The sequence below is a fragment of the Pyrus communis genome, chromosome 5, assembly GCF_041283825.1.
Source record: "Pyrus communis isolate YQ-2024b chromosome 5, ASM4128382v1, whole genome shotgun sequence".
NCBI lineage: Eukaryota > Viridiplantae > Streptophyta > Magnoliopsida > Rosales > Rosaceae > Pyrus > Pyrus communis.
Window position 1 is genome coordinate 24,122,649 of NC_142569.1, and position 72,089 is coordinate 24,194,737.

The window sequence follows — 72,089 nt, forward strand, 5'->3', positions numbered from 1 at the left end:
CCTCCATTTCAAGGACATAGAAATCCGCCGGAAAGATCAAATCATTCACCTGCACTAAGACATCTTCCAATACGCCCTTTGGATAGGCATTAGATCTATCGGCCAACTGAATAATCACACCATCATTTTTCAATTCACCAAGGTTCATTGAAGCATAAATAGAGTATGGCATGACGTTAATTGAAGCTCCTAAGTCTAACATAGCATGTTCGAACTTAGTTTGACCAATAATACAAGGGATTGTAAAGCTACCTGGATCTTTGCACTTTGGTGGTAACTTTCTTTGTAAAACAGCGGAAACGTTCTCACTTACCCTTACTACCTCTTTATGTGACGCCCTCTTCCTTGTAGTGCATAATTCCTTCAAGAACTTAGCGTATTTGGGCACTTGCTTTATGGCATCTAGGAGCGGAATATTGACTTGAACTTTCCGAAAGGTCTCTAGAATGTCCTTCTCGGCTTCTTCCTTCTTTGATTGTGCAAATCTGCGAGGGAAAGGAACATTGGGCAGATTAGTGTTCGAAATCACAACATTTGGGACAACATTACCTGAGATGGACGGATGGGAAGGTTTAGATGGTTGCGGCTTGGGTGGTGCTACACTCGCCGTGGGGTCGGATTGCTCATCTTCCTTGTTTTGGGCAGATTCATGTGATTTGCTTCCCGCTTCTTTTCCACTTCTTAGGGTGATAGCTTTTGCAGATTCGAAGCCACCCTTTGGATTGACCTCCGTAGTGCTTGGTAACTTACCATTCTCACGAAATTGTCCCAAAAATTCGGCCATTTGTCCCATTTGTTTCTTTAGTTCATTCACCTCCTTTGCTTGGTTCTGCATTCCCTGCGCCATTGTGGTTAATAATTGATATGTTTTATCATCATTCATTGACGTACCTGAGTTGGTTTGGGATGATTGTGCTTGAGGAGGTGGTTGTGGTGCCATTGGCCTTGGAAAGAAACCCGGAGGTTGTCGGAATCCACTTTGTTGGGCAGGTTGTTGTGCATCTCTCCATCTGAAATTTGGGTGATCTCTCCAACCTGGATTATATGTGTTAGAATATGGATCGTTCCTTGGTTGGTTTTGATTCCCATAGCCCATGGCATTGGCAGATTCCCACCCTCCGTTCTCAATTAATTGAGGGCATGTCTCGGATGGATGCCCTTGAATGGAGCATACACCACAGATTGTAGCTCCTTACGTTTTGGGGCCCTCCACAAACTGCGACAACATAGATTGAAGGTTAGCCATTTGGGATTGTAATTCGGAAATAGAACTTACCTCATTTACATGATGTGGCCGTGGGGCGTCTCTCTGCCCAACACCTTCATATTGTTGTGCATTTAGAGCACGGTTTGCAATTAGGGTCTTGGCTGCCATAGGTGTTTTGTCCACCAATGCACCTCCCGCCGAAGCGTCGAGCATTTGCCTTTCAATGGGAAGGAGGCCCTCATAGAAGTATTGAAGGAGAAGCTCCTCCTTCATTTGATGTTGAGGACATGATGCAACAAGGGCTTTAAAACGCTCGTAGTATGCCGGAAAAGATTCTCCTTGACTTTGTTGGATTCCGCTAATTTTCTTCCTTAAGAGAATGACTTTTGAAGTAGGGAAGAACTTCTCTAAGAACGCTCTCTTCATGCTCTCCCAAGAAGTAACGGTCCCGGGTGCTAATTCATAAAGCCAATCCTTAGCCTTTTCCACAAGAGAGAATGGAAAAGCCTTTATCATCAGAATGTTCCCATCAACATTTATGGGTGTCATGCTCGAACAAACAACCTCGAACTCCTTGAGATGCTTGTTGGGATCTTCCATGGAAAGCCCATGGTATTTCGGAATGTGGTGCAACAAGCTTGACTTCAACTCGAATTCATCAGTCTTGCCTTGGGCAGCCTCGGGGTATTGAATGTAAAGAGGGGCTATATTGGCCAAACCCGAGGCAGAAAGCTCTTTGATGGTTCGATTGTCCATGGCCATGGTTGGTATTTCTTCTTTAACCCAATCTGGGGCTTCCTCTTCTACTTCAGCTTCGGGACTAGGAGGATTAGACTCTTGCAATTTCTTGTTCCTTCTCAAAGTTCTCTCGAAATCACCGTCAAAGTCGGAGATATGCTCACGAACAGGTTGTGAGCTACGGGTCATAAACTAGCACCTACACACAAAAGTAAACAAGATAAATAACCAACTTAATAGACTTGGCACAAGTAAGAAAACAAGTTGCCACACACGGCACAAAAACAAAACACATACACACGGTGCCAAAAAAATTAAAACAAAATAGAAACTAAACAATTTAAACAAGACTCAAGACAGGGGATTAGCAATTTTGCCAATCCCCGGCAACGGCGCCAAAATTTGATACGAGCATTATACGCATACAAATTAAACCCTATTTGTGACAAATGTAGTAATGATGTAAGTAGGGATCGTTCTAACCGGGGATTAACTAGGGATGCTAAACACTTGACTTAAATAAATAAAACTAACTTTTAAAACACTAAGACAAACTTAAAAGACTCAAAACAAGTTCAAAAGACTCCAAATACTTTAAAAACATAAAATAAGACAAATCAAATGATTAAGACTTAACAAAATAAGGGGGGGGAAGTTTGATTTGACGAAAATTGAAATAACAAAACAAGTTAATAAACTAAGCAAATTGTAAAACGAATAAACGTAAATATGAATGTGATGAAAATATGGATGATGGAATAGCCAAGGGGTTCTTCTCCACACATGTTACACTTGTAATACAAGATTGATTTTCGGTTGGTCTTTCGATAAATTATGAAACTCAATGCTCCAAGTTAATTAGGTTCGCTTAAATTAACTTTCAGATTTCCCTAGATTCATTGGATTGAATGGAATACGCATTACAACCAAATTATTCTTTAATCAAAGTCCCTAACTATGGAATACGCATGATAGAGACATTCAACAAAGATCATTAAGTCCAACGGAAATCATAAACATTGACGAGGCATTCGTTACTATGGAATACGCATGAAACTTATGCCAAGAATTCGTTTAACGCGATTCTTTATAAGCGTCATATTCATGCATGAAAATTAAGCTTGCAATCTCAATGAACATACATAAATACGTTATCAATCAAACAGTTAAACGAATTGAATCCACAACTTATGAAATTCCAACCAAAAGTAATCAATTCATATTGCAAATATAAACATAGTTTCGAATCACCCCCTAGCTAAAGGGGGTTTAGTTCCTCATAACCTTGAAATCAAAGAGACAACTAAACATTCCAACAACTCAAACTTGAATTGTATGAACGTTTAGGCACTCTTCTCTTCCATTACAAAACAAAGAAAATTGAATTTAAACTTTGAAATCAAAGAAACACCTAAACATTCCAACAACTCAAACTTGAATTGTATGAACGTTTAGGCACTCTTCTTCTTCGTTATTATGGCACAAGGTCTAAGGGATGTTGTTGGTGTGTTGAATGGATTGGGGAATTATGGAAATGGATGAGGAAAGATAGAAAATGGAAAGAAACCCACGGCAAGGCTTGGAATTTCAGGATGTAAAGATGGTGTGTGTTTGTGTTGTGGTGTGAGAAATGGAGAGATATGTAATGGGGAGTGAATGAGAATGAATTGAGGTGTGTTTATGAATGAGAATGCAAGGGTTTTTATAGGAGGAATGGAGGTGTGAATTAGTATTTGTTTAAGCATGCATGTGGATGGTTAATGATGAAAAACAACAAGGGAAGCATGTGAAAATGGAATTGCATGTGAAAGCCACAGCAAGAATGCTTTCTTGCTGAAAAATGCATGTGAATGCATGGCTTTTGCATGTGAAAGCCACGGCAATGATGTTTCCTTGCTGAAAATTCATGTGAATGCATGGCTTTTGCATGTGAAAGCCACGGCAATGAGAGGTTGTGCATGTGGTTGTAATGTTTGTTGGTTAAAGATGCATGTGGATGTATTATACAATGGGAAAGTATGTGTTTGAATTAAAGGATGCAAAGTGAATGAATCATGAATCATTGTGGATGAAAGGTGGAAGTGCATGTGTTGATGACTAGGTTAGTGGGTGGAAATCTGAAAATGGCATATAGGAAATGGGAACCCACGGCAATGAAGTTGTTTTGTGTTGTGAATTATGATGAATGCATGTGAGTTAAAGAGGGAGAATGTGGTGAAATGATGAAGTAGGAAGGTGGAAATGCATGTGAGATGTTTGGAAAGGAATAAAGAATATATGGTGGAAATGTGAGTGAATGATATGTTAAGTGATAAGTGAATGATATGTGGTGAGTGATAAGTGAATGGTTTGATAAGTGATAAATGAACTAGTTTAAAGGGCTAGGGTTTAAGTACATAGAATGGGCCTAAAATAGGTTGGTTTGTATGGCATAATGTGTTATGTGATTGGGCTAGGGCCATTGTTTTGTGTCTTCAAGTGCATACAAGGCCTTCAAATTCGTCCATCCTCTTGGCTCCATGGATAAGCTATCCAATCCATGCCCAAAAATGCTCCAAATGGCCTCAAAATGCACTTTCTTGCTCCCTAGGCCCTTAGAACCTGAAAACACACAAAAGAAGCATAAAGGACTAAAATAACGAGAGAAACATAACGTAAATGCACGAGAACAAGCCATTTAAGTCGCATGAATATGCTCCTATCAACCATCACCCAAAACCCTTCAATCCGTAGCCATCTCCACCCATTCCAGCCACTTCCCACCTTTGCCGCAACCATCCCCACCTTTCCAGCCACCATTCAAACCTTCCTCCACCACTCACACACCTTGCCGCACCACCATATCCCCATAAACCCATCCCTAAACCAGAAAATCATCCAAAAACACCCCAAACCATCTCTGCCGCAGCAAGGAGAAGAAAGAGGAGCTTAAACGCACAGAAATTCAAGTGGATACGTTGGGCGTTCTAGGTGTAATCAATCCTTTGTTCTTGATGTTTAATTTCAATTTTATTTCTCTTTCTGTGAACATGAGAGGCTAAATCCCTAGTTAGCTAGGGGGTGATTCGAAACTATATTTATGCTTGCAATATGAATTGATTACCTTTGGTTGGAATTTCATGAGTTTTGGATTCAATTCGTTTAACTGCTTGATTGATAACTTATTTGTGTATGTTTATTGAGAGTGCACGCTTAATTTTCATGCATGAATATGATGCTAGAATATAAGTGAGTTTCACCTAATAGTTACAAACTTATATTCACAAGTAGTGGAGGTTGCTTATAAACAATCGCGTTAAATGAATTCTTGGCACTAGTTTCATGCTCATCATAGTAACGAATGCCTCGTCAACACTTATAGTTTTCATGTTGCTTAATGATCTTTGATTGTATCTTTATTGTGCTTTTCACGTAAAGGACTTTTGGAGAATGTTTTGAATTGTGTATGCGCTGTCCCATCCAATTCATTCACTTAAGGAAAACTTGAAGGTTAATTTAAGCGGACCTAATTAACCCGGAGTGTTGAGTTTCATAATTCATCGAAAGACCAACTAAAAATCATCTTGTATGCAAGTGTGACATGTGTGGAGAAGAACCTTCTAGCTAGCATTCCATCCATATTTTCATCACATTCATCTTTACAATCTGTTTTAATTACAATCTGTGCATTTTATTTAATTTCGTCAAAAACTAAATCCCCCTTTACTTTAGTGTCCAATTTAGTTTGAAAGTGTCTTAGTTTGTGTTTCTAAGTGTTTTGATTCAAGTTATTACCCAAATTCGTCCAATTTAGTGAAAGTGCTCAAAACTGCCCAGAAAGTGTTTTTAAGGCAGTTTTGAGTGTTTTGGGGCTGTTTTGAGTCTTTTGGTTTGTTTTAGTGTTTTATTGTTTAGTTTTGCATTCTTTGAGTCTAGTTTATTGTTTTAACCTTTGTTTTACGTTTTTGAGTCAGTTTCCAAGTGATTTAGCAATCCCTCCTAATCCCCGGTCTAGAACGATCCCTACTTATTCATATACTACAATTGTCAAAAGAGGGTTTTAATTTGTGTGCTTATATATTCCGCATCAGCTCCACCCTTGCCGTGGCTTTGCCCTTGCTCTCTTCCTCTTGCAGCAACCTTTCATCCTCTTCTTGGCTTGATTTTGGTGGTTGTGAGGTGGTTCCAACTTCCTTGCCACTTCTTAAGGTGATTGCATTGGCGGTTTCGAACCCTCCCTTTGGGTTTGGAATGGTTGAGCTTGGGAGCTTGCCTTGGTCTCGGAATTGCCCTACAAACTCCGCAATCTGCCCAATTTGTTTCTCCAATTGATCCACCCTTTTTTCTTGATTTTGCATTGCTTTGGTTTGATTCTCTTGCCCCTGAGACAAATTAGTTAGTAACTTAAGAAGTGTATCATTGTCTAGGGACGTACCTGAAGCATTTGGGCCAGATTGTTGTGGAGCATGTGTGGGTACGTATGGCTTAGTGAAGAAACCCGGGGGTTGTTGTCTAAAGCCTCCTTGTTTTGGTGGTTGTTGGGGCTCCCTCCACTTGAAGTTCGGGTGGTCTCTCCAACCTGGATTATAGGTGTTAGAATACGGATCGTTCCTTGGTTGGTTTTGGCCTTGAAATCCAATTGCATTTGCGCTTTCCCATCCACCATTTTCAATGAGTTGTGGGCACTTCTCAGAAGCATGTCCTTGGATAGAACACACTTCGCACACAATTGGTCCTTGCATCCTCATTCCTTCGGCCATCTGAGACACAATGGAAGCAAGACTAGTTAAATGTGAATGAAGATCGGGTGTGGAGCTTACCTCATTTACTTGCTGCCGTGGGGGTCCTCTTTGGCCTACTCCTTCGTATTGTTGAGCGTTCAACGCTCGGTTAGCAATCAAAACCTTGGCCGCCATGGGTGTCTTGTCCACCAATGCTCCACCCGCTGAGGCATCGAGCATTTGACGTTCAATTGGTAGGAGCCCCTCGTAGAAGTACTGAAGAAGTAACTCCTCCTTCATCTGATGCTGTGGACAAGAAGTAACAAGTGATTTAAAACGTTCATAATACGTAGGAAAAGACTCACCTTCTTCTTGTTGGATTCCACTTATCCTTTTACGTAAAAGGATGATTCGAGAAGTTGGGAAAAACTTCTCCAGATATGCCCTCTTCATGCTCTCCCATGATGTGACGGTTCCGGGAGCTAAGTCATACAACCAATCCTTGGCTTTGTCCATTGAAGAGAATGGAAAAGCCTTCATCTTCAATATACTTCCATCGACGTTGATGGGAGTCATGCTTGAACATACCACCTCGAATTCCTTCAGATGCTTGTTCGGATCCTCCATGGACATCCCATGGTATTTCGGAATATGGTGAAGCAAGCTTGACTTCAACTCGAACTCGTCGGTCTTCCCTTGGGCAGGTGGGGGATATTGGATACACAAAGGTGCGGCATTATCCAATCCCGAGGCCGAAAGCTCCTTGAGTGTCCGGTTGTCCATGGCCATGCCTTGGGGTTCTTCAAATATCCTTGCCGTGGGTTCCTCCTCCTCCTCTAGGACTTGTTCTTCGAGGTCAGGTTCCAGGCTTGGTGGATTTGATTCGTGTTGCTTCCTCTTTCGTCTCAAAATCCTCTCAAAATCGCTGTCAAAGTCCAAGATATTCTCACGAATCGATTGAGAACTCCGAGTCATACACTAGTACCTAAACAAAGAAAACAAAACAAGGTCAGAATCTTTAACAAATTAAACTAAACAGAAAGTAACAATCCAAGGGATTAGCAAAGTTGCTAATCCCTGGCAACGGCGCCAAAAATTTGATGCGAAATATTTAAGCACACAAATTAAAACCCTCTTTTGACAATTGTAGTATATGAATAAGTAGGGATCGTTCTTAACTGGGGATTAGGAGGGATTGCAAAATCACTTGGAAACTGACTCAAAAATGTAAAACACAAGTTAAAACACTAAACTAGACTCAAAGAATGCAAAACTAAACAATAAAACACTAAAACAAACCAAAAGACTCAAAACAGCCCCAAAACACTCAAAACTGCCTTAAAAACACAATCTGGGCAGTTTTGAGCACTTTGACTATTCTGGACGAATTTGGGTAATAAATTGAATCAAAACACTTAGAAACACAAACTAAGACACTTTCAAACTAAATTGGACACTAAAGTAAAGGGGGATTTAGTTTTTGACGAAATTAAATAAAATGCACAGATTGTAATTAAAACAGATTGTAAAGATGAATGTGATGAAAATATGGATGGAATGCTAGCTAGAAGGTTCTTCTCCACACATGTCACACTTGCATACAAGATGATTTTTAGTTGGTCTTTCAATGAATTATGAAACTCAACACTCCGGGTTAATTAGGTCCGCTTAAATTAACCTTCAAGTTTTCCTTAAGTTAATGAATTGGATGGGACAGCGCATACACAATTCAAAACATTCTCCAAAAGTCCTTTACGTGAAAAGCACAATAAAGATACAATCAAAGATCATTAAGCAACATGAAAACTATAAGTGTTGACGAGGCATTCGTTACTATGATGAGCATGAAACTAGTGCCAAGAATTCATTTAACGCGATTGTTTATAAGCAACCTCCACTACTTGTGAATATAAGTTTGTAACTATTAGGTGAAACTCACTTATATTCTAGCATCATATTCATGCATGAAAATTAAGCGTGCACTCTCAATAAACATACACAAATAAGTTATCAATCAAGCAGTTAAACGAATTGAATCCAAAACTCATGAAATTCCAACCAAAGGTAATCAATTCATATTGCAAGCATAAACATAGTTTCGAATCACCCCCTAGCTAACTAGGGATTTATGATGCGAAAATAGTTAAGCACACAAATTAAACCCTCTTTTTGTCATTTGTAGTATAGGTGCAAGTAGGGATCGTTTTGGACCGGGGATTAGGAGGGATTGCAAATCACTTGGAAACTGACTCAAAAACGTAAAATAAAGTTTAAAACACTAAAACAAACCAAAAGACTCAAACATCACCCAAAACACTCAAAATTGCCTTAAAAACACTTTCTGGGCAGTTTTGAGCACTTTGGTGAATATGGACGAAATTGGGAAATAAATTTAATCAAAACTCTTAAAAACACAAACTAAATGTAATTCTAACTAATCTAACACTTTAAAATAAATGGGGGATTGGTTTTGACGAATTTAAAACTAAAACAGAAACTTGGAATTAAAACAGATTCTACAAACGAAATTGATGGAATAGAATGATGAAAAACTAGTTAGAGGGTTCCTTATCCACACATGAACATAAGCATATAATTTGACTCCCAGTTATGACTTCAACAAACGATGAATGACAATGCTCCAAGTTAATTAGGTTCGCTTAAACTAACCTTCAGATTTCCCTAGATTCATTGGATTGAATGGAATACGCATTACAACCAAATTATTCCTTAATCAAAGTCCCTAACCATGGAATACGCATGATAGAGACATTCAACAAAGATCATTAAGGTCAACGGAAATCATGAACATCGACTAGGCATTCATAACTATGGAATACGCATGTTAATCCAGCCTAGGGTTTACTAAACATAATCGTGACTAGCGATCTTTACTACTCATGAATATAAGTTCATAACGATTAGGTGAAATTCCCTTATATCCTAGCATCAAGTTTAGACATGCAAATTAAGTGTCGACCCTCAACCCACATACATAAACAAGTTCTTAATCAAAACAGAAAAATAAACCACATCTAAAGTTCATGAATTCATAACTGGAGTAAATCAAATCATAACCAACATATGTAAATGGCTTCAAATTCACCTCTAACTAAAAAGAAATTAGTTCCACATGTTTAACATAATTGAACAACAAGTTAAATTAAACATGAAAACAGAAACAAGAAAAGAAAGAACAAATTGATGGAAAGTTAGCTACGGGGTTCATCTCCACATATGTTATACTTGCATAATAAAACGATTTCCAATTGCATTTCAACAAATCATTAATTCTCAACGCTCCAAGTTAATTAGGTCCGCTTAAATTAACCTTCAAATCTTCCTAACGTTATTGAATTGGATGATTGCATACGACAACCCAAAACATTCCCCACAAGTCCCCTACATGATTGCATAATAGAGATACAAGCAAGAATCATTACGCTCTATGAAAATTATAAGTGTTGACGAGGCATTCGTTACTATGGAATACGCATGAAACTTATGCCAAGAATTCGTTTAACGCGATTGTTTATAAGCAACCTCCACTACTTGTGAATATAAGTTCGTAACTATTAGGTGAAACTCACTTATATTCTAGCGTCATATTCATGCATGAAAATTAAGCACTCTCAATAAACATACATAAATAAGTTATCAATCAAACAGTTAAACGAATTGAATCCACAACTTATGAAACGCAATTAGAAGTAATCAAATCAAAATGCAAGCATAAACATATATTTCGAATTCCCTCATAACTTTGAAATCAAAGAAACACCTAAACATTCCAACAACTCAAACTTGAATTGTATGAACGTTTAGGCACTCTTCTCTTCCATTCCTCATACGTACAAAACAAAGAGAATTGAATTTAAACATTGAAATCAAAGAAACACCTAAACATTCCAACAGCTCAAACTTGAATTGTATGAACGTTTAGGCCCTCTTATCTTTCTCTTCGTTGTAGCACAAGGTCTAAGGATAGTTTGATGGTGTGAATGGTTTGGGGAGGTGAAAATGGAAGGATGGTGTTTGGATTGTAAGGGAGAGCACGGCAAGGGTGGTTTGATGTCTACATTCTGAAATGGAAGAGTGAATGAATGTTGTGTGAAGTGTGTATGGTTTTTATAGGGAGATGAATGGATGGGAGAGGGAACATGACAGCTAGGTTTGGATGGGAGAGGGAACATGACAGCTAGGTTAAGTGAATGCATGTGCAAAACAGCTAGGATGAATGCATGTGGATGTTTGGTGGCTGAAATGATGAAGTGGGAAGTGCATGTGCTGAAATGATAAAGGGGGAAGTGCATGTGGGTTGGAAATATAAAAGGGGAATGCATGTGGCTGCAAGGTGTGGTGAATGATGATGATGAATGCATGTGGATTAAAGAGTGAATGGTGGCTGCAAAGTGAATGAATAATGAAATGGGAAAGCATGTGCAAGGTTTTGGTGTGAATGATTGAATGTGCATGTGGCTGCAATGGATTAGGAATCCTTCAATTTCGTCCATTCCTTTTGCTCCAAACATAAGCTATCCATTCCAAGTCCAATTTTGCTCCAAAATGCATCTTTTTGCTTCCTTAGCCATATGAACACTTTGGTCTTCAATTAGGTCTTCAATTTCGTCCAACACTTTGGCTCCAAGCATAAGTTATCCATCCTAAGCCCAAAAGTGCTCCAAAAGTCTCCAAAATGCATCTTTTTGCTCCTTTAGCCCTTTGGACCTACAAACACACGAAAATAGCTTAAAGTACTAAAATAACTAAAGAAACATAACGTAAATGCACGAGAACAAGCCATTTAAGTCGCATGAATATGCTCCTATCAATTTAGCCTCTCATGTTCACAGAAAGAGAAATAAAATTGAAATTAAACATAAAGAACAAAAGATTGATTACACCTAAAACGCCCAACGAATCCACTTGAATTTCTGCGCGTTTAAGCTACTCTTTCTCCTTTCTTCTTGCTGCGCAGAGAGGTTTTATGGTGTTTGTGGATGGTTTTCTGGGTTATAGATGGGTTTAGGGTGATATGGTGGTGCGGCAAGGAGGTGGGAAGGTGTATGGAGGTGTATATGGTGTATGGAATGGTGGAGGAAGGGTGGAGTGGCTGCGGCAAGATGTGTTTGTGGCTGAAAAATATATTGAATGATGAAGAGTGTGAATGAATGAATAGGCTCTAGGGTGAAAATTAGGTGCGGTTGAGATGGATTTTTGGGTTATTAGGGTGAATGATAAAAATGGGAGGCTACGGCCTAAAGAGGGAAAAATAGGTTTTGTGGTGGCTGAATGAAAATTGAATAATAAACAATTTAGGGTGCGGCTAGGGTTTTGTTTTAGAGAGAAATAGGTTTAAATCAGAAATAAAAGGGAGAGTGGCTGCAAGGAAAAAGGGTTAGGGTTTAGATGCATAAAAGGGGACAAAAATGCCCCCCTTGCACGGCAAGGGAAGGGAGTTAGGGTTAAGGCACGGCAAAGGGTTTAAAGTGGCCTAGGGCCTTTGTTTTGTGTCCTAAAGTGCCTACAAAGCCTTCAAAGTGGCTAGAAAATACGAACGTTTAAGATTAAGAAAGGTTACCAAATCGGGAAACCTAGGGTTAACTTTCCTATTTCAAGTAGGAATCCTTGTTGGAGTAGGATTCCTCGTTTGAGTAGGAATTCAGGAATTCATCGTTTGAGTAGGAATTCATCGTTGGAGTAGGAATTCATCGTTTCTTCAAGTCTTCAACTCATTCATTCCTCTTTTGCTCCAAAAGACTCCAATTTGCATCTTCTTGCACACTTTGGCCTTATAATCTGAAAATACACAAAAGTGACTTTAAACACTAAAATAGCTAAGGAAACACAACATAAATGCACGAGAACAAGCTAATTAAGTCGCATGAATATGCTCCTATCAATCTGCAACCACTTTGGAATCATTAGTACGGGTGGCCTTTGCTTCCACCCATTTCGACACATAATCAACCGCAAGTAAAATATAAAGGAAACCATGAGATGAAGGAAAAGGACCCATAAAATCAATACCCCAAACATCAAAAATTTCGACACCATGGATAGGTGTCTGCGGCATTTGGTCCTTTGGACCTATATTTCCGGTTCTTTGGCATCTATCACATGTTATGCAAAAAGTTCTTGCATCTTTAAATATAGTAGGCCAATAAAAACCACATTCGAGTACTTTACGTGCCGTCCTTTGAGTGCCAAAGTGACCTCCACATGCATAAGTGTGACAAAACGTTAAAATTGAATTAAACTCCGATTCATGCACACACCTACGAATGATTTGATCCGCACAATATTTCCACAAATAAGGATCATCCCACACATAAAATCGAGCCTCCCTTTTAAGTTTATCACGTTGGTGTTTATTTAGATCGCTTGGAATTTGTTTAGACACCAAATAATTCACTAAATCGGCATACCATGGCTCACTTACCTCGACGGACATCAATTGCTCATCTAGGAATGTCTCTGGGATAGGTACGGCTTCTTCTTCATGTACCATACGGCTCAAGTGGTCAGCTACTGATAACTCACATATTGCATGCATTTATATCTTCCATATTTGGTGTCTTTGTGATGACTTTGTATTAAACTGGTTGCATTTTACACTATTTGGTGTCAGTGTGCAGCCAAGTGTGTAATAGGATCAATTGGAAGGCAAATGAAGTAAAAACACTTCTTTTGGTAGCTGAGCAGTATTCCAAACGTGGAGAGGATTCTGGGGAGTTAATTTGGAGTCCAAATGAGGAATCTAGGACTAATTTGGGCTGCTCGAATTTCAGGAAAAGATGTGGAAGGAAAGTGGTTTAATTCGGCCATATTTGGTGGTTCCACACAAGGCAAGAAGGTGTAAACCTGATTTGCAAGTTGTGAAAACAAGGAAAAAACGCTCAAAACACATGCCATATGTGGAAACACCATTTACATCAGTTTTGAGCCATTTAACTCACCTCAAACACTTACCTTGTTTGTCATTCTCTCAGCCGTGCAAACCTGATTTGGAGGTGGAAAATAAGGAAACAAAGTTCAAAACAAATGCCATTCTCAGAAATACCTTTAAATCAGATTCTAGCCTCTTATATCACCATCAATACTTAACTTTTATGCATCTTTTCAGCCCTATTTAAACCATGCGAATTAGGCATCAGAAACAACTTCTTCTCGGCCTCATTCCATTATTCATTCAACCCTAGCCGCTCCATCTCTGTCCATTTTCACTCCCATTTGCAGAAACCATTCAATCCTAGCCCTTTCACCCTTAAGGGATTTCAACATCAGTTTTGCTTCAAGGGTTCCTTCTCTTTAATTTTATGTTCACTCATGTTGTATATCTTTATGTCAAACATTTTGTAAACATGAGGTGTAACTAATCCCTTTCTAGGGATTCGATGTAGCCTTGCAAGATTTCCATGTAGTCAAGTTAGAATGCTCAGTTGATCCATCTATTTCTTGTTTCATTCTCTGATTTAATTGTGACTTTGTGTGTTGATTTTAATATTTGATCACCATTTGAATTAACCACAGGTTGTTTAGCCAAGATTAGAGTATACATCATGCATATTCTTGGTGGATATGTGAATGAATGAAGGGAATGTTTTGCAAACAACCTGCCGAGTGTTTCCTTTGGTTTTATGAAAGTTTCTTGTGCATGACACATTCTTGTTTAAGAACCGAAGTTGCACATCACAATTAGGTTCAAGATTAAGAACATTTGATCACATCCACACATCATATGGTTGATCATATCTAAGTGAAACAAACTCAAGAAATAGATAGATGACTGAGTATGAACTGACTTAACACACATGGACTTGGTTTAGCAATGGTGAAATCGAATCCCTAGTTTCATCTCCATTGGTACTACCCCATTTTATTATTTGTTGAGTCATTTTCTTATATTTACTTCATTTTCTTATGCTTTCAAGTTACAACAACAAATATGTCTAAATTGATTAGTTTTATTCTCTAATAGGTTTCTTGCATAACAAGTGGTTGTATAGGTCCAATTAGTCCATGTGGATTCAACACCCTTACTTGTGCCATTATACTAAACATATTTTAGCACTAGGAAGGAACACAACAACAAAAACTGGCGCCGTTGCCGGGGACTGATTTCAGTCCCTTATAATTGCTTGTTTTGGTTTTAAACCTTGCTCTTTTCATTTTAGGTAGATTTCTGATTTTTATTCAAACTTGTTTTATCTTGTTTCAGGTAGTATATGTCCAATAGACTTGCTGAATTAGGCCAAAGACTTGAACGGTTAAAGAGCAACACTTTGGAAAGCTTTGTGCCAATAAGTTCCTCCATTGTCCGTGAAGAAAAGGAAGAGAATTCGTCTAGTTCAACAAGTGAAGGATCTGAGCACTTTAATTGGGAAATAGAAGAAGAAATGGCGGGCAACCAAGATGATCTTCGAGCTTTGGAGGACTATGCTCAACCAATCATACCAAATTCACCTTCATGCATCTTGCTGCCCACAGAAGCTAGAAACTATGATCTTAAATCTTCACATTTCCATATGCTTCCTTCTTTTTATGGCTTACCTAATGAAGATCCTTTAGCTCATATTAAAGAATTTTACATGTTATGAGTGGTTTACCTTTGCAGGGAGTAAGTGAAGCAAATCTGAGGATGAGAGTGTTTCCTTACACCTTGAAAGATAGGGCCAAGAGTTGGTTGATGACTCTAGTACCTGGTTCCCTCACCACGTGGGATGCCGTGGCTAAGAAGTTTTTGGAGAAGTTCTTTTCCACTCAAAAGACAGCCACATTAAGGGGACAAATCTTCAATTTCAAACAAGATGATGGAGAACCTTTCAATGAGTGTTGGGAGCGTTTTAAAGGCCTTTTGCTGCAATGTCCACACCATGGGTTACCTCTTTACTTACAAATGCAAATTTTCTATGATGGACTAACCCAAACATGTCAATCAACTGTTGATAATGCAGCAGGTGGAGCTTTGAAGAAAAAGAATGCTTAAGAGTCGTATAACATTTATGAGATGTTGGGAGCTAATGCTCAACACAAAGATTTGAGGGGTAAGAGAGTTGGAGTATATGAAACAAGTTCTAATCATGATCTTTCTTTGCAGGTAGCTAACCTTGAAAAGAAGCTTGAATATGTGCTCAACATGGTGCCAAAAGAAAATGAAGTGTGTGCCATTTGCGACATTCCAAGCCACCCTACTCATCAATGTCCATCTAGGGAGGCTTACCCCGAGTTTGTCCAAGAACAAGTGAACCTCATGAATTCTTACAATCAAAGGCCAAGGAATGATGTGTATTCCAATACATATAACTCAAGTTGGAGAGATCATCCCAACCTTTCATGGAAGAACAACAATCAATTCCAAAACTTCCAACCAAAACCAGCCACTACACTTGAGGGTACGGTTAAGTTGTTAGCCCAAAATACCTTGCAATTCCAACAAACCACAAATAGCACCCTCCAACAACATTCAGTGGCTTTAACCAAAATGGAGACACAATTGGGGCAGATTGCAGATGCCTTGAACCAAAGAGAGGTTGGAAAGTTTCCAAGCCAACCCGTGATACTGATAGGAGCATATTCATGCGACTTAAATGGCTTGTTCTCGTACATTTACGTTATGTTTCTTTAGTTATTTTAGTACTTTAAGCTATTTTCGTGTGTTTGTAGGTCCAAAGGGCTAAAGGAGCAAAAAGATGCATTTTGGAGACTTTTGGAGCACTTTTGGGCTAAGGATGGATAGCTTATGCTTGGAGCCAAAGTGTTGGACGAAATTGAAGACCTAATTGAAGACCAAAGTGTTGGAACCTTGTTCTCTTTAGTTTTAGGACATTTAAACCTTTCCTAATCCCAATCATGCCATGCATAACACACATCCATTCTAACACATTGTCATTGCACATGCATTTCCTTCATTAGTTAACCCACATGCTCCCATTACTTATCATCACCACTCATTACTTATCATCACCACTTATCACTTATCCCATTACTTATCATCACCACTTATCACTTATCATAACCACATATCATATCACTTATCACTTATCATCATCACTTATCACTTAACATGCACCCATCACCTAACACAACACCTTTAATTCACATGCATACCTATTCTTTAAATCAGCCACATGCATTTCCATTCACACACCAACACATCCCTTTGTGCCGTGCACTTTAATCATTCAATTCAGCCATTCCACATGCCATTGTCATTCCACTTTAGCTTTAATTCACATGCACATTCATTCATTCAGAAAATACATCCTTTGCCATACGCATGCACTTCCCACTCTTTAATTCATTTCAGCCACATGCATTCCCCCTTTAAGCCACATGCACTCCCATCCATTTCATCATTGCAGCCACATATAGCTTTAATTCACATGCTTTCACATGCATTTTCAGCACATTTCCATTCACACACCAACACGTCCCATTTGTGCCGTGCAATAATCATTCAATTCAGCCATTCCACATGCTATTGCAGCCACATGCATTTCTCTTTTCATTTTCAGATTGTCCCCTTGCACATGCAATTCCAACCCACATGCATCTGATGCGGGAATTATACGCGCACAAATTAAACCCTCTTTTTATCAGTTGTAGTAAGTATGTAAGTAGGGATCGTTCTGGACCGGGGATTAGGAGGGATTGTTAATCACTTGGATTTGACTCAAAAACGTAAAATAACAATATGAAACACTATACTAGACTCAAGGAATGCAAAACTAAACTTTAAAACACTAAAACAAACCAAAAGACTCAAACATTACCCAAAACACGCAAAACTGCCTTAAAATCACTTTCTGGGCAGTTTTGAGCACTTTGAGTACTTTGGACGAATTTATGTAACAAATTGAATCACAACACTTATAAACACAAACTAAATTGATTTCTAACTAATTTGACAAGAAAGTAAAGGGGGATTTAGGTTTTGACGAATTTAAACTAAAAGAACAGATTGTAAGTAAAAGCAAAATGTAAATGTGAATGTGTGATAGAATTGAATGGAATGAAGGCTAGCTAAGGGGTTCATCTCCATACATGTTATACTTGCATAATAAAACGATTTCCAATTGCATTTCAATAAACCATGAATTCTCAATGCTCCAAGTTAATTAGGTCCGCTTAAATTAACTTTCAGATTTCCCTAGATTCATTGGATTGAATGGAATACGCATTACAACCAAATTATTCCTAATCAAAGTCCCTAACTATGGAATACGCATGATAGAGACATTCAACAAAGATCATTAAGTTCAACGGAAATCATAAACATCGACGAGGCACTCGTTACTATGGAATACGCATGAAACTTATGCCAAGAATTCGTTTAACGCGATTGTTTATAAGCAACCTCCACTACTTGTGAATATAAGTTCGTAACTATTAGGTGAAACTCAGTTATATTCTAGCGTCATATTCATGCATGAAAATTAAGTGTGCACTCTCAATAAACATACATAAATAAGTTATCAATCAAACGGTTAAACAAATTGAATCCACAACTTATGAAACGCAATTAGAAGTAATCAAATCAAAATGCAAGCATAAACATATATTTCGAATCCCCCCCCTAGCCAAGGGGGGGTTTAGTTCCTCATAACTTTGAAATCAAAGAAACACCTAAACATTCCAACAACTCAAACTTGAATTGTATGAAGGTTTAGGCACTCTTCTCTTCCATTCCTCATACGTCCAAAACAAAGAGAATTGAATTTAACCATTGAAATCAAAGAAACACCTAAACATTCCAACAACTCAAATTTGAATTGTATGAACGTTTAGGCGCTCTTCTCTTCCTCGTTGTTGTATCACAAGGAATAAGGATTTGTGAGGAGTGATAGGCACGGCAATGGATTGTTTTTGTGGTGTTTGGATTAGTAGGGAAGTGGTGGATTTGCACGGCAAAGGGGGAGGGGTTTTGGTGAATTTCTGAATATGGAAGAATGAATGAATGTTTGTGTGAAGTGTGTATGGTTTTTATAGGGAGATGGATGGATGGGAGAGGGAATATGACAGCTAGGTTGCATGTGCAAATGCTGGAATTCTGAAATGGTGATGGGAGATGCATGTGGCTGATTTATGCATGTGATTAAAGGGTGGGAGTGCATGTGCAATGAGTGGTGTTGTTGGTGTGTGAAAGTGGCTGAATTGGTGGTGCATGTGATTAAAGAGTGAATGCATGTGTTGAATGATTTCTTGGTGAGGGAATGCATGTGCAAATGCATGTGGAATTATTTATGAAGGGAATGCATGTGCAATGAAGTGGAATGACAGCTAGGTTGAATATATTTAAAGGGAGTGCATGTGGCTTGGTTGGAATGAATGAAATGCAATCTGAAATGGGAGATGGAATGGGATGCATGGCAATGATGGTGTTTGTTTGAATGATTGCAGATTGTGTGGGTGTGTGATTAGGTTGCATGTGGGTGAATGATTAAAGGGTGTGGAAGATGGCTGAAATGATGAAAGAATAAAGGGTGCATGTGCGTTAATTAATGAAGGAAATGCATGTGCAATGACAATGTGTTAGAATGGCTGTGCGTTATGCATGTTAAGTGATAAGTGATAAGTGATGATGATAAGTGATAAGTGATTATGATAAGTGATGATGATAAGTGATAAGTGATAAGTGATGAGTGATATGATATGTGGTTATGATATGATAAGTGGTGATGATAAGTAATGATATGTGGGAGTGTGGCTGAAATGAAGGAGTGGAATGTTGGAATGTTATGCACGGCTAAGGAAATTGGAAAGGTTTAAATGTCCTAAAACTAAAGGGAACAAGGTTCCAACACTTTGGTCTTCAATTAGGTCTTCAATTTTGTCCAACACTTTGGGGCCAAGCATAAGCTATCCATCCTTAGCCCAAAAGTGCTCCAAAAGTCTCCAAAATGCATCTTTTTGCTCCTTTAGCCCTTTGGACCTACAAACACACGAAAATAGCTTAAAGTACTAAAATAACTAAAGAAACATAACGTAAATGCACGAGAACAAGCCATTTAAGTCACATGAATATGCTCCTATCAAATACCCCCACACTTATCTTTTGCTAGTCCTCGAGCAAAACAAAACAACAAAAGAACACGAAACTAGACAAAACGAACAAAACACAACCTACACCTTCCAACAATCGTCTCAGGGATTTCCAATGCACATGACAAGTTAAAAATCATTATTCCCACAGATTTTAGCCATCTTTACACTTAAGTACATTCTTACTCATAGTCACCACATACTAGTTCACAATTAAGCATTTAAAACCATGATTTGAATGTAGTAACATGCCTTAGAGAATTTGCTCAATTCCTTACAAGCTATGCACTCAATTTTCACACAGATTTTCTGACTACACACCCTACACTAGGTATATGTGAGAAGATTGATGTAAACATGTAGACGAACACTCACATATGTTATAACAAGGAAAGCATGATAGGAGCATATTTAGGCGACTTACTTAGCTTGTTTTCGTGCATTTATATTGTTAATTCATAGTTGTTTTTGGCGTTTAAGCCATTTTCGTGTGTTTTTAGGTTCATGTGGCTAAGGAAGCAAAAAGATGCATTTTGGAGCATTTTGGAGCAAAATTGGACTTGGAAGGAATAACTTATACTTGGAGCAAAAGGAATGGACGAAATTGAAGAGTTGATGTCACAAGGATTCCTACTTGAAGTAGCCACACACCTTCCACATTTCAGCCACATGCACTTGTTCCTCCATCATTGCACCAACAACAACATTGCACATGCACTCCCTTTAATTAATTAACCCACATGCACCCTTTATTCTTTCATCATTCCAGCCACTCCACATCCCTCACCAAGAAATCATTCAACACATGCATCCATAATCATTTCTCCACACCAAAACCGTGCACATGCATTCCCCTTGTGCAATTCCATCATTCCACACCTCCATGGCAGCCACCAACCAACCTAGCTGTCATGTTTCCCCTTTAATCATTCAAACATTCACCCACATGCATTTCTAACCCACATGCACCCTAGATTCTAATCAGCCATTCACATTTAATCATTCATTCCCCTCAGATTTCTAGCATATTCACATGCATTCCATCCTTTAAAACATTGCACATGCACTCCACCTGCATTCATCCTAGTTGTCATGTTTCCCCTTTCATCATTCCCTCACATTCTTTAAATCAGCCAACACATGCATCCACCTTTCTCCCATCAGATTTCCAACATTGCACATGCATTCCCCTTACAATTTCAGCCATCCTAGCTGTTTTGCACATGCATTCACTTAACCTAGCTGTCATGTTCCCTCTCCCATCCATTCATCTCCCTATAAAAACCATACACACTTCACACAACATTCATTCACACTCATTCACACCTCAATTCATCCCACACTTCCATTTCAGAAATTCATCCATTGTACATACCACAAACACTTCCCCCTTTGTGCCGTGAGTCTCCCTACAAATCCAAACACCATCCTTCCATTTTCACCACTACCCAAACCATTCACACCATCAAACTATCCTTAGACCTTGTGCTACAACGAAGAGGAAGAGAAGAGTGCCTAAACGTTCATACAATTCAAGTTTGAGTTGTTGGAATGTTTAGGTGTTTCTTTGATTTCAATGTTTAATTTCAATACTCTTTGTTTTGTACGAATGAGGAATGGAAGAGAAGAGGACCTAAACGTTCATACAATTCAAGTTTGAGTTGTTGGAATGTTTAGGTGTTTCTTTGATTCTCTTTGTTTTGTACCATGAGGAACTAAATCCCCCTTGGTTAGGGGGTAATTCGAAATATATGTTTATGCTTGCATTTTGATTTGATTACTTCTAATTGCGTTTCATAAGTTGTGGATTCAATTTGTTTAACTGTTTGATTGATAACTTATTTATGTATGTTTATTGAGAGTGCACGCTTAATTTTCATGCATGAATATGACGCTAGAATATAAGTGAGTTTCACCTAATAGTTACGAAGTTATATTCACAAGTAGTGGAGGTTGCTTATAAACAATCGCGTTAAACGAATTCTTGGCATAAGTTTCATGCAATCATAGTAACGAATGCCCCGTCAACACTTATAATTTTCATAGAGCGTAATGATTCTTGCTTGTATCTCTATTATGCAATCATGTAGGGGACTTGTGGGGAATGTTTTGGGTTGTCGTATGCAATCATCCAATTCAATAACGTTAGGAAGATTTGAAGGTTAATTAGTGCATCACGGTTAACTTGGGGTGTTGAGAATTAATGATTTGTTGAAATGCAATTGGAAATCGTTTATTATGCAAGTATAACATGTATGGAGATGAACCCCTTAGCCATTCTATCATCCATTCATTCCATTCCATCAAATTCGTTTTACAATCTGTTTAGTTTATTAACTTGTTTTGTTATTTCAATTTTCGTATAAATCTAAATCCCCCTTTACTTTATTGTCCAATTTAGTTAGAAAGTGTCTTAGTTTATGTTTCTAAGTGTTTTGATTAAATTTGTTACATAAATTCGTCCAAATTCACCAAAGTGCTCAAAACTGCCCAGAAAGTGATTTTAAGGCAGTTTTGAGTGTTTTGGGTGATGTTTGAGTCTTTTCGTTTGTTTTAGTGTTTTAAAGTTTAGTTTTGCATTCTTTGAGTCTAGTATAGTGTTTCATATTGTTATTTTACGTTTTTGAGTCAAATCCAAGTGGTTAACAATCCCTCCTAATCCCCGGTCTAGAACGATCCCTACTTATACATATACTACAATTTGACGAAAAGAGGGTTTAATTTGTGTGCGTATAAATCACGCATCAAAGCATTTTCTGGATTTACGATAATGACATGAATATGATATCATGAATGGAATGCTACTACTTAGAATGAGAACCAGTGATTCCATAAGCTCATATCAATTCCAAACTCCACAAATTGAAACACATAACACTCAGGATAGAAGCATAAGGGTTGAAACGGGGCTAAAGGTGTTTGGCTAACAATGAAAGGTGAAGGATAAACAAACATTCTTAAAGCAATAGTGAGCAAAGTATTGAATTAGGCACTTAGAATTCCCTTTAGACCGCAGAAGTCAACTTTGAACACCCAAGGGGAAGTCACAAAACTTAGGGCCATATTCAAACTTTTTGGGCCCTTTCTTCAACAATCACACTTGTGAGTCCATTCTCACTTATTTTCACTCTTTTTTTTTTTTTTCTTTCTTTTCTTCTTCTTTTTCTCACATTTTTTTTTTCTTTTTTCCGTGCCTCCTTTAAGACTTAGGCACATACATACACACAAAAATCCCTTCCCCCACACTTATTTTCTGCAACATATTAATCAAAAGGAATTCATTATCCGTCATGCTTACTATGCTTCAAGAACAAGGGTACGGATGGTCCTAATCTAGGCTAGGTAAGGGGTGATGTGGTTAGCAAAGAAAAATAGGCTAAACGAGGCTCAACGGGGTTAAAACTAATAACAAATACGAAATATCGGAAGTAAGGCTATTTGGTTATGGTGGCAACTACACAACTTCATCTTGATATATGTTATGCAATTCAATGTCATGCTTTGAATGAAACGGATATAAGTTCTAGCATTTAGTTCTATCATGATACAATTGCATTCTAACTAGCAACCAAGCAAGGAATAATGAGATCATGCAACAACTTTAGAAAACAAAGAATCACAGAAAATAACTCTCCAACGAAGGTAATGGCTCGAGTCTCACAGGGTTGTAGCGTTTGTTTGAGTTCCTTCCTTCAAGCATGTTACAAAAACGAATTTTTCTTTTATGATTGCATGTGAAGTCATACATTATAACCATAACCAAGCATATACCAAGAGTAAATCAAACTTTTCTCTATGTTTATAACTTCTTTTTAACCGTCATGCAATTACAAACCAAATCCTTATCATTGTGTTGGAAGGTACCCTAAGACACAAACACACAAAAACGACTCACAACACTCTTTTTAGGTTTTTTTTAAAACATGTTTTTCAAATTTTTATGTGATTTTCGGAGTTATAAAAATAAAACATACTAAAACACTCTAAAACAACTTTAAAACGCCTTAAAACAGCAAGGAACAACATTTGAAGTAATGGGTGATAAAATCCCACGAATTTGCATCAAATATACTTAGTTACCCCTCCACACTTAAATCAAACATTGTCCTCAATGTTTTAAGCATAGATTCACACAAAGCATAAGTAAATACACAAAAAACACTTAAACATACTAAACATGGCAGAATGTAATTAACAAAGAGAAGAGTTTAGGGACGCAAATCTGGTTATGGAGTGTAAATTCCCTCTTCTCCTTGGTGATTGCATTGAGGCATTGATCTTGGTGATTCCACAGGCATACTCTTGAACTGGGCTGCATGATTCTTTTGGTCTCCTCCACTTGTTGATTTTCCTTTGTGCTACTGGGCTGGAGGATTCTTTTGGTCTTCCCCGAAGGTCTGAGCTTACCCCTTTGGTCTGTTTCTTTGTTCAATCTTTCCAATTCGTATTGAAAAGGGTTGGAGGATAACTCAGCCTATGTTTGTCTCCACATGCTTCAATGTATCATTTTCACTTGCCTTACTCGCTCCCCTTTGCAGAAGTGGTCCCTTCTCCGGAAGTGTATCAACCGTTGAAGATGACTACTCGAGAGCAACGCTAGGTAAGCAATCAGGAATAGATTCCAGGCAGTTGGCTCCAGATCGGAAGACTGACTCCAAGTGCCGGCTGATTGCTTCTTTTACTTTGCCATGCGAGTAAGAACAAGGACAAAGAAAAAGACAGGGAAAGAGCATGATATGAGATACTTTTGCTTTTGACCTTGATGATATGAGATACCTTTGCTTTTGAAGAAGCGGTGAATGAATCAGCACACTTCAATCTGCCGTTTCCTCCTGGGTTATCTGTACTCCAGGCATCCGGTATCATCTTTGGGGAAGAAGAGGAATTTGAGTATTTCGAAAGGCTTTGCTGGGAGTGCGCCCTCAGAGTTGAGGAAGAGTTGGGCATTTTCTTCATGTCTGCCTTGCCACAAAAGATGAAGGTCGACATATATAGAGATAATATCAAGTGGTGGTACTGTTCTTTTACCCTTGTCGACAAACGTCTCTTCGATCCCGCAAATCCGGCTTTTTGAAATAGTGGCGCCTCTTCGATTTCTGAATACGCCTCTTTGATTTCTGAACGACGCCTCTTCGATTTCTGAGCAGGCGCCCCTTCGTTTTCTGAACGACACGTGGTAGTGCAGATGCGGCTCCTTTTGACAAAGCTGCACGCGTTTTCTGAAAAGCAGAGAAAGCGTCGCCGAACTTTGCGCTTGTCAGCTAAAGACGTGTAGTTGCGATGATGGCCTCCACGTGTTTTCAGCTTTGTCAGATATCTTTTGACAAAGTTGAACGCGTTTCTGAAAAGCCGAGGGAGTGATAGGAGCATATTTAGGCGACTTACTTAGCTTGTTTTCGTGCATTTATATTGTTAATTCATAGTTGTTTTAGTAGTTTAAGCCATTTTCGTGTGTTTTTAGGTTCATATGGCTAAGGAAGCAAAAAGATGCATTTTGGAGCAAATTAGAGATTGGAATGGATATCATATGCTTGGAGCCAAGAGGATGGACGAAATTGAAGGATTCCTAATCCATTGCAGCCACATGCACATCATCATTCACCACACCTTGCAGCCACATGCATTCCCCTTTTATATTTCCAACCCACATGCACTTCCCACTTCACCATTTCAGCCACCAAACATCCACATGCATTCATCCTAGCTATTTTGCACATGCATTCATCAACATATCTAGCTGTCATTCACATGCATTTCATTCATCATTTCCACCTCCACATGTCCCTTTAATCATTCAAACATGCACTCCCTTTAATCACATGCATAAATCAGCCACATGCATCTCCCATCACCATATCAGATTTCCATCATTTCACATGCATTCCATCCTTTAAAACATTGCACATGCACTCCCTTTAATTAATTAAGCCACATGCACTCCCATCCATTTCATCATTGCAGCCAGCACATGCTTTCACATGCATTTTAAGATTGTCCCCTTGCACATGCAGCCACATATTCATTGCACATGCAATTCCAACCCACATGCATCCTTTAATCATTCAAACATGCAGCCACATTCCCTCCTAGCTGTCATGTTCCCCCCATTTCACCTATAAATAAGCATCCATTGCATTCATTCTCATTCACTCTTCCATATTCCAGAAATTCGTCAAAACCTCTCCACACCCTTGCAGCAGCTGATAGGAGCATATTCATGCGACTTAAATGGCTTGTTCTCGTGCATTTACGTTATGTTTCTTTAGTTATTTTAGTCCTTTAAGCTATTTTCGTGTGTTTGTAGGTCCAAAGGGCTAAAGGAGCAAAAAGATGCATTTTGGAGACATTTGGAGCACTTTTGGGCTAAGGATGGATAGCTTATGCTTGGCGCCAAAGTGTTGGAACCTTGTTCCCTGATGCAAAAATAGTTAAACACACAAATTAAACCCTATGGATGACAATTGTAGTAAATGAGCAAATAGGGATCGTTCTAGACCGGGGATTAACTAGGGATGCTAATCAATGTGAAATTGACTCAAAAACGTAAGAACACAATATAAAACACTTACTAGACTCAAAGAATGCAAAACTAAACTTTAAAACACTAAAACAAACCAAAAGACTCAAACATCACCCAAAACACTCAAAACTGCCTTAAAAACACTTTCTGGGCAGTTTTGGACACTTTGGTGAATTTGGACGAATTTGTGTAACAAATTGAATCAAAACACTTAAAAACACAAACTAAGACACTTTCTAACTAAGTTGGACACTAAAGTAAAGGGGGATTAAGGTTTTGACGAAATTAAATTAAATAAAACAAGTTAATAAACTAGGCAGATTGTATAAACGGATTTGAGAAACAAGATGATGGATGGATTAGTTAGAGGTCCATTCTCCACACATGACACATTTATATATGAATCGATTCTCCAATTGTTTTTCATTAACTATGATGCTCAACACCCCAAGTTAACCGTGATGCACTAATTAACTCTCAAATTTTCCTTAAGTTATTGAATTGGATGATGCATGCGACAATTCAAATCATTCTCCAATGGTTCTCAACATGAATGCATAGAAGAGATACAATGAGGGATCATTATGCTCTATGAAAATTATAAGTGTTGACGAGGCAATTGTAACTATGAATGCATGATACTTTTGCCAAGAATTCAATTAACGCGGTTGTGACTAGCAACCTTCACTACTCATGTTTATAAACTTGTGACGATTAGGTGAAACTCGTTTATAAACTAGCATCGAGTTTATGCATGAAGACTAAGTATGCATCCCTAATCAACATACAAAAACAAGTCTTTAATAAACATGATAATTGAATTGCAATCACAAATTAACAAATCACAATTGGAATAAATCAATTCATATTTCAAACATGTTCATGGCTTCAAACTTTCCCCTAACTAATTAGGGGTTTAGCCACTCATGATTACAACAAACTTAGAGAGTAATAACAAAGTAAACATTGAAAACAAGAATCGAAGTACACCTAAAAATTCCAACAACTCAATCTTGAATTGTATGAACGTTTAGGCCTCTTCTCCTCTAGTTGCTGCGGCACAAGGGGTTTTGGTGAGTTTTGGGGGTTATGGATGATGTAGAAGGATGTGTTTAGGGTAGGGATGGATGTAGGGGAAGGTAAGGAGTGTTTTTGGGCAGAAAATATGAAGAATGGTGAAGTATGGTAGTGCTAGAGAGAGGGGAGGAATTTCTGGCGTGAATGAATGTGTATGAGAGATGGTTTTCTGAAATGGAAGAGTGTGTGTTTTGTGGCTGCAATGCATGCTTATTTATAGGTGAAATGGGGGGAACATGATGACTAGGAATTAGGTGGAAAGCTGAAATGGTGATGGGAGATGCATGTGGCAGAAATGCATGTGATTAAAGGGTGGGAATGCATGTGTTTTGACAGAAAATAAAAGGGAATGCTGGAAATCTGGAATGGGAACCCACGTCATGGTTGTTTTCTGGTGGTGAATGGGTTTATGTTTGAATGGTGCATGTGGGTTGATTATTTAAAGGGAGTGCATGTGGAATAAAGGTTGGAATGAACATGAAATGCACGGTTTTGAGAGATGATTATGGATGCATGTGTTGAATGATTATGGGTGTATGTGGGTGGAAATGCATGTGGGAATGCATGTGATTTGGCTGAAATGAAAGGTAGTGGGAAGTGCATGTAAGCCACGGCAAGGAATGCATTTTCTGAATGAATGAAGGCAGGTTATGTGGAAGGGCTTGAACAAAGGTAGAAGCATGGCACAAAGGTGAATGGGTGATGTGTGAATGTGGTTGAATGATTAAAGTGTAAATGATTAATGAATGGTTCTTTGTTGATGGTGGAAATCTGAAATGATGAAGTGGAATGTGCATGTGGCTGCAATGATGGTGTTTTGCACGGCAATGATGGAGAAAGAATGTGTGGATGTATGGTTGTGTTGGTGATGAATGTGAACTCTTTGTTCTTCATTTTCATTCCTTTGGTCTTCAATTTCGTCCATCTACTTGGCTTTAAGCATATGCAATCCATTCCAATCTCTAATTTGCTCCAAAAGGCTCCGAAAGGCATCCTTTTGCATCCTTAGCCATATGAACCTATAAACACACGAAAATGACTTTAAACACTAAATTAAGTAAGAAAACACAACATAAATGCATAAGAACTAGCTAACTAAGGCGCATAAATATGCTTCTATCAAATTCCCCCACACTTAGCTTTTGCTAGTCCTCGAGCAAAACAAAGAAACAAAACATAACCTAAACCTTCCAACGTTCACCTCAGGGATTTCCAATGGTACATGACAAGTTAAAAATCATCATCCCCACAGATTTGAGTCATCTTTACAATTGAAAACATACTTAATCATAGACACCACTTACTAGTTCACAATTAATCGATTAAAAGAATGTTTTGAATGTAGTAACATGCCTTAGAGAATTTGCTCAATCCTTACAAGATATGCACTCAATTTTCACTCAGATTTTCTAACTACACACCCTATACTAGTTATATGTGAGAAGATTGATGTAAATATGAAAACGAATGCTCACATATACGTATAACAAAGAACGCAATTTATGGAGTTAATAAGCAAGTTTAGAAATGATCTCATGAATGGAATGCTACTACTTAGATGCGAGAACTAATGACCATATGCTCATACCAAATTCAAACTCCACAAATTGAAACACATAACACTCAAGAATGAAGTCAAGGGTTGTAACGGGGCTTGGGGTAGTGGTTAACAAAGAAAAGATAAGGAGAACAAGCGTTCTTCAAGTAATAGTAAGCAAAGTAGTGTACTTAAGACTTAGAATTCATTTAGATTGCAGAAATTAACTTTAAAACACAAGGGGAAGACTTAGACAACTCCTTAGGGCCGAATTCATTGTTTTGGACCCTTACTTCAACAAACAATACTTTGGAATTCTTTTTCACAACTTTTCAACTCTTTTTCATACTTTTCACGCCTTTTTTTTTTTTTCTTTTTCTTTTTCTTTTCTTTCATGCCGTGCCTATGGCACACAAATTCTCACACAAGAACACTTCCCCCACACTTGTTTTCTGCCAACATAAATCGAAAGAAATTCAATTTGAATCATGCTTTACTAAGCTTTAAGAACAAGGGTGTGGATGGTCCTAATCTAGGCTAGGTGAGGATAATGTGGGTTAACTTAAACATAAAATGACATGGGATACACGGCAATATGGCTAAGGTGGTGGTCACTACACAACTTCATCTTGAATCTGTGTTATGCAAATCAATAACATGCTTTGAATGAAATGGGCATGAGTTCTAGCATTTGGAACTAAATGATGAAACGCCTCTAAGTAGTAACCAAGCAAAGAATAATGAGATCATGCAACGACTTAGAAAACAAAAATGCACAGATTCTAACTCTCCAAATAAACGTTTAGGCTCAAGTCTCACAAGGTTGTAGCGTTAATTTGAGTTCCTTCCTTCAAGCATGTTACAAAAACTGATTTTTTTTTTTTTTTTTTTTTTTTTTTTTTTCTTTATGATTGCATGTGAAGTCATAAGTTATAATCACAACCAAGCATACACAAAGAGTAAATCAAACTTTCATCCATGTTAATCACTCTCTTTAACAGCCATGTAATTACAAACCGAATCCTCATCATTGTGTTGGAAGGTACCCTAAAACAAAAACAAACACACAAAAACACTTTGAAAACAACTCTTTTTGGGTTTTTAAAACAAATTTTTCAAATTTTTATGTGATTTTCGGATTTTTACTTCAAAACACACTAAAACACACCAAAACTGCTTAAAAACACTTAAAAACAGCAAGGAACAAGTCTATAAGTAAAGGGTGATAAAATCCCATGAATTTGCATCAAAAACACTTAGTTACCCCCCCCACACTTAAATCAAACATTGTCCTCAATGTTTCAAGCATAAAATCACACAAAACACAAAGAAACACACAAACAGCAAGTAAAACAACTAAATAGGCAGATTCGAAATAAACAACAAAGTGAAGGGGTTAGGAACCCAAATCTGGAATTGGAGTGATTCCTTGAGCTTCCTTTGTTGAATTGCATGGGTTGCCTCCCAAGTAGCGCTTTCTTTAACGTCTTGCAGCCGGACGAAGACACGTTCATGCTCCATTGGAGCCCACGGCATGGAGTGGGGTCTCCTCCACGACATGCTCCACAAAGTTCTCATAGTATGGCTTCAATCTATGTCCGTTCACCTTGAACTCGTGGCCACTTTTTAAGCTTTGGACTTGGACTGCACCATGAGGAAAAACATTAGTAACAACAAGAGGTCCAATCCATTTAGAACGTAACTTACCAGGGAATAACCGAAGTCTTGAATCAAAAAGCAACACTTTCTGCCCCTTGGAGAACGTTTTGGTACGAAGCATCTTATCATGATAAGCCTTCGTCTTGTCCTTGTAGATGCGAGCATTCTCGTAAGCCTCGTTCCTAATCTCCTCAAGTTCATCTAATTGGAGCTTCCTATGAACTCCAGCAGCGTCTATGTCCAAATTGAAGGTTTTCACAGCCCAATGTGCCTTGTGCTCTAACTCAACGGGCAAATGACATGGCTTACCATATATAAGCCGAAAAGGTGACATGCCAAGGGGAGTTTTGTAAGCCGTACGATAGGCCCACAATGCATCGTCCAAGCGCAAACTCCAATCTCTTCTTGAGGGTCCCACGGTTTTCTCTAGGACTTGTTTGATCTCCCTATTTGAAACCTCCGCTTGCCCATTGGTTTGAGGGTGATAAGGTGTGGAAACCTTATGAGTAACGTTGTACTTCTTGAGCAAAGCTTCAATGGTGCGGTTACGAAAGTGAGAACCCCCATCACTAATTAAAACTCGTGGCATCCCAAACCTAGCAAAAATATTAGATTTCACAAAATCTGCAACAACCTTAGAATCGTTAGTACGGGTGGCTTTGGCTTCCACCCATTTGGAAACATAATCGACAGCTAGCAAGATATAAGTGAAACCAAAAGATGGAGGGAAGGGGCCCATGAAATCAATACCCCACACATCAAAAATTTCCACAAATGAGAGAGATTGTTGTGGCATTTGGTCCTTAGGCCCTATGTTACCTGTTCTTTGACACTTATCGCATGTTAAACAAAACATTTTAGCATCTTTAAAGAGATTAGGCCAATAAAATCCAGATTGTAACACCTTTAGGGCTGTCCTTTGGGTGCCAAAATGTCCCCCACATGCATAAGTATGGCAGAATGTAAGAATGGAATTAAATTCAGATTCGGGCACACATCTACGCACAATCTGATCTGGGCAGAATTTCCATAAATATGGATCATCCCAAACATAAAAACGTGCATCATGAACAAGTTTATCACGTTGGAACTTGTTTAGGGTACTAGGAACTTGCTTAGACACCAAGAAATTGACCAAATCGGCATACCAAGGGGTTCTTACCTCAATGGACAGAAGTTGCTCATCCGGAAACGTTTCTAAAATGGGGGTGGACTCTTCCTCACGCACCATTCTACTTAGGTGGTCAGCCACTGATAGGAGCATATTTAGGCGACTTACTTAGCTTGTTTTCGTGCATTTATATTGTTAATTCATAGTTGTTTTAGTAGTTTAAGCCATTTTCGTGTGTTTTTAGGTTCATATGGCTAAGGAAGCAAATAGATGCATTTTGGAGCATTTTGGAGCAAATTAGAGATTGAAATGGATATCATATGCTTGGAGCCAAGAGGATGGACGAAATTGAAGGATTCCTAATCCATTGCAGCCACATGCACATTCAATCATTCACACCAAAACCTTGCACATGCTTTCCCATTTCATTATTCATTCACTTTGCAGCCACCATTCACTCTTTAATCCACATGCATTCATCATCATTCACCACACCTTGCAGCCACATGCATTCCCCTTTTATATTTCCAACCCACATGCACTTCCCCCTTTATCATTTCAGCACATGCACTTCCCACTTCATCATTTCAGCCACCAAACATTCACATGCATTTCATTCATCATTTCCACCCCCACATGTCCCTTTAATCATTCAAACATGCACTCCCTTTAATCACATGCATAAATCAGCCACATGCATCTCCCATCACCATTTCAGAATTCTAGCATTTGCACATGCAACCTAGCTGTCATGTTCCCTCTCCCATCCATCCATCTCCCTATAAAAACCATACACACTTCATTCATTCTCATTCATACACTCTTCCATATTCCAGAAATTCGTCAAAACCTCTCCACACCCTTGCAACAGCCACCAAAACACTTTTCTCCTCCATTACAGCCACTCCAACCACTCCCCAAACCATTCACACCATCAAACTATCCTTAGACCTTGTGCTACAACGAAGAGGAAGATAAGAGGGCCTAAACGTTCATACAATTCAAGTTTGAGTTGTTGGAATGTTTAGGTGTTTCTTTGATTTCAATGTTTAATTTCAATACTCTTTGTTTTGTACGAATGAGGAATGGAAGAGAAGAGGACCTAAACGTTCATACAATTCAAGTTTGAGTTGTTGGAATGTTTAGGTGTTTCTTTGATTCTCTTTGTTTTGTACCATGAGGAACTAAACCCCCCTTTGGTTAGGGGGTGATTCGAATATATGTTTATGCTTGCATTTTGATTTGAATACTTCTAATTGCGTTTCATAAATTGTGGATTCAATTCGTTTAACTGTTTGATTGATAACTTATTTATGTATGTTCATTGAGAGTGCACACTTAATTTTCATGCATGAATATGACGCTAGAATATAAGTGAGTTTCACCTAATCGTTATGAACTTATATTCACAAGTAGTGGAGGTTGCTTATAAACAATCGCGTTAAATGAATTCTTGGCATAAGTTTCATGCAATCCATAGTAACGAATGCCTCGTCAACACTTATAATTTTCATAGAGCGTAATGATTCTTGCTTGTACCTCTTCTATGCATTCATGTTGAGGACTTGTGGGGAATGTTTTGAATTGTCGCATGCATCATCCAATTCAATAACGTTAGGAAGATTTGAAGGTTAATTAGTGCATCACGGTTAACCCGGGGTGTTGAATATCATAGTTTATTGAAATGCAATTGGAAATCATTTTATTATGCAAGTATAACATGTATGGAGATGAACCCCTTAGCCATTCTATCATCCATTCATTCCATTCCATCAAATTCGTTTTACAATCTGTTTAGTTTATTAACTTGTTTTGTTATTTCAATTTTCGTATAAATCTAAATCCCCCTTTACTTTAATGTCCAATTTAGTTAGAAATCAATTTAGTTTGTGCTTTTAAGTGTTTGATTCATTTTATTTCCCAATTTCGTCCAAATTCACCAAAGTGCTCAAAACTGCCCAGAAAGTGATTTTAAGGCAGTTTTGAGTGTTTTGGGTGATGTTTGAGTCTTTTGGTTTGTTTTAATGTTTTAAGTGTTTAGTTTTGCATTCTTTGAGTCTAGTATAGTGTTTCATATTGTTATTTTACGTTTTTGAGTCAAATCCAAGTGGTTAACAATCCCTCCTAATCCCCGGTCTAGAACGATCCCTACTTATACATATACTACAATTTGACGAAAAGAGGGTTTAATTTGTGTGCGTATAAATCACGCATCAAATTTTGGCGCCGTTGCCGGGGATTAGCAATTTTGCTAATCTCTTGGATTGTTTGTTTCTGTTATGTATTTTAGTTTTAGTTTTTGATTTTTGTTTTGTTTGTTGAATTCAAATACTAGAGAAGAACAACATGGCACTTGATAATGCTTCTCTTTTGTCACAGCTCATGGAAAGGTCTCAAATGCAAAGTGTTGATATATTTGATCTTCAATCAAGGAATAACGTGTTTTCCAATACTTACAGTTCAGATTGGAGTGATCATTCAAACTCTATGTGGTGGGAACCTCAACATGTTCAAGAAGAAGGATATTGGCAGCCATATGAGGAGTTCTATTCAAGACCTATACACCCACCACAACCTCATATTCAATATGCCCAACCAAATTTAAGTTCGTCAATAGATTATAATCAAAAGCTTAACGAATTAATTTGTTTGGTGCAGGGCTCACAAAATCAAGACAATGAGGATCGACAAGAAGACAAAAGGTTGGACCACTTGGAAAAGCAAATTGGGCAGATAGCGGAGTTCGTAGGACAATTTTGCGACCAAGGCAAACTCCCTAGTTCAACCATTGTAAATCCGAAGGGAGGATTTGAAGCACCTTTGTCAGAAGCACTTATTGCTCCTACGCCATCTAATTCAAGTAAGGTTGTTCCAATTAGTTCTAACCCCATTCCAACAAATATCCCTATTCCTTGCAGGTTCATGAATTCCAAGGAAGAAGAAAGTGGAAAAGACATCTTGGAAGCCCTTCCAAAGGTGCAAAGTAGGGAATGTCATGAATTCATCAAAGAGGACGTTCTTGAAACCAAAAAATCCAAAGAAGTTAAATTTGATGACATTGGACAAGTCATAACCATCACTTGCAATCTGGCCAAGTCCAATATCCCTGAAACTTTGAAAGGAGTGGTGTTTGTCATTGAGTTCTTATCGGACAAAACAAGTAAGTTTTTTTTTCCAAATTCCATTACATTTTATACTAACTTGCTGTTTTTTATGAATCAGGCACCTACACTAGAATTCAAACCAATGCCGGTTCACTTCAAGTATCACCTTCCATTCAAGGACCAATTCCATGCCGTTTGATTTTATTTATGTTAAAAAAAAAAAAAAAAAAAAAAAAAAAAAAAAAAATTTATTTATTAAACATGGAGAAAGATGGAGCTTCACAAAGGTTGTTTACGTGAAGCCCTACTACGAGGCGTCGAAGCGGAAGGCATAGAAGCGGGAGGCATAGTAGCGGAAGGCATCGAAGCGGAAGGCTTTGGAGCGGAAGGCATCGGAGCGGAAGGCATCGGAGCGAGAGGCATCGGAGCTAGAGCATTGCAGGCCTCAATACTTGGCCAAGCGCTGGATGAGCCAGGAAAAAGGTGCCTCTGGAGGAAAGACGAAAACCTTTGACGGTCACTGTGAATCCGACCTTCAGACTCTTGCAGCTCATCAAGCTTCCTCTTCATGCCCGTCGAATAGTTGTTGGCAAGCACATGCAAACTTCTATTCTCGTACTTAAGCTGCTGGATCTCTTGCTTAAGACTTTCCACCTCTGCCATCAATGATTCCACCTGACGGGAGCGGGCAACCAGGCGTTGGCCCATGTTAGACACAGAACTCGCACACTGAACACTAAGTGCGAGGGACTCTTGAACGGCCAACTCATCGGACCGTCCTGACAGCAGCCTACTATCTTTTGGAGTGAGGAGGTTCCTAGCTACTATTGTAGCTGTTGTGGCGTCCTGCATCACGGAGTCTTCACCTGTAAGAAGACCGTTAGAAGATAAGAAAGAAGGGCGCCATACGTTACCTTGACGCGGCGCGCCCGTATCACTGCTAAGGCTCAATTCCAAGCTAAGGTTCGATGAGTTTGCCATTTTTCAAAAGTGTTCAAAGAGAAGGGATGGAGTTAAATTTCAAAGGGCCGGAGTCGATTTTCAAGAATGGGAAGTCTTCAGAGTGTGTTTGTTGGCGGTGATCGATACCTCTATAAGAAGCCAAGGCGACGCGTCCTCCGATTCAAAAAGCCGGAATTTCCGGCGAAATTTAGGCGACGCTTTCTCGGCTTTTCAGAAAACGCGTTCAACTTTGTCAAAAGATTTCTGACAAAGCTGAAAACACGTGGAGGCCATCATCGCAACTACACGTCTTTAGCCGACAAGCGCAAAGTTCGGCGACGCTTTCTCTGCTTTTCAGAAAACGCGTGCAGCTTTGTCAAAAGGAGCCGCATCCGCACTACCACGTATCGTTCAGAAAGCAAAGGGGCGTCGTTCAGAAATCGAAGGGGCGCCTGCTCAGAAATCGAAGAGGCGTCGTTCTGATATCGAAGAGACATTTGTCGACAAGGGTAAAAGAATAGTACCACCATTTGATATTATCTCTATATATGTCGACCTTCGTCTTTTATGGCAAGGCAAACCTGAAGAACCATGCCCAACTCTCCCTCACCTCTGAGGGCGCACTCCCAGTAAAGCCTTTCGAAATACTCAATTCTTTCTTCTTCCCCAAAGATGATACCAGATGCCTGGAGTACATATGACCCAGGAGGAAACAGCACAACAAATACATGTGCTGATTCATTCACCGCTTCTTCAAAAGCAAAGGTATCTCATATCATCAAGGTCAAAAGCAAAAGTATCTCATATCATGCTCTTTCCCTGTCTTTTTCTTTGTCCTTGTTCTTACTCGCATGGCAAAGTAAAAGAAGCAATCAGCCGGCACTTGTAGTCAATCTTCCGATCTGGAGCCAACTGCCTGGAATCTATTCCTGATTGCTTACCTAGCGCTGCTCTCGAGTAGTCATCTTCAACGGTTGATACACTTCCGGAGAAGGGACCACTTCTGCAAAGGGGAGCGAGTAAGGCAAGTGAAAATGATACATTGAAGCATGTGGAGACAAACATAGGCTGAGTTATCCTCCAACCCTTTTCAATACGAATTGGAAAGATTGAACAAAGAAACAGACCAAAGGGGTAGGCTCAGACCTTCGGGGTAAGCTCAGACCTTCGGGGAAGACCAAAAGAATCCTCCAGCCCAGTAGCACAAAGGAAAATCAATGATGGGCGGAAACCAGTTCAAGAGTAAGCCTGTGGAGTCACTATGATCAAAGCCTCAATGCAATTACCAAGGAGAAGAGGGAATTTACACTCCATAACCAGATTTGCGTCCCTAAACTCTTCTCTTTGTTAATTACATTCTGCCATGTTTAGTATGTTTAAATGCTTTTTGTGTGTTTACTTATGCTTTGTTTAAATCTATGCTTAAAACATTGAGGACAATGTTTGATTTAAGTGTGGGGGGGTAACTAATGTTGTTAATGCAAATTCGTGGGATTTTATCACCCATTACTTCAAATGTTGTTCCTTGCTGTTTTAAGATGTTTTTAAGTTGTTTTAGAGTGTTTTAGTATGTTTTATTTTTATAACTCCGAAAATCACATAAAAATTTGAAAAACATGTTTTAAAAAAAAGCCTAAAAAGAGTGTTTTGAGTCGTTTTTGTGTGTTTGTGTCTTAGGGTACCTTCCAACACAATGATAAGGATTTGGTTTGTAATTGCATGACGGTTAAAAAGAAGTTATAAACATAGAGAAAAGTTTGATTTACTCTTGGTATATGCTTGGTTATGGTTATAATGTATGACCTCACATGCAATCATAAAAGAAAAATTCGTTTTTGTAACATGCTTGAAGGAAGGAACTCAAACAAACGCTACAACCCTGTGAGACTCGAGCCATTACCTTCGTTGGAGAGTTATTTTCTGTGATTCTTTGCTTTCTAAAGTTGTTGCATGATCTCATTATTCCTTGCTTGGTTGCTACTTAGAATGCAATTGTATCATGATAGAACTAAATGCTAGAACTTATATCCGTTTCATTCAAAGCATGACATTGAATTGCATAACATATATCAAGATGAAGTTGTGTAGTTGCCACCATAACCAAATAGCCTTACTTCCCATATTTCGTACTTGTTGTAAGTTTTAACCCCGTTGAGCCTTGTTTAGCCCATGTTCTTTGTTAACCCATATCATCCTCACCTAGCCTAGATTAGGACCATCCGTACCCTTGTTCTTGAAGCATAGTGAGCATGACGGATAATGAATTCCTTTTGATTAATATGTTGCAGAAAATAAGTGTGGGGGAAGGGATTTTTGTGTTTATGTATGTGCCTAAGTCTTAAAGGAGGCACGGGAAAAAGAAAAAAAAATGTGAGAAAAAGAAGAAGAAAAGAAAGAAAAAGAGTGAAAATAAGTGAGAATGGACTCACAAGTGTGATTGTTGAAGAAAGGGCCCAAAAAGTTTGAATATGGCCCTAAGTTTTGTGTGACTTCCCCTTGGGTGTTCAAAGTTGACTTCTGCGTTCTAAAGGGAATTCTAAGTGCCTAATTCAATACTTTGCTCACTATTGCTTAAAGAACGTTTGTTTTCCCTATCCTTTCATTGTTAGCCAACTCCCCAAGCCCCGTTACAACCTTTGACTTCTATCTTGATCGTTATGTGTTCAATAATGTGGAGTTTGGAATTGATATGAGCTTATGGAATCACTGGTTCTCGTTCTAAGTAGTAGCATTCCATTCATGAGATCATATTCATGTCATTGTCGTAAATCCAGAAAATGCTTTCTTTGATATAACATATGTGAGTGTTAGAATTCATATTTACATCAATCTTCTCACATATAACTAGTGTAGGGTGTGTAGTCAGAAAATCTGTGTGAAAAACGAGTGCATATCTTGTAAGGATTTGAGCAATTTCTCTAAGGCATGTTACTACATTCAAAACATGGTTTTAAATGCTTAATTGTGAAATAGTACGTGGTGACTATGATTAAGAATGTACTTAAGTGTAAAGATGGCTAAAATATGTGGGAATAATGATTTTTAACTTGTCATGAGCATTGGAAATCCTTGAGACAATTGTTGGAAGGTGTAGGTTGTGTTTTGTTCGTTTCGTTTTGTTTTTGGTTTCTTTTGTTTTGTTTTGCTCGAGGACTAGCAAAAGCTAAGTGTGGGGGAATTTGATAGGAGCATATTTAGGCGACTTACTTAGCTTGTTTTCGTGCATTTATATTGTTAATTCATAGTTGTTTTAGTAGTTTAAGCCATTTTCGTGTGTTTTTAGGTTCATATGGCTAAGGAAGCAAATAGATGCATTTTGGAGCATTTTGGAGCAAATTAGAGATTGAAATGGATATCATATGCTTGGAGCCAAGAGGATGGACGAAATTGAAGGATTCCTAATCCATTGCAGCCACATGCACATTCAATCATTCACACCAAAACCTTGCACATGCTTTCCCATTTCATTATTCATTCACTTTGCAGCCACCATTCACTCTTTAATCCACATGCATTCATCATCATTCACCACACCTTGCAGCCACATGCATTCCCCTTTTATATTTCCAACCCACATGCACTTCCCCCTTTATCATTTCAGCACATGCACTTCCCACTTCATCATTTCAGCCACCAAACATTCACATGCATTTCATTCATCATTTCCACCCCCACATGTCCCTTTAATCATTCAAACATGCACTCCCTTTAATCACATGCATAAATCAGCCACATGCATCTCCCATCACCATTTCAGAATTCTAGCATTTGCACATGCAACCTAGCTGTCATGTTCCCTCTCCCATCCATCCATCTCCCTATAAAAACCATACACACTTCATTCATTCTCATTCATACACTCTTCCATATTCCAGAAATTCGTCAAAACCTCTCCACACCCTTGCAACAGCCACCAAAACACTTTTCTCCTCCATTACAGCCACTCCAACCACTCCCCAAACCATTCACACCATCAAACTATCCTTAGACCTTGTGCTACAACGAAGAGGAAGATAAGAGGGCCTAAACGTTCATACAATTCAAGTTTGAGTTGTTGGAATGTTTAGGTGTTTCTTTGATTTCAATGTTTAATTTCAATACTCTTTGTTTTGTACGAATGAGGAATGGAAGAGAAGAGGACCTAAACGTTCATACAATTCAAGTTTGAGTTGTTGGAATGTTTAGGTGTTTCTTTGATTCTCTTTGTTTTGTACCATGAGGAACTAAACCCCCCTTTGGTTAGGGGGTGATTCGAATATATGTTTATGCTTGCATTTTGATTTGAATACTTCTAATTGCGTTTCATAAATTGTGGATTCAATTCGTTTAACTGTTTGATTGATAACTTATTTATGTATGTTCATTGAGAGTGCACACTTAATTTTCATGCATGAATATGACGCTAGAATATAAGTGAGTTTCACCTAATCGTTATGAACTTATATTCACAAGTAGTGGAGGTTGCTTATAAACAATCGCGTTAAATGAATTCTTGGCATAAGTTTCATGCAATCCATAGTAACGAATGCCTCGTCAACACTTATAATTTTCATAGAGCGTAATGATTCTTGCTTGTACCTCTTCTATGCATTCATGTTGAGGACTTGTGGGGAATGTTTTGAATTGTCGCATGCATCATCCAATTCAATAACGTTAGGAAGATTTGAAGGTTAATTAGTGCATCACGGTTAACCCGGGGTGTTGAGTATCATAGTTTATTGAAATGCAATTGGAAATCATTTTATTATGCAAGTATAACATGTATGGAGATGAACCCCTTAGCCATTCTATCATCCATTCATTCCATTCCATCAAATTCGTTTTACAATCTGTTTAGTTTATTAACTTGTTTTGTTATTTCAATTTTCGTATAAATCTAAATCCCCCTTTACTTTAATGTCCAATTTAGTTAGAAATCAATTTAGTTTGTGCTTTTAAGTGTTTGATTCATTTTATTTCCCAATTTCGTCCAAATTCACCAAAGTGCTCAAAACTGCCCAGAAAGTGATTTTAAGGCAGTTTTGAGTGTTTTGGGTGATGTTTGAGTCTTTTGGTTTGTTTTAATGTTTTAAGTGTTTAGTTTTGCATTCTTTGAGTCTAGTATAGTGTTTCATATTGTTATTTTACGTTTTTGAGTCAAATCCAAGTGGTTAACAATCCCTCCTAATCCCCGGTCTAGAACGATCCCTACTTATACATATACTACAATTTGACGAAAAGAGGGTTTAATTTGTGTGCGTATAAATCACGCATCAGCCACCACGTTTTCACACCCTTTCTTGTCTCGGATTTCAAGATCGAACTCTTGAAGTAGGAGCATCCAACGAATGAGTCTTGGCTTAGCCTCCTTTTTGGTGAGAAGATACTTCAAGGCTGCATGGTCAGTGAAAACAATTACTTTAGTACCAAGAAGATATGATCTAAACTTATCTAAAGCAAATACAACCGCCAAGAGTTCTTTTTCGGTTGTAGAATAATTCAATTGAGCATCATTTAAAGTGCGTGAAGCATAATAAATAACATGTGACTGTTTATTTTTCCTTTGACCCAAAACAGCCCCAAGTGCATAATCCGATGCATCACACATCAATTCAAAGGGAATGGACCAATCCGGGGGAGTTATGATGGGTGCCGTGGTGAGTAAGTCTTTTAGATGCTTGAATGCCTTCTCACACGCCTCGTTGAACTCAAAAGACACATCCTTTTGGAGTAGGCGGCATAGGGGTTGTGCAATCTTGGAAAAGTCCTTGATAAATCGTCGATAGAATCCTGCATGGCCAAGAAAAGAACGGACCTCTCTAACCGACGTAGGAGAGGGTAAGTGACGTACAAGATCTATTTTAGACTTATCAACTTCAATTCCTTTTTCAGAGATGATATGACCCAAAACTATACCTTGTTTAACCATAAAATGACATTTTTCCCAATTCAAAACAAGGTTAGTTTCCATGCATCTTTTCAAGATTAAAGTGAGATTATGCAAACAAGCATCAAATGAGTCTCCAAACACACTAAAATCGTCCATAAATACTTCAATTATCTTTTCAACATAATCAGAGAAGATACTTACCATGCATCGTTGGAAAGTGGCCGGTGCATTGCATAAACCAAATGGCATACGACGATATGCAAAAGTACCAAATGGACAAGTAAAGGTGGTCTTTTCTTGATCATCCGGCGTTATGACAATTTGATTATAACCCGAATAACCATCAAGAAAGCAATAAAAAGAATGACCGGCTAACCTTTCAAGCATTTGATCAATGAATGGCAAAGGGAAGTGATCTTTCCTTGTTGCGGCATTTAGCTTTCTATAGTCAATGCACACCCTCCAACCGGTTTGAATGCGTGTAGGCACAAGTTCATCTTCTTCATTCTTCACCACAGTCACTCCGGATTTCTTTGGCACAACTTGAACCGGTGAAACCCAACGGCTATCCGAGATAGGATAGATCACCCCACAATCTAGAAGCTTGATAATCTCCTTTTTCACAACTTCCATCATTGGAGGGTTGAGCCGGCGTTGAGCCTCTCTGGTTGGTTTAGCCCCCTCCTCTAAAAGTATGCGATGCATGCAAGTTGTAGGACTAATACCCTTTATGTCGGCCAAGGTCCATCCTATGGCCGTCTTGTGCTCTTTCAACACCCGAATCAATTTCTCCTCCTCCATTGCTGTGAGGGATAAGGAAACTATGACAGGCAACGTCTCATTGTCTCCCAAATAGACATACTTCAAATGATCCGGCAATGGTTTAAGCTCAAGAATGGGTGCCTGAATCACTGAAGGTAACAACTTGTTAGTCGAAACAGGAATTGGACTCGGTTTTGGAGGCTTACCAAAGTGTTGTGGCAATGACTTAAGTGCAGCAACCATCTCGGCCTCATCTTCACTTCTAGGCACGGCAAAACCAGATTTTTGCCCAATTCCTTGTGCAATTGTTGTTTCAAGTGTATCCCTCTCCAAAGAATCGAGAAATTCCTGCGCCAAATCATCAATTATATCAATAGAAAAGCAAGAATGATCGTCCTTAGGAAATTTAATACTTTCAGAAAGATTGAAATCAATGACTTCCCCATCAAATTCCATCGTTAAAGTTCCTTTAAACACATCTATCTTGGTGCGGGCTGTTTTCATGAAGGGCCTCCCTAATAGAATCGGTAATGGGGTGGAATGGGGTGAATCCTCCATGTCAAGCACGTAGAAATCCGCTGGAAAAATCAAGTTATCAACCTGTACCAAAACATCTTCCAAAACACCCTTTGGATATGCATTAGAACGATCGGCTAATTGAATTATCACACCATCATTTTTAAGCTCACCTAAGTTCATAGATGCATAAATAGAGTATGGCATAACATTAATCGAAGCCCCTAAGTCTAACATGCATTGTTCAAACTTAGTATTACCAATAACGCACGGAATTGTAAAACTACCCGGATCTTTGCATTTAGGGGGTAATTTCCTTTGTAACACAGCAGAGACATTTTCACTTACCTGGACCACCTCCTTGTTTGAAATCCTCTTCCTCGTTGTGCAAAGCTCTTTTAAGAACTTGGCATACTTAGGGACTTGCTTGATTGCATCAAGGAGCGGAATGTTAACTTGAACTTTCCTAAAGGTTTCCAAAATGTCCTTTTCACTCTCCTCCTTCTTTGATTGCCTAAACCTGCTAGGAAAGGGCACGTTTAGTGGAATGGAACTTGACAAAGTCGAATTTGGACTTACCTTAGGCATATTGGACGGTTTTGGCACAATAGGGGGCTGCGGCAAAGATTCTTTCACCCTTGCCGTGGCCTTTATTCCTTGTTCCTCCTCTTCTTGCAGCAACACGTCCTCTTCTTGACTTGTTTTGGACGTGCTTGGGGTGGTTTCGACCTCCTTACCACTTCTCAACATGATTGCCTTGGCAGATTCGAATCCTCCCCTTGGATTGACAACGGTTGAGCTAGGGAGCTTGCCTTTGTCTCGGAATTGTCCTACAAATTCCGCAATCTGCCCAATTTGTTTTTCCAAGTGATCCACCCTTTTGTCTTGGTTTTGCATGGCTTTGGTTTGATCCTCTTGCCCCTGAGACAAATTGGTAAGTAATTTAAGAAGTGTTTCATTGCCCAACGACGTACCTTGATTGTTTTGGGCAGGTTGTGCTTGGTTTGGATTGGGGCCGAATGGCTTGGTGTAGAACCCCGGGGGTTGTTGTCTAAAGCCTCCTTGTTGTTGAGGTTGTTGAGGTTCCCTCCACTTGAAGTTTGGATGGTCTCTCCAACCCGGATTGTATGTGTTGGAATATGGATCATTCCTTGGTTGATTGTGGCTCGGAAATCCCATGGCATTTGCACTCTCCCATCCCCCATTCTCAATCAATTGAGGGCATTTTTCCGAAGGGTGTCCTTGGATAGAACATACACCACATACAATCGGTCCTTGTATCTTCATTCCTTCGGCCATCTGAGACACAATAGAAGTAAGATTAGCTATCTGAGATTGAATATCGGATTGAGAACTTACCTCATTCAAGTGTTGCCGTGGGGGGTCCCTTTGCCCAAGTCCTTCATATTGTTGTGCATTTAGAGCACGGTTTGCAATTAGGGTCTTGGCCGACATAGGAGTTTTGTCCACCAATGCACCTCCCGCCGAAGCATCGAGCATTTGCCTTTCAATGGGAAGAAGGCCCTCATAGAAATATTGAAGGAGAAGCTCCTCCTTCATTTGATGTTGAGGACACGATGCAACAAGGGCTTTAAAACGCTCGTAGTATGCCGGAAAAGATTCTCCTTGACTTTGTTGGATTCCGCTAATTTTCTTCCTCAAGAGAATGACTCTTGAAGTAGGGAAGAACTTCTCCAAGAACGCTCTCTTCATGCTCTCCCAAGAAGTAACGGTCCCGGGTGCCAATTCATAAAGCCAATCCTTAGCCTTTTCCACAAGAGAGAATGGAAAAGCTTTCATCATTAGAATGTTCCCATCGACATTTATGGGTGTCATGCTCGAACAAACAACCTCGAACTCCTTGAGATGCTTGTTGGGATCTTGCATGGAAAGCCCATGGTATTTCGGAATGTGGTGCAACAAGCTTGACTTCAACTCGAATTCATCGGTCTTGCCTTGGGCAGCCGCGGGGTATTGAATGCATAATGGTGCGGCATTGGCCAACCCCGAGGCCGAAAGCTCTTTAATGGTCCGATTGTCTGCTGCCATAACTTCTTCTTCCACACTTTCAAACTCAGATTCGGCCTCTGAACTTGAACTAGGTTCACTAGGTTCGGGATGCCTCCTCTTTCTTCTCAAATCACGTTCGAAATCGTCGTTAAAGTCCAAGATATGTGCATGCACAGTTTGAGAACTCCGCGTCATGCACTAGTACCTAAACCAAGAAAACAAAACAAAATGAGAAAACTAGGTAAATTACACTAAAAACATACGGCAAAAACACAAGGGATTAGCAATTTTGCTAATCCCCGGCAACGGCGCCAAAATTTGATGCAAAAATAGTTAAACACACAAATTAAACCCTATGGATGACAATTGTAGTAAATGAGCAAATAGGGATCGTTCTAGACCGGGGATTAACTAGGGATGCTAATCAATGTGAAATTGACTCAAAAACGTAAGAACACAATATAAAACACTTACTAGACTCAAAGAATGCAAAACTAAACTTTAAAACACTAAAACAAACCAAAAGACTCAAACATCATGATGCTAACTAAATAAACACACAAATTAAAACCCTCTTGTGACAATTGTAGTAAAGATGCAAGTAGGGATCGTTCTAGACCGGGGATTAGGAGGGATTGCTAAACACTTGGAAACTGACTTAAAAACTCAAAAACAAAGTTTAAAACACTAAACTCGACTCAAAGAATGCAAAACTAAAAGTTAAAACACTTAAACAAACCTAAAACCCAAAACAGCAACTAGAAGACTCAAAACTGCCTAAAAACCACTTTCTGGGCAGTTTTGAGCACCTACACTAATTTGGACGAAATTGGGTAAAAACTTGAATCTAAATACTTAGAAACATAAATCAAAACACTTTCTAACTAATCTAAGACTTCAAATTAAAGGGGGATTTGTTTTGGACGAAAATTTAACATAAAACAGAAACTTTAAACTAAACAGATTGTAGAATGTTTTTGGATAAAAAGGATGGATAAAAAGCTAGTTAGGAGGTTCTTCTCCACACATGTCACACTTGCAAACAAAACGATTTTCAGTTGTTCTTCCAATAAATTATAAATACTCAACGCCCCAGATTAACCGTGAATTGCACTAATTAACCCTCAGTTTTTCCACAAGTTATTAAGTTGGATGATTGCATACGACAACTCAAAACATTCCCTACAAGTTCCCTACATGAATTGCATAATAGAGATACAAGCAAGAATCATTAAGTTCTATGAAAAACATAAGCATTGACGAAGCATTCGTTACTATGAATTGCATGAAACTTATGCTAAGAATTCATTCAACGCGATCGTTTTCAAGCGACCTTCACTACTTGTGATTATAAGATTGTAACTATTAGGTGAAACTCCCTCATAATCTAGCATCATATTCATGCATGAAAACTAAGCGTGCACTCTCAATCAACATACACAAATAAGGTAACAATCAAATAGATGAACGAATTTAATCCACAACTTATGAAATAACAACTGAATGTAATCAAATCATATTGCAAGCATGTACATGGTTTCGAATTCCCCCCTAACCAAGGGGGTTTAGTTCCTCATACTCACAACACAAAGAATATCAAAATTAAACATGGAATTCAACGGAAAGACAACACCTAAAACGTTCCAGCAATCCTCAATAGACTGGCATGAACGTCCCAAGCTTTTTCTCCTCCTCTTGTCTGCGGCACAAGAACTAGGACAGGTTCTAGGGGTTATTTAGATGGATGAGTAGGTAAGGAATGATATGGTAGTGTTTAGGGGACATGGGAGTTGCGGCAAAGTGTGAAAATATGGCAGATTGGTGGAGGAAGGCTGCGGCAAGGGGGCTGAATATATTTTGACGAATTTCTGAGTTGTGGTGAGGGTTGTGTGTGCGGCATGGTGGTAAAACATATATATATAGGCAGCCAAACCCTAAAGAAATCAGGTTAGACAAATGGGCTAGGGTTTGGGTGCGGCAAGGGTTGGAAATCCACCAGAAAATAGGGTTTCTAGAACATTAGGTGCGGCATGGGCTTAGGGTAGATGGATTAGGGTTTAACTTGGCAGAAATTAAATGATTAGGCCCTAGGGTGCGGCTGATTAAGTGGGCTAGGATTAGGGTTTAGGTGCGGCATGGGCTTAGGGTTTAGGTCATCTAAAAGCCCAAAGCCAAGAATAGAAACTTACGATAATGGAAACCTCCAAGAATAGAAACTTCCAACTTTAGAAACTTTGGTTGCCAATTCCGACTTCTTTGCTCTTCACTTTCATTTCTTCATTTCTTAAGCTCCTTTTACCTTCAACCTCGTCCATTCCTCGTGCTCCATTTACATACACCACATTCCAGCTCAGTTTTTGCTCCAAAAGCTCCAAATTGCATCATTTCATGTAATATGTCCTTTAAACCTGAAAACACATGAAAGTAGCTTAAAAGACTACTTTAACGAAGAAAACATAACAAAAATGCATAAGAACTAGCTAACTAAGGCGCATAAATATGCTCCTATCAAATTCCCCCACACTTAGCTTTTGCTAGTCCTCGAGCAAAACAAACAAAAGAAAGAAAACAAAACGAAACAAACTAACCAAAACAAAATCTAAACCTTCCAACGTTTGCCTCAGGGATTTCCAATGCACATGACATGTTAAAGATCGTTATCCCCACAGATTTGAGTCCTCTTTACACAAGCACATACTTAATTAAAGCCACTACTCACTTGTTCACAAGTAATCAATTAAAACAATGCTTTGAATGTAGTAACATGCCTTAGAGAATTCCCTCAATTCCTTACAAGATATACACTCTATTTTCACTCAGATTTTCTAACTCCACACCCTATACTAGTCATATGTGAGAAGATTGATGTAGATATGAAAACGAATGCTCACATATATGTTTCACAACGAATGCAATTTCTAGAGTTAAGAAGCATGTTTAGATATGATCTCATGAATGGAATGCTACTACTTAGATGCGAGAACCAGTGACACCATATGCTCATACCAAATCCAAACTCCACAAATTGACACACATAACACTCAAGATAGAAGTTAAAGGTTGTAATGGGGCTTGGGGTGTTGGTTAACAAGGAAAGGATAGGGAAAACAAACGTTCTTCAAGCAATAGTAAGCAAAGCAATGAAATTGAGACTTAGAATTCACTTAGATTGCAGAAATTAACTTTAAAACACAAGGGAAAGATTTAGACAACTCCTTAGGGCCGAATTCATTGTTTTGGACCCTTACTTCAACAAACAATACTTTGGAACTCTTTTTCTTAACTTTTCAACTTTTTTTTTTTTTTTTTTCTTTTTTTTTTTTTTTTTTTTTTCTTTGCCGTGCCTCATTCAAGACTTTGGCACACCCGTATATCAAGAATCCTTCCCCCACACTTGTTTTCTACAATGCAATGATCAAAAGGAATTCATCTTTGAGTTATGCTTTTACTATGCTTCAAGAACAAAGGTATGGGTGGTCCTACTCTAGGCTAGGTGAGGATAATTGTGGGTTAACAAAGAAAGTAGGCTACACAAGGCTCAACGGGGTTAAATCCTACAAACAAATGAAATAAGGAAATATGGCAATTTGGCTATGGTGGTCACTACTAACTTCATCTTGAATATGTGTTATGCAATTCAATAACATGTTTTGAATGAAATTGACATGAGTTCTAGTATTTGGAACTAAATGATGAAACGCCTTCTAAGTAGCAACCAAGCAACGAATAATGAGATCATGCAACGACTTTAGAAAACAAAGAATGCACAGATTTTAACTCTCCAAATAAACATTTAGGTTCAAGTCTCACAAGGTTGTAGCGTTAATTTGAGTTCCTTCCTTCAAGCATGTTACAAAAACTGATTTTTTTCTTTTATGATTGCATGTGAATTCATAAGTTATAACCACAACCAAGCATAAACATAGAGTAAATCAAACTTTCATCCATGTTAATCACTCTCTTTAACAGCCATGTATTTAAAAACCAAATCCTCATCATTGTGTTGGAAGGTACCCTAAGACACAAACAAACACACAAAAACAACTCTTTTTTTTTGGGTTTTTTAAAACAAATTTTTCAAATTTTTCTTTGATTTTCGGATTTTTACTTCAAAACATACTAAAACACACCAAAACTGCTTAAAAACACTTAAAAACAGCAAGGAACAAGTTTTGAAATAATGGGTGATAAAATCCCACGAATTTGCATGAAAAACACTTAGTTACCCCCCCACACTTAAATCAAACATTGTCCTCAATGTTTTAAGCATAGAATCACACAAAGAAACACACAAATAGCAAGTAAAACAACTAAATAGGCAGATTAGAAAGAACCAACAAAGAGAAGGGTTTAGGAACGCAAATCTGGAATTGGAGTGCTTTCTCGGTCTTCCTTTGTTGAATGCATGGGTTGCCTCCCAAGTAGCGCTTGCTTTAACGTCGTACAGCCGGACGAAGACCTCATTCACTCCTTACTAGGGGCCACGGCTTCCAAGGGTATGTCATCCACGGCATGCTCCACAAAGGTGTCATAATAGGGCTTCAAACGATGCCCGTTCACCTTGAATTCGTGTCCCGTTTTCAAGCTTTGGATTTGGACTGCACCATGAACAAAAACATTAGTAATAACAAATGGTCCAATCCACTTAGAACGTAACTTACCGGGAAACAAACGTAAACGGGAATTGAACAATAGCACTTTCTGCCCAATTGAGAATGATTTCCCACGGATCATGTTGTCATGGAAGGCTTTGGTCTTTTGCTTGTAAATGCTTGCATTATCATATGCCTCGTGCCGTATTTCATCAAGCTCATTCAATTGGAATTTCCTAAGACTTCCCGCTTCATCTAAGTGCATGTTGAACTTCTTGACGGCCCAAAGAGCTTTATGCTCCAACTCCACGGGAAGATGGCACGCCTTGCCATAGACAAGTCGAAAGGGGGACATCCCAATGGGGGTTTTGTACGCCGTACGATACGCCCACAGTGCATCATCTAACCGTAAGCTCCAATCCTTCCTTGTTGGCCCAACGGTCTTCTCAAGTATTTGCTTGATCTCTCGATTGGAAACCTCGGCTTGGCCATTCGTTTGAGGATGGTAAGGTGTAGAAACCTTATGGGTGACATGGTATTTCCTCAATAACGCTTCAATGGTCCGATTGCAAAAGTGTGACCCTCCATCACTAATGATCACTCGTGGCATTCCAAACCTTGCAAAAATGTTAGTTCTAATAAAATCTGCAACCACTTTAGAATCATTAGTCCGGGTGGCCTTGGCTTCCACCCATTTTGACACATAATCAACCGCAAGCAAAATATACATGAAACCATACGATGAAGGGAAGGGACCCATAAAATCAATACCCCAAACATCAAAAATTTCAACATTTAGGATAGAAACCTGCGGCATTTGGTCCTTTGCACTAATTCCACCCATTCTTTGGCATTTATCACATGTTAAGCAAAACGTTCTAGCATCCTTAAAAATACTAGGCCAATAAAATCCACATTGTAACACTTTGAGGGCCGTGCGTTGTGTGCCAAAGTGCCCTCCACATGCATATGTATGACAAAAACTCAAAATTGAATGACATTCAGAATCATGCACACAACGACGTATAATCTGATCGGGACAAAATTTCCATAAGTATGGATCATCACACACATAAAACCGTGCATCATGCCTAAGTTTGTCACGTTGGTGCCTATTAAACTCACTTGGAATACGTTTTGACACCAAAAAATTAACTATATCGGCATACCACGGTGTACTAACCTTTATGGACAGCAATTGTTCATCGGGGAATGTCTCTGCAATGGGTAGGGACTCCTCATTATGCACCATGCGGCTTAGGTGGTCAGCCACCACATTCTCCACGCCCTTCTTATCCCGAATCTCAATGTCAAACTCTTGTAGAAGCAATAGCCATCGAATTAGTCTAGGCTTGGCCTCTTTTTTTGTGAGCAAATACTTGAGAGCTGCATGATCAGTAAAAATAATGACTTTAGTCCCAAGTAAATATGACCGAAACTTATCTAATGCAAATACCACAGCAAGTAATTCTTTTTCAGTTGTTGAGTAATTTAATTGAGCATCATTTAATGTTCTAGAAGCATAATAAATAACATGAGGTTGTTTGTCCTTTCGCTGCCCCAAAACAGCACCAATCGCATAGTCCGAAGCATCGCACATCAACTCGAATGGAAGGCTCCAATCTGGAGGTGTGATAATGGGAGCCGAAGTGAGAGCCTCCTTGAGGTGCTTGAATGCCGTGGAACATGCATCATCAAACTCAAACGCCACCTCTTTTTGCAGCAATCGACATAGTGGCTGTGCAATCTTCGAGAAATCCTTTATGAACCGCCTATAAAAACCTGCGTGACCAAGAAACGAACGAACCTCTCTAACCGAAGTTGGAGCGGGTAAGTGACGAACAAGGTCTACCTTAGATTTATCTACTTCAATGCCTTTTTCAGAAATAATATGTCCTAGAACAATACCTTGTTTAACCATGAAGTGACATTTTTCCCAATTAAGCACAAGATTTGTTTCAACACAACGTTGCAAAATCAAACTAAGATTACTCAAACAAACATCAAATGAATTACCAAACACACTGAAATCATCCATAAAAACCTCAATAATTTTCTCAACATAATCTGAAAATATGCTCATCATGCATCTTTGAAATGTAGCAGGTGCATTACATAAACCAAATGGCATGCGACGATAAGCAAATGTACCAAAGGGGCATGTAAAAGTGGTCTTTTCTTGATCATCCGGGGCAATAACAATTTGATTATAACCAGAGTATCCATCAAGAAAACAATAAAATGAATGACCCGCTAACCTTTCCAACATTTGATCTAGGAACGGCAATGGGAAGTGGTCCTTCCTCGTGGTGGCGTTTATCTTCCTATAATCAGTGCATACACGCCAACCGGTTTGGATTCGAGTGGGCACTAACTCATTCTCCGCGTTTTCCACAACCGTCACTCCAGATTTCTTTGGCACACATTGGATCGGTGAAACCCACTTACTATCCGAGATAGGATAGATAACTCCACAATCTAACAGCTTGATTATCTCCTTCTTCACAACTTCCATCATCGGAGGGTTAAGACGGCGTTGAGCCTCTCTAGTTGGTTTGGCCCCCTCCTCAAGAAATATATGATGCATGCATGTGGCGGGACTAATACCTTTGATATCGGCCAATGTCCAACCTAGGGCAGATTTGAATTCCTTCAAAACACGCACTAGTTTCTCCTCTTCTTGTGCCGTGAGTGATGAAGAAATGATGGCCGGTAATGTCTCCTTTTCCCCCAAGAAAATGTACTTCAAATGGCCCGGTAATGGTTTGAGATCAAGGGTAGGTGCCTGAACTATAGATGGAAGCAATTTGTTAGTCGAAATGGGAATGGACTCACAGTTAGTATACTTACCATCAATCTTAGGTGAGGACTCAAGGGCAGCCACAACTTCAAGTAATTCCTCACTAGGGGGCACGGCATGGGATGACTCTTGTATGCCGTGGGCATGCATGCAATCTGCCCCCTTTGTTTTGAGTTCTATGCCTCGTGTAATGACTTTTTCAAGCGCATCGTCATTCAAATCGTCGAGATATCCCTGCGCCAAAGAGTCAATTATATCAATAGAAAAGCATGAATGGTCCTCACTAGGGTATTTAATGGAATCAGAAAGATTAAAATTAACAACTTCCCCATCGAATTCCATGGACAAAGTTCCACTATACACGTCAATCTTCGTCCGGGCCGTCTTCATGAATGGCCTTCCAAGTAGAATGGGCAGCGAAGGAGCATGGTCCGATTCATCCATTTCGAGGACATAGAAATCCGCCGGAAAGACCAAATGATTAACCTGCACAAGAACATCTTCCAAAACTCCCTTTGGATAGGCGTTAGATCTATCGGCCAATTGTATTATTACCCCATCATTTTTCAATGCTCCTAAGTTCATAGATGCATAAATGGAATATGGCATAACATTTATAGAAGCACCTAAATCAAGCATGGCAGATTCAAATCTAGTATTCCCAATAACACAAGGAATGGTGAAGCTACCTGGATCCTTGCATTTGGGAGGTAGTTTGCGTTGCAAGATGGCGGACACATTCTCACCTACCTTTACCACTTCCTTAGTCGACATCCTCTTCCTAGTGGTACACAACTCCTTCAAGAACTTAGCATACCTCGGAACTTGCTTGATTGCATCTAACAAAGGTATGTTAACTTGAACTTTCCTAAAGGTTTCAAGGATATCCTTTTCTGCCTCTTCTTTCTTCGTTTGCATGAACCTACTAGGAAAAGGCACATTTGAAGGGAAAACATTAGTATGAACCGAATTTGACCCATTTTTACCTTTATTGGCCGAATTGGACAGATTTGGGACCATAGGGACTTGCGGCAAAGGTGGAATCACCTTTGCCGTGGGCAACCTTGTTTCTTCCTCTTCCATTTGCAAAATTTCATCCTCGTTATGACCTGTTTTTGATGTAGGAACTGCCCCAACTTCCTTACCACTTCTTAGGGTGATTGCTTTGGCTGATTCGAAACCTCCCTTCGGATTTGGAATGGTGGAACTAGGGAGTTGTCCAGGATCTCGAAACTTACCTACAAACTCGGCAATCTGCCCAATTTGTTTCTCAAGTTGATCCACCCTCTTATCTTGGTTTTGCATAGCCTTCGCTTGATCTTCCTGCCCATTAGACAACTTAGTTAGTATCTTAAGGAGTGCATCATTGTCAAGAGACGTACCTGAGGCACTTGGGCCGGATTGGGGTTGATTTTGGGGTGGGCCGTAGGTTTTGGGAAAGAACCCCGGGGGTTGTTGCCTAAAGCCTCCTTGTTGTGGTGGTTGTTGTGGCTCCCTCCACTTGAAGTTCGGGTGGTCTCTCCAACCTGGATTATAAGTGTTAGAATACGGATCGTTCCTCGGTTGGTTTTGGCCTTGAAACCCAATTGCATTTGCACTCTCCCATCCACCATTTTCAATGAGTTGTGGGCACTTCTCAGAAGCATGTCCTTGGATAGAACACACTCCGCATACAATCGGTCCTTGCACCCTCATTCCTTCGGCCATCTGAGACACAATGGAAGTAAGATTAGCTAATTGTGAATGAATATCGGGTGTGGAACTTACCTCGTGAACTTGCTGCCGTGGGGGTCCTCTTTGGCCTACTCCTTCATACTGTTGAGCGTTCAATGCTCGGTTAGCGATCAAGACCTTGGCATCCCTGGGCGTCTTGTCCACCAATGCTCCACCCGCCGAAGCATCAAGCATTTGACGTTCTAAAGGTAGGAGACCCTCGTAGAAATATTGCAAGAGCAACTCCTCCTTCATCTGATGCTGTGGACAAGAAGCAACAAGTGATTTAAATCGTTCATAATATGTAGGAAAAGACTCACCTTCTTCTTGCTGGATTCCGCTTATCTTTTTGCGTAGGAGGATGATGCGAGAAGTTGGAAAGAACTTCTCCAAGTACGCTCTCTTCATACTCTCCCAAGAAGTGACAGTGCCGGGAGCTAACTCATATAACCAATCTTTGGCTTTATCCATCAAAGAGAATGGAAAAGCCTTCATCTTCAAGATGTTTCCGTCAACAGTGACGGGAGTCATACTAGAGCAAACTACTTCAAATTCTTTCAAATGTTTGTTAGGATCTTCCATGGACAAGCCATGGTATTTAGGAATATGATGAAGCAAACTTGACTTTAATTCAAACTCATCCGTCTTACCTTGGGCAGCCGTGGGGTATTGAATGCACAAGGGTGCGGCATTACCCAATCCCGAAGCTGCAAGCTCCTTGAGTGTCCGGGTGTCCACCGCCATGCCTTGTGGTTCTTCAAATACTCTTGCCGTGGGTTCCTCCTCCTCCTCTAGGACTTGTTCCTCGAGGTCAGATTCCGGGCTTGGTGGATTTGGTTCGTGTTGCTTCCTTGTCCGTCTCAAAGTCCTCTCAAAATCGTCGTCAAAATCCAAGATATGCTCACGAATCGGTTGAGAACTCCGAGTCATACACTAATACCTAAAATAAGGAAAACAAAACTAGGTCAGAGACTTAACAAAAATAAAGTAAACAGAAAATAACAATCCAAGGGATTAGCAAAGTTGCTAATCCCCGGCAACGGCGCCAAAAATTTGATGCTAACTAAATAAACACACAAATTAAAACCCTCTTGTGACAATTGTAGTAAAGATGCAAGTAGGGATCGTTCTAGACCGGGGATTAGGAGGGATTGCTAAACACTTGGAAACTGACTTAAAAACTCAAAAACAAAGTTTAAAACACTAAACTCGACTCAAAGAATGCAAAACTAAAAGTTAAAACACTTAAACAAACCTAAAACCCAAAACAGCAACTAGAAGACTCAAAACTGCCTAAAAACCACTTTCTGGGCAGTTTTGAGCACCTACACTAATTTGGACGAAATTGGGTAAAAACTTGAATCTAAATACTTAGAAACATAAATCAAAACACTTTCTAACTAATCTAAGACTTCAAATTAAAGGGGGATTTGTTTTGGACGAAAATTTAACATAAAACAGAAACTTTAAACTAAACAGATTGTAGAATGTTTTTGGATAAAAAGGATGGATAAAAAGCTAGTTAGGAGGTTCTTCTCCACACATGTCACACTTGCAAACAAAACGATTTTCAGTTGTTCTTCCAATAAATTATAAATACTCAACGCCCCAGATTAACCGTGAATTGCACTAATTAACCCTCAGTTTTTCCACAAGTTATTAAGTTGGATGATTGCATACGACAACTCAAAACATTCCCTACAAGTTCCCTACATGAATTGCATAATAGAGATACAAGCAAGAATCATTAAGTTCTATGAAAAACATAAGCATTGACGAAGCATTCGTTACTATGAATTGCATGAAACTTATGCTAAGAATTCATTCAACGCGATCGTTTTCAAGCGACCTTCACTACTTGTGATTATAAGATTGTAACTATTAGGTGAAACTCCCTCATAATCTAGCATCATATTCATGCATGAAAACTAAGCGTGCACTCTCAATCAACATACACAAATAGGTAACAATCAAATAGATGAACGAATTTAATCCACAACTTATGAAATAACAACTGAATGTAATCAAATCATATTGCAAGCATGTACATGGTTTCGAATTCCCCCCTAACCAAGGGGGTTTAGTTCCTCATACTCACAACACAAAGAATATCAAAATTAAACATGGAATTCAACGGAAAGACAACACCTAAAACGTTCCAGCAATCCTCAATAGACTGGCATGAACGTCCCAAGCTTTTTCTCCTCCTCTTGTCTGCGGCACAAGAACTAGGACAGGTTCTAGGGGTTATTTAGATGGATGAGTAGGTAAGGAATGATATGGTAGTGTTTAGGGGACATGGGAGTTGCGGCAAAGTGTGAAAATATGGCAGATTGGTGGAGGAAGGCTGCGGCAAGGGGGCTGAATATATTTTGACGAATTTCTGAGTTGTGGTGAGGGTTGTGTGTGCGGCATGGTGGTAAAACATATATATATAGGCAGCCAAACCCTAAAGAAATCAGGTTAGACAAATGGGCTAGGGTTTGGGTGCGGCAAGGGTTGGAAATCCACCAGAAAATAGGGTTTCTAGAACATTAGGTGCGGCATGGGCTTAGGGTAGATGGATTAGGGTTTAACTTGGCAGAAATTAAATGATTAGGCCCTAGGGTGCGGCTGATTAAGTGGGCTAGGATTAGGGTTTAGGTGCGGCATGGGCTTAGGGTTTAGGTCATCTAAAAGCCCAAAGCCAAGAATAGAAACTTACGATAATGGAAACCTCCAAGAATAGAAACTTCCAACTTTAGAAACTTTGGTTGCCAATTCCGACTTCTTTGCTCTTCACTTTCATTTCTTCATTTCTTAAGCTCCTTTTACCTTCAACCTCGTCCATTCCTCGTGCTCCAATTACATACACCACATTCCAGCTCAGTTTTTGCTCCAAAAGCTCCAAATTGCATCATTTCATGTAATATGTCCTTTAAACCTGAAAACACATGAAAGTAGCTTAAAAGACTACTTTAACGAAGAAAACATAACAAAAATGCATAAGAACTAGCTAACTAAGGCGCATAAATATGCTCCTATCACATCACCCAAAACACTCAAAACTGCCTTAAAAACACTTTCTGGGCAGTTTTGGACACTTTGGTGAATTTGGACGAATTTGTGTAACAAATTGAATCAAAACACTTAAAAACACAAACTAAGACACTTTCTAACTAAGTTGGACACTAAAGTAAAGGGGGATTAAGGTTTTGACGAAATTAAATTAAATAAAACAAGTTAATAAACTAGGCAGATTGTATAAACGGATTTGAGAAACAAGATGATGGATGGATTAGTTAGAGGTCCATTCTCCACACATGACACATTTATATATGAATCGATTCTCCAATTGTTTTTCATTAACTATGATGCTCAACACCCCAAGTTAACCGTGATGCACTAATTAACTCTCAAATTTTCCTTAAGTTATTGAATTGGATGATGCATGCGACAATTCAAATCATTCTCCAATGGTTCTCAACATGAATGCATAGAAGAGATACAATGAGAGATCATTATGCTCTATGAAAATTATAAGTGTTGACGAGGCAATTGTAACTATGAATGCATGATACTTTTGCCAAGAATTCAATTAACGCGGTTGTGACTAGCAACCTTCACTACTCATGTTTATAAACTTGTGACGATTAGGTGAAACTCGTTTATAAACTAGCATCGAGTTTATGCATGAAGACTAAGTATGCATCCCTAATCAACATACAAAAACAAGTCTTTAATAAACATGATAATTGAATTGCAATCACAAATTAACAAATCACAATTGGAATAAATCAATTCATATTTCAAACATGTTCATGGCTTCAAACTTTCCCCTAACTAATTAGGGGTTTAGCCACTCATGATTACAACAAACTTAGAGAGTAATAACAAAGTAAACATTGAAAACAAGAATCGAAGTACACCTAAAAATTCCAACAACTCAATCTTGAATTGTATGAACGTTTAGGCCTCTTCTCCTCTAGTTGCTGCGGCACAAGGGGTTTTGGTGAGTTTTGGGGGTTATGGATGATGTAGAAGGATGTGTTTAGGGTAGGGATGGATGTAGGGGAAGGTAAGGAGTGTTTTTGGGCAGAAAATATGAAGAATGGTGAAGTATGGTAGTGCTAGAGAGAGGGGAGGAATTTCTGGCGTGAATGAATGTGTATGAGAGATGGTTTTCTGAAATGGAAGAGTGTGTGTTTTGTGGCTGCAATGCATGCTTATTTATAGGTGAAATGGGGGGAACATGATGACTAGGAATTAGGTGGAAAGCTGAAATGGTGATGGGAGATGCATGTGGCAGAAATGCATGTGATTAAAGGGTGGGAATGCATGTGTTTTGACAGAAAATAAAAGGGAATGCTGGAAATCTGGAATGGGAACCCACGGCATGGTTGTTTTCTGGTGGTGAATGGGTTTATGTTTGAATGGTGCATGTGGGTTGATTATTTAAAGGGAGTGCATGTGGAATAAAGGTTGGAATGAACATGAAATGCACGGTTTTGAGAGATGATTATGGATGCATGTGTTGAATGATTATGGGTGTATGTGGGTGGAAATGCATGTGGGAATGCATGTGATTTGGCTGAAATGAAAGGTAGTGGGAAGTGCATGTAAGCCACGGCAAGGAATGCATTTTCTGAATGAATGAAGGCAGGTTATGTGGAAGGGCTTGAACAAAGGTAGAAGCATGGCACAAAGGTGAATGGGTGATGTGTGAATGTGGTTGAATGATTAAAGTGTAAATGATTAATGAATGGTTCTTTGTTGATGGTGGAAATCTGAAATGATGAAGTGGAATGTGCATGTGGCTGCAATGATGGTGTTTTGCACGGCAATGATGGAGAAAGAATGTGTGGATGTATGGTTGTGTTGGTGATGAATGTGAACTCTTTGTTCTTCATTTTCATTCCTTTGGTCTTCAATTTCGTCCATCTACTTGGCTTTAAGCATATGCAATCCATTCCAATCTCTAATTTGCTCCAAAAGGCTCCGAAAGGCATCCTTTTGCATCCTTAGCCATATGAACCTATAAACACACGAAAATGACTTTAAACACTAAATTAAGTAAGAAAACACAACATAAATGCATAAGAACTAGCTAACTAAGGCGCATAAATATGCTTCTATCATTCCCTTTAGTTTTAGGACATTTAAACCTTTCCAATTTCCTTAGCCGTGCATAACATTCAAACATTCCACTCCTTCATTTCAGCCACACTCCCACATATCATTACTTATCATCACCACTTATCACTTATCATAACCACATATCATATCACTTATCACTTATCACTTATCATCATCACTTATCATATCACTTATCATAATCACTTATCACTTAACATGCACCCATCACCTAACACAAAACCTTGCAGCCACATGCATTCCCCTTTTGCACATGCTTTCCCATTTCATTATTCATTCACCTTAATCATTCCCTCACATGTTTTCCCAACCCATTGCAGCACATGCACATTCACCCTTCATTATTTCCATCCACATGCATTTATCATCATTCACCCTAGCTTTTAAGTCACATGCAAACACATTCATTTCAGCACATGCAGCCACTTATTCAAAGCACATGCATTTCCACCCTTTAATCACATGCATAAATCAGCCACATGCATCTCCCATCACCATTCCAGATTTCCACCACCCTCCTAGCTGTCATGTTCCCCCCATTTCACCTATAAATAACCCTTCATTGCAGCCACAAGAAGGGGGATCCATTCACCACAGAAATAAGGCCTTTGTGCCAAAAATTCATCCATTCCATAAACACTTCCATTCCGTTGTACATACCACCAACACTTCCCCCTTTGTGCCGTGAGTTTCCCTTACAATCCAAACACCATTCAATTCAAGTTTGAGTTGTTGGAATGTTTAGGTGTTTCTTTGATTTCAAAGTTATGAGGAAATTCGAAATATATGTTTATGCTTGCATTTTGATTTGATTACTTCTAATTGTGTTTCATAAGTTGTGATTCAATTTGTTTAACCGTTTGATTGATAACTTATTTATGTATGTTTATTGAGAGTGCACGCTTAATTTTCATGCATGAATATGACGCTAGAATATAAGTGAGTTTCACCTAATAGTTACGAACTTATATTCACAAGTAGTGGAGGTTGCTTATAAACAATCGCGTTAAACGAATTCTTGGCATAAGTTTCATGCGTATTCCATAGTAACGAATGCCTCGTCAACACTTATAATTTTCATAGAGCGTAATGATTCTTGCTTGTATCTCTATTATGCAATCATGTAGGGGACTTGTGGGGAATGTTTTGAATTGTTGTATGCGCTAACCCATCCAATTCAATAACGTTAGGAAGATTTGAAGGTTAATTAGTGCATCACGGTTAACTTGGGGTGTTGAGAATTCATGGTTTATTGAAATGCAATTGGAAATCATTTTATTATGCAAGTGTAACATGTGTGGAGAAGAACCTTCTAGCTAGCATTCATCCATTCATTTTCATCGCATTCATATTTACATTCTGTCTAGTTTATTAAACTTGTTTCGTTATTTCAATTTTCGTCAATTTAAAACCCCCCTTTACTTTCTTGTTCTTTAGTGTTTAGACTTTGTTTAGTTTATGTTTTAAAGTGTTTTGATTCAATTTATTTCCCAAAATCCGTCCAAATTCACCAAAGTGCTCAAAACTGCCCAGAAAGTGATTTTAAGGCTGTTTTGAGTGTTTTGGGTGATGTTTGAGTCTTTTGGTTTGTTTTATTGTTTTAAAGTTTAGTTTTGCATTCTTTGAGTCTAGTATAGTGTTTTATATTGTGTTTTTACGTTTGAATCAAACCATAATCTTAAATTCGTCCAACATTGGGTTTAAGGTCAGAAACTGCCTAGTTAGTGTTTTTAGGCAGTTTTGAGTCTTTTGAACTTGTTTTGAGTCCTTTGAGTCTTTGTGAACGTTTTTAACTTTATTTTACGTTTTTGAGTCAGTTTCCAAGTGATTTGCAATCCCTCCTAATCCCCGGTTAAGAACGATCCCTACTTATACTTATACTACAATTGACAAAAAGAGGGTTTAATTTGTGTGCGTATAATTCCCGCATCAGCAGCCACCAAAACACTTTTCTCCTCCATTGCAGCCACTCCAACCACTCCCCAAACCATTCACACCATCAAACTATCCTTAGACCTTGTGCTACAACGAAGAGGAAGATAAGAGGGCCTAAACGTTCATACAATTCAAGTTTGAGTTGTTGGAATGTTTAGGTGTTTCTTTGATTTCAATGTTTAATTTCAATACTCTTTGTTTTGTATGTTTGAGGAATGGAAGAAAAGAGTGCTTAAACGTTCATACAATTCAAGTTTGAGTTGTTGGAATGTTTAGGTGTTTCTTTGATTTCAATGTTATGAAGAACTAAACCCCCCTTAGCTAGGGGGTGATTCGAAATATATGTTTATGCTTGCATTTTGATTTGATTACTTCTAATTGCGTTTCATAAGTTGTGGATTCAATTCGTTTAACTGTTTGATTGATAACTTATTTATGTATGTTTATTGAGAGTGCACACTTAATTTTCATGCATGAATTCGACGCTAGAATATAAGTGAGTTTCACCTAATAGTTACGAACTTATATTCACAAGTAGTGGAGGTTGCTTATAAACAATCGCGTTAAATGAATTCTTGGCATAAGTTTCATGCGTATTCCATAGTAACGAATGCCTCGTCGATGTTTATGATTTCCGTTGAACTTAATGATCTTTGTTGAATATCTCTATCATGCGTATTCCATAGTTAGGGACTTTGATTAGGAATAATTTGGTTGTAATGCGTATTCCATTCAATCCAATGAATCTAGGGAAATCTGAAAGTTAATTTAAGTGGACCTAATTAACTTGGAGCGTTGAGAAGTCATGGTTTATTGAAATGCAATTGGAAATCATTTTATTATGCAAGTATAACATGTATGGAGATGAACCCCTTAGCTAGCCTTCATTCCATTCAATTCTATCACACATTCACATTTACATTTTGCTTTTACTTCCAATCTGTTCTTTTAGTTTAAATTCGTCAAAACCTAAATCCCCCTTTACTTTCTTGTCAAATTAGTTAGAAATCAAATTAGTTTGTGTTTATAAGTGTTGTGATTCAATTTGTTACATAAATTCGTCCAAAGTACTCAAAGTGCTCAAAACTGCCCAGAAAGTGATTTTAAGGCAGTTTTGAGTGTTTTGGGTAATGTTTGAGTCTTTTGGTTTGTTTTAGTGTTTTAAAGTTTAGTTTTGCATTCCTTGAGTCTAGTATAGTGTTTCATATTGTTATTTTACGTTTTTGAGTCAAATCCAAGTGGTTAACAATCCCTCCTAATCCCCGGTCCAGAACGATCCCTACTTATACTTATACTACAATTGACAAAAAGAGGGTTTAATTTGTGTGCGTATAAATCTCGCATCAGGGAGTGTCTGGATAATGATTCAAGAGAACATATTTGAAACTACAAAGGACTTTGTATAACAAGAAGAATGATTCAAGAGAAGGTAGTGGCTGGAGAAGATGTAGAAGGCATCAAAGAGGACATATTTGAAACTACAATTCCCAAAGAAGTTGTATAACAAGAAGAATTTGATAGGAGCATATTTAGGCGACTTACTTAGCTTGTTTTCGTGCATTTATATTGTTAATTCATAGTTGTTTTAGTAGTTTAAGCCATTTTCGTGTGTTTTTAGGTTCATATGGCTAAGGAAGCAAAAAGATGCATTTTGGAGCAAATTAGAGATTGGAATGGATATCATATGCTTTGAGCCAAGAGGATGGACGAAATTGAAGGATTCCTAATCCATTGCAGCCACATGCACATCATCATTCACCACACCTTGCAGCCACATGCATTCCCCTTTTATATTTCCAACCCACATGCACTTCCCACTTCATCATTTCAGCCACCAAACATCCACATGCATTCATCCTAGCTGTTTTGCACATGCATTCATCAACATATCTAGCTGTCATTCACATGCATTTCATTCATCATTTCCACCCCCACATGTCCCTTTAATCATTCAAACATGCACTCCCTTTAATCACATGCATAAATCAGCCACATGCATCTCCCATCACCATATCAGATTTCCATCATATTCACATGCATTCCATCCTTTAAAACATTGCACATGCACTCCCTTTAATTAATTAAGCCACATGCACTCCCATCCATTTCATCATTGCAGCCAACACATGCTTTCACATGCATTTTCAGATTGTCCCCTTGCACATGCAGCCACATATTCATTGCACATGCAATTCCAACCCACATGCATCCTTTAATCATTCAAACATGCAGCCACATTCCCTCCTAGCTGTCATGTTCCCCCCATTTCACCTATAAATAAGCATCCATTGCATTCATTCTCATTCACTCTTCCATATTCCAGAAATTCGTCAAAACCTCTCCACACCCTTGCAGCAGCCACCAATACACTTTTCTCCTCCATTGCAGCCACTCCAACCACTCCCCAAACCATTCACACCATCAAACTATCCTTAGACCTTGTGCTACAACGAAGAGGAAGATAAGAGGGCCTAAACGTTCATACAATTCAAGTTTGAGTTGTTGGAATGTTTAGGTGTTTCTTTGATTTCAATGTTTAATTTCAATACTCTTTGTTTTGTATGTTTGAGGAATGGAAGAAAAGAGTGCTTAAACGTTCATACAATTCAAGTTTGAGTTGTTGGAATGTTTAGGTGTTTCTTTGATTTCAATGTTATGAAGAACTAAACCCCCCTTAGCTAGGGGGTGATTCGAAATATATGTTTATGCTTGCATTTTGATTTGATTACTTCTAATTGCGTTTCATAAGTTGTGGATTCAATTCGTTTAACTGTTTGATTGATAACTTATTTATGTATGTTTATTGAGAGTGCACACTTAATTTTCATGCATGAATTCGACGCTAGAATATAAGTGAATTTCACCTAATAGTTACGAACTTATATTCACAAGTAGTGGAGGTTGCTTATAAACAATCGCGTTAAATGAATTCTTGGCATAAGTTTCATGCGTATTCCATAGTAACGAATGCCTCGTCGATGTTTATGATTTCCGTTGAACTTAATGATCTTTGTTGAATGTCTCTATAATGCGTATTCCATAGTTAGGGACTTTGATTAGGAATAATTTGGTTGTAATGCGTATTCCATTCAATCCAATGAATCTAGGGAAATCTGAAAGTTAATTTAAGCGGTGATGCGAGATTTATACGCACACAAATTAAACCCTCTTTTCGTCAAATTGTAGTATAAGTATAAGTAGGGATCGTTCTTAACCGGGGATTAGGAGGGATTGCAAATCACTTGGAAACTGACTCAAAAACGTAAAATAAAGTTAAAAACGTTCACAAAGACTCAAAGGACTCAAAACAAGTTCAAAAGACTCAAAACTGCCTAAAAACACTAACTAGGCAGTTTCTGACCTTAAACCCAATGTTGGACGAATTTAAGATTATGGTTTGATTCAAACGTAAAAACACAATATAAAACACTATACTAGACTCAAAGAATGCAAAACTAAACTTTAAAACACTAAAACAAACCAAAAGACTCAAACATCACCCAAAACACTCAAAACAGCCTTAAAATCACTTTCTGGGCAGTTTTGAGCACTTTGGTGAATTTGGACGAATTTTGGGAAATAAATTGAATCAAAACACTTTAAACCATAAACTAAACAAAGTCTAAACACTAAAGAACAAGAAAGTAAAGGGGGGTTTTAAATTGACGAGAATTGAAATAACGAAACAAGTTAATAAACTAGACAGAATGTAAAGATGAATTTGATGGAATTGAATGGATGGGAACCTAGCTAAGGGGTTCATCTCCATACATGTTATACTTGCATAATAAAATGATTTCCAATTGCATTTCAATAAACTATGATACTCAACACCCCAAGTTAACCGTGATGCACTAATTAACCTTCAAATCTTCCTAACGTTATTGAATTGGATGATGCATGCGACAATTCAAAACATTCCCCACAAGTCCTCAACATGAATGCATAGAAGAGGTACAAGCAAGAATCATTACGCTCTATGAAAATTATAAGTGTTGACGAGGCATTCGTTACTATGATTGCATGAAACTTATGCCAAGAATTTGTTTAACGCGATTGTTTATAAGCAACCTCCACTACTTGTGAATATAAGTTCGTAACTATTAGGTGAAACTCACTTATATTCTAGCGTCATATTCATGCATGAAAATTAAGCGTGCATTCTCAATAAACATACATAAATAAGTTATCAATCAAACAGTTAAATAAATTGAATCCACAACTTATGAAACGCAATTAGAAGTAATCAAATCAAAATGCAAGCATAAACACATATTTCGAATCCCCCCCTAGCCAAGGGGGGTTTAGTTGAATTTAAACATTGGAATCAAAGAAACACCTAAACATTCCAACAACTCAAACTTGAATTGTATGGACGTTTAGGCCCTCTTATCTTCCTCTTCGTTGTAGCACAAGGTCTAAGGATAGTTTGATGGTGTGAATGGTTTGGGGAGTGGTTGAATATGGAAGGATGGTGTTTGGATTAATAGGGAAAGCACGGCAAGGGTGTTTGATGTCTACATTCTGAAATGGAAGAGTGTTTATGAATGGAATGGATGGACTTGTGAAGGGCACGGCCCCAAGGGACCAATTTCTGTTGTGAAATGAATTGTGTATGAATGAGTGTGAATGAATGAGTATTTATAGGTGAAATGGGGGGAACATGACAGCTAGGTTGCATGTGCACATGTTGGTTGAATGATTATGAGTGCATGTGGCTGAAATAGCATGTGGAATGGCTGGAAATGCAAGGAGAAGGCATGTGCACGGTTTTGGGAGAGAATGGGAGTGCAAGTGGCTGAAATGTTAGAGGAACAAGTGCATGTGGCTGCATTGTGGTGCAATGATGGAGGAACAATCTGAAAATGCAAGGTATGGCTGGAATGATTGTGTTTGTTTGAATGTGCATGTGATTAAATTAAAGGATGCAAAGTAAATAAATAATGAATGCATGTGTTGAATTATGAAGATGCATGTGCAATGAAGTGGAATGACAATCTGAAATGGGATAGGTACCCACGGCAATGATGATTTCTGGTGGTGTTTTGGGTGCATGTGGAATGAATGATTTCTTGGTGAGTGGATGCATGTGTTGATTAAAGGGGGAATGCAAAGGAAAAGCTAGAAATGCATGTGGAGTGGCTGCAAGGTGAATGAATAATGAAATGGGAAAGCATGTGCAAGGTTTTGGTGTGAATGATTGAATGTGCATGTGGCTGCAATGGAGGAGGAATCCTTCAATTTCGTCCATCCTCTTGGCTCCAAGCATATGATATCCATTCCAATCTCTAATTTGCTCCAAAAGGCTCCAAAAGGCATCCTTTTGCATACTTTGCCCTTAGAACCTGAAAACACACAAAAGAAGCATAAAGGACTAAAATAACTAAAGAAACATAACGTAAATGCACGAGAACAAGCCATTTAAGTCGCATGAATATGCTCCTATCAAATACCCCCACACTTATCTTTTGCTAGTCCTCGAGCAAAACAAAACAACAAAAGAACACGAAACTAGACAAAACGAACAAAACACAACCTACACCTTCCAACAATCGTCTCACGGATTTCCAATGCACATGACAAGTTAAAAATCATTAGTCCCATAGATTTTTGTCATCTTCACACTTAAGTACATTCTTACTCATAGTCACCACATATTATTTCACAATTAAGCATTTAAAACTATGTTTTGAATGTAGTAACATGCCTTAGAGAATTTGCTCAAATCCTTACAAGATATGCACTCGTTTTTCACACAGATTTTCTGACTACACACCCTACACTAGGTATATGTGAGAAGATTGATGTAAACATGTAGACGAACACTCACATATGTTATAACAAGGAAAGCATTTTCTGGAATTATTAACATGTATATATATGATCTCATGAATGGAATGCTACTACTTAGAACGAGAACCAGTGATTCCATAAGCTCATATCAATTCCAAACTCCACATTATTGAACACATAATGATCAAGATAGAAGCATAAGGGTTGAAACGGGGCTAAAGGTGTTTGGCTAACAAAGAAAGGATAGGGAAAACAAATGTTCTTTAAGCAATAGTGAGCAAAGTATTGAATTAGGCACTTAGAATTCCCTTTAGAACGCAGAAGTCAACTTTGAACACCCAAGGGGAAGTCACACAAAACTTAGGGCCATATTCAAACTTTTTGGGCCCTTTCTTCAACAATCACACTTGTGAGTCCATTCTCACTTATTTTCACTCTTTTTCTTTCTTTTCTTCTTCTTTTTCTCACATTTTTTTTTTCTTTTTCCCGTGCCTCCTTTAAGACTTAGGCACATACATACACACAAAAATCCCTTCCCCCACACTTATTTTCTGCAACATATTAATCAAAAGGAATTCATTTAAGTCATGCTCACTATACTTCAAGAACAAGGGTATAGGAAAGTCCACCTCTAGGCTAGGTAAGGGGTGATGTGGTTAGCAAAGAAAATAGGCTAAACGAGGCTCAACGAGGTTAAAACTAATATATACGAAATATGGGAAGTAAGGCTATTTGGCTATGGTGGCAACTACACAACTTCATCTTGATATATGTTATGCAACTCAATGTCATGCTTTGAATGAAACGGATATAAGTTCTAGCATTTAGTTCTATCATGATACAATTGCATTCTAAGTAGCAACCAAGCAAGAAATAATGAGATCATGCAACAACTTTAGAAAACAAAGAATCATAGAAAATAACTCTCCAAAGAAAGTAATGGCTCGAGTCTCACAGGGATGTAGCGTTTGTTTGAGTTCCTTCCTTCAAGCATGTTACAAAAACGAATTTTTCTTTTATGATTGCATGTGAAGTCATACATTATAACCATATCCAAGCATATACCAAGAGTAAATCAAACTTTTCTCTATGTTTATAACTCTTTTTAACCGTCATGCAATTACAAACCAAATCCTTATCATTGTGTTGGAAGGTACCCTAAGATACAAACACACAAAAATGACTCAAAACACTCTTTTTAGGCTTTTTAAAACATGTTTTTCAAATTTTTATGTGATTTTCGGAGTTATAAAACAAAACACACTAAAAACACTCTAAAACAACTTAAAAACACCTTAAAACAGCAAGGAACAACATTTGAAGTAATGGGTGATAAAATCCCACGAATTTGCATTAAATATACTTAGTTACCCCCCCACACTTAAATCAAACATTGTCCTCAATGTTTTAAGCATAGATTCACACAAAACATAAGTAAACACACAAAAAAAAACAATTTAAACATACTAAACATGGCAGAATGTAATTAACAAAGAGAAGAGTTTAGGGACGCAAATCTGGTTATGGAGTGTAAATTCCCTCTTCTCCTTGGTAATTGCATTGAGGCTTTGATCATAGTGACTCCACAGGCATACTCTTGAACTGGGCTGCATGATTCTTTTGGTCTCCTCCACTTGTTGATTTTCCTTTGTGCTGTTGGGCTGGAGGATTCTTTTGGTCTTCCCCGAAGGTCTGAGCTTACCCCTTTGGTCTGTTTCTTTGTTCAATCTTTCCAATTCGTATTGAAAAGGGTTGGAGGATAACTCAGCCTATGTTTGTCTCCACATGCTTCAATGTATCATTTTCACTTGCCTTACTCGCTCCCCTTTGCAGAAGTGGTCCCTTCTCCGGAAGTGTATCAACCGTTGAAGATGACTACTCGAGAGCAACGCTAGGTAAGCAATCAGGAATAGGTTCCAGGCAGTTGGCTCCAGATCGGAAGACTGACTCCAAGTGCCGGCTGATTGCTTCTTTTACTTTGCCATGCGAGTAAGAACAAGGACAAAGAAAAAGACAGGGAAAGAGCATGATATGAGATACTTTTTCTTTTGACCTTGATGATATGAGATACCTTTGCTTTTGAAGAAGCGGTGAATGAATCAGCACACTTCAATCCGCCGTTTCCTCCTGGGTCATCTGTACTCCAGGCATCTGGTATCATCTTTGGGGAAGAAGAAAGAATTGAGTATTTCGAAAGGCTTTGCTGGGAGTGCGCCCTCAGAAGTGAGGGAGAGTTGGGCATTTTCTTCAGGTTTGCCTTGCCATAAAAGACGAAGGTCGACATATATAGAGATAATATCAAGTGGTGGTACTGTTCTTTTACCCTTGTCGACAAATGTCTCTTCGATATCAGAACGACGCCTCTTCGATTTCTGAGCAGGCGCCCCTTCGATTTCTGAACGACGCCCCTTCTCTTTCTGAACGACACGTGGTAGTGCAGATGCGGCTCCTTTTGACAAAGCTGCACGCGTTTTCTGAAAAGCAGAGAAAGCGTCGCCGAACTTTGCGCTTGTCGGCTAAAGACGTGTAGTTGCGATGATGGCCTCCACGTGTTTTCAGCTTTGTCAGAAATCTTTTGACAAAGTTGAACGCGTTTTCTGAAAAGCCGAGAACGCGTCGCCTAAATTACGCCGGAAATTCCGGTTTTTTGAATTGGTGGACGTGTCGCCTTGGCTTCTTATAGAGCTATCGATCACCACAACAAACACACTCTGAAGAATTCCCATTCTTGAAAATCGACTCCGACCCTTTGAAAATTTACTCCATCAACCCTTATCTTTGAACACCTTTGAAAAATGGCAAACTCATCGAACCTTAGCTTGGAATTGAGCCTTAGCAGTGATACGGGCGCGCCGCGTCAAGGTAACGTATGGCGCCCTTCTTTCTTATCTTCTAACGGTCTTCTTACAGGTGAAGACTCCGTGATGCAGGACGCCACAACAGCTACAATAGTAGCTAGGAACCTCTTCACTCCAAAAGATAGTAGGCTGCTGTCAGGACGGTCCGATGAGTTGGCCGTTCAAGAGTCCCTCGCACTTAGTGTTAAGTGTGCGAGTTCTGTGTCCAACATGGGCCAACGCCTGCTTGCCCGCTCCCGTCAGGTGGAATCATTGATGGCAGAGGTGGAAAGTCTTAAGCAAGAGATCCAGCAGCTTAAGCATGAGAATAGAAGTTTGCACGTGCTTGCCAACAACTATTCGACGGGCATGAAGAGGAAGCTTGATGAACTGCAAGAGTCTGAAGGTCGGATTCAAAGTGACCGTCAAAGGTTTTCGTCTTTCCTCCAGAGGCACCTTTTTCCTGGATCATCCAGCGTTTGGCCAAGTATTGAGGCCTCGAATGCTCTATCTTCGATGCCTCCAGCTCCGATGCCTTCCGCTCCTATGTCTTCAGCCCCGATGCCTTCCGTCCCGATGCCTTCCGCTTCAAGAGTTTTGCCACGTAGTGGGTCTTTAAGTAAACAACCTTTGTGAAGCCTCCATCGTTCTGCCATGTTTTTTTTTTTTTTTTTTCAAAATGCATTGGGTTGCCTCCCAATTAGCGCTTTCTTTTACGTCTTGCAGCCGGACGAAGAACCCAATCACTCCAGGATACGTTCACGAATCGGATGAGAACTCCGAGTCATAAACTAGTACCTAGAACAAGAAACAAAATAACATAAGAATCTGGAATAAAATAAAAACAAACGAAATTAAAACAATCCAAGGGATTAGCAAATTTTCTAATCCCCGGCAACGGCGCCAAAATTTGATGCGAGATTTATACGCACACAAATTAAACCCTCTTTTCGTCAAATTGTAGTATAAGTATAAGTAGGGATCGTTCTTAACCGGGGATTAGGAGGGATTGCAAATCACTTGGAAACTGACTCAAAAACGTAAAATAAAGTTAAAAACGTTCACAAAGACTCAAAGGACTCAAAACAAGTTCAAAAGACTCAAAACTGCCTAAAAACACTAACTAGGCAGTTTCTGACCTTAAACCCAATGTTGGACGAATTTAAGATTATGGTTTGATTCAAACGTAAAAACACAATATAAAACACTATACTAGACTCAAAGAATGCAAAACTAAACTTTAAAACACTAAAACAAACCAAAAGACTCAAACATCACCCAAAACACTCAAAACAGCCTTAAAATCACTTTCTGGGCAGTTTTGAGCACTTTGGTGAATTTGGACGAATTTTGGGAAATAAATTGAATCAAAACACTTTAAAACATAAACTAAACAAAGTCTAAACACTAAAGAACAAGAAAGTAAAGGGGGGTTTTAAATTGACGAGAATTGAAATAACGAAACAAGTTAATAAACTAGACAGAATGTAAAGATGAATTTGATGGAATTGAATGGATGGGAACCTAGCTAAGGGGTTCATCTCCATACATGTTATACTTGCATAATAAAATGATTTCCAATTGCATTTCAATAAACTATGATACTCAACACCCCAAGTTAACCGTGATGCACTAATTAACCTTCAAATCTTCCTAACGTTATTGAATTGGATGATGCATGCGACAATTCAAAACATTCCCCACAAGTCCTCAACATGAATGCATAGAAGAGGTACAAGCAAGAATCATTACGCTCTATGAAAATTATAAGTGTTGACGAGGCATTCGTTATTATGATTGCATGAAACTTATGCCAAGAATTTGTTTAACGCGATTGTTTATAAGCAACCTCCACTACTTGTGAATATAAGTTCGTAACTATTAGGTGAAACTCACTTATATTCTAGCGTCATATTCATGCATGAAAATTAAGCGTGCATTCTCAATAAACATACATAAATAAGTTATCAATCAAACAGTTAAATAAATTGAATCCACAACTTATGAAACGCAATTAGAAGTAATCAAATCAAAATGCAAGCATAAACACATATTTCGAATCCCCCCCTAGCCAAGGGGTGTTTAGTTGAATTTAAACATTGGAATCAAAGAAACACCTAAACATTCCAACAACTCAAACTTGAATTGTATGAACGTTTAGGCCCTCTTATCTTCCTCTTCGTTGTAGCACAAGGTCTAAGGATAGTTTGATGGTGTGAATGGTTTGGGGAGTGGTTGAATATGGAAGGATGGTGTTTGGATTAATAGGGAAAGCACGGCAAGGGTGTTTGATGTCTACATTCTGAAATGGAAGAGTGTTTATGAATGGAATGGATGGACTTGTGAAGGGCACGGCCCCAAGGGACCAATTTCTGTTGTGAAATGAATTGTGTATGAATGAGTGTGAATGAATGAGTATTTATAGGTGAAATGGGGGGAACATGACAGCTAGGTTGCATGTGCACATGTTGGTTGAATGATTATGAGTGC

At 38.7% G+C, this 72,089-nt stretch overlaps 1 protein-coding gene and 1 non-coding gene across 2 annotated transcripts; both read right to left on the minus strand.

Moving 5' to 3' along the window:
- Positions 1-12,180: 12,180 nt before the first annotated feature.
- LOC148697010 (uncharacterized) lies at positions 12,181-53,208 on the minus strand. Its single transcript, XM_088693426.1, has 4 exons — positions 53,047-53,208; positions 49,358-49,381; positions 42,097-44,763; positions 12,181-12,189 (listed from the first exon to the last, which is right to left on the minus strand). Exons 1-4 carry the CDS (start codon positions 53,206-53,208, stop codon positions 12,181-12,183), a joined length of 2,862 nt encoding a protein of 953 aa, XP_088549552.1.
- LOC137738522 (small nucleolar RNA R71) lies at positions 15,418-15,528 on the minus strand. The gene has a single exon (XR_011068966.2). It is a non-coding gene; the product is annotated as a small nucleolar RNA R71 (small nucleolar RNA).
- Positions 53,209-72,089: the final 18,881 nt, after the last annotated feature.

Bases quoted from the DNA above. Each gene is read 5' to 3' on its own strand.
- LOC148697010 (XM_088693426.1), bottom strand. From the start codon at position 53,208: ATGGTCCCAAATCTGTCCAATTCGGCCAATAAAGGTAAAAATGGGTCA. The intron at 49,382-53,046 runs GTTAACATACCT...CCAAATCCAAAG, and splicing joins AAACCTTTAGGAAAGTTCAA to CTTGAAAACGGGACACGAAT. The intron at 44,764-49,357 runs GGTGAACGGGCA...CCATTATGCATT, and splicing joins AAAACGGGACACGAATTCAA to CAATACCCCGCGGCTGCCCA.